Below are 72,089 nucleotides of genomic sequence, written 5' to 3' on the forward strand. Positions count from 1 at the left end.
TACATCGACAGCCAGTTTACTGCGCACCAATGTCAACCACAAACAACAGTGGCACTCGGGAATTCCGGTACGCGCAAGTTAAACCCGGCTGCGACCGAACCAGGGGAATTTATAATGGTTCGTCACAAATCGAAAGAGACCCTAACGCTAGGGATCTTTGAAGGAAAGGGCTGAAATTCGTACCGGAAACAGATTTTCAAATCACCGTATCCTCGTCCAAATTTAGACGTTCCCATTATATTCGTCAATCACATTCAAATGGTTCAAATGGCTCTAAACTCTATGGGACTTAACATCTGAGGTCATCACTCCCCTAGACTTCGAACTACTTAAACCTAACTAACCTAAAGACATCACACACACCCATGCCCGAGGCAGGATTCGAACCTGCGACCGTAGCAGCAACGCGGTTCCTGACTGAAGCGCCTAGAACCGCTCGGTCACAGCGGCCGGCCCGTCAATCACGTCAGGCAATTAAATGAATGATTTCTTTTCCTGTCCACGTCCACTCCGAGCTTGAGCGATGACGATAATGATCTCGTCATCGAGTGGAAGTTAAATCCTTGACCTTCCTTCGTTCTGTCCTTTATTCTGAACCTGACGGCACAGCGGCACCTCTGACGGTTACATGCGTCTCTAAATGGTGACGGCATGTCTCGTAACTGGCAGAATGCGAAAGCAGGAAGAATCACTGCACTACACTAGCTATTGTCGCCGTGGGAATCGCGTTGCGTAATCTGGGAGCTGGTAACGCGCGATTCGACCAGCCGATCACACGGGATGTTACCGAGCTTGCTTCACACCGGAGCGAACACGAATATCAGCGAAAGAGAATTCTCTCTTCTGTAAACGATAGGCAAGCGAGGGCGCAATGTGATCGGTCGTGTTCGGCTTGCATTCGCTTGTGTTCGCCGTCGTTCCGCTGGTTGTCGGTTTTTTCGCGAACTATCATAGAGAATAGGCGTCCTCTCCATTTCGGCGCCTAGCGGCACAGAAGGCTTTCGTCTGCTGTCTTGTGTATATATGTTGTTCACATCAGTAGCATGAGCGATGGAGTGGTCTAATGTTGCTGACAGAATACGCGCATACGTGCTTCTAGCACTCAAGAGATCCACAGCACAAATGCCGCTGGAAAAAAAAAATATAACTGATGGAAAATTGCCGACGCACTCAAAGGTCCTAATGAAGACGTGAGAAAGACGATGACTTCATTAGAAGCTTGCATCAAGCGGGAATGAAATGAATAAGCAAGAATATTGTATTCGTTTTCATTAAAAAGGAAAAGCGCAATAAATATTTTTGAGATGAAACAAGTGTAAGTATGTATCTACTGTGCTAATTGAAATCAAAAACATACGAAAGACTTGATCAGTTACGTTCATGACATATAGTATGTAATTTCATGGCTGTCGTGTCATTATTATGTTAGAGATTTTTGATTGCATAGAAATGGTTTACCCGGGATCACTCTATCTGCCCTCTAACAAAACAAACAGCAGTTTTTCAAAAAATGGCGCTAAGCACTATGGGACTGAACATCTGAGGTCATCAGTCCCCTAGACTTAGAACTACTTAAACCTAACTAACCTAAGGACATCACACACATCCATGCCCGAGGCAGGATTCGAACCTGAGACCGTAGCAGCGGCGCGGTTCCGCACTGAAGCGCCTAGAACCGCTTGGCCACAGCGGCCGGTCAAATAGCAGTTTTTATCAAGTAGTCTATGTGAGGGGTCATATGCACATATATTCCGCATTTCGCCAATCATAATTTATTGGCGATAGTTTCCTTATATACACTTTAATAACATCGGCGAAAAACTTTGCTTATGTCACTGCATACTTCAGAAACTGAGATATATGAGGCACTGAAATGTGAAACCATCGCTAACATAAATATCTCGAGTTGCTAAGAAGCAGAGAGCAAATGCTAGCCATTCTTCAGGTTACGGTAGTCGTCGATATTCAGTGTTCCGCTTTTTAATTTTCTCCTCGGTTGTAATGAGAATCCGGCGAAAATAGTCAACAGACAAATGTGGAATGCTTTGGAATAATAGTAATGAAAGCTGCAGCAGTAATTCAGACCCCTCCGAATATCAAAGTTTCTCATCGTGGCCCTAACAATACGAGGTGTGGTCAAATAATACAGTGAATGAAGTTTTTTAGCAGCAGCTGCTCACGCTATAACCATTTGACGTAATTTACTTGATTACCTGAACCGTTGAAACAGGCAGTTTTGCAACACGTTCCTACTTGTCATTCAGCGTCCAAGACGCTAGAGTGGCGTAGTATTTACCGTGTCTGGTGCGCATATTGATTGCGAATGGCATGGCAACATTAACTTCTGTTTAAAGTTGCAAAAAAGTGCCAAAGAACTCATGGAATGTTGATTGGTGTATGGTGATAATGCTGTAACTCTGAAGGCTGTTTACAAGTGGTATGAAAAATGGGCAAATGAGTCGATAGAAGACTAGCAACTTCGGGATGTCCGTTAACCTCAAAAACAGAAGAAAAGTTCAAAAAGTAGCCAAAAGTTTTCGCTTAAACAGGTGAATAACTATTCGAGGGCTTGCCAAAGAACTTAGCATCTCGTTCTGTTCTGTGCAGTGCATTTTAACCGAGAACTTGCATGTTAGAGGAGTGAGTGCAAAATTTGTTCCCAGACTTCTGAGTGAAGAACAGAAGGAAAATAGTAAGTCAGTTTGTATGGAGCTGAAGGATCGCCTTCATTCACATCTGGACTTCCTGTCCAATATTGTAACTGTATGTGAAACTTAGGTGTTGGGCATGACCCTGAAACGAAAATTCAAATTCTCCAACGGAAAACCAGTGAATCTTCTCGCGCTAATAGGCATGTCAGTCAAAACCGAATATCAAATTCATGCTCATTTCTTTTTTCGATATTGAGGACATAGTGCGACTAGAGTTCGTACCAAGGGGGCATCGAATTTTACAAGGGTGTGCTGCAAATCTTCCGAAACGATGTACGAAGAAAGGGACTAGAAAAATGGGCCAGTGACTTCCATATTCATCACGACAACGCGCTGTGCCTCACTTCGCTTTTGATTCGCGACTGTGTGGCCGTAAAATGTGACCCTGTCTGCCCACATCTGCCGTACTCAGCAGATTTAGCACCATGCGACCCCTGGTACTTCCCAAAAATTAGAACCGTGCTTAAAGGACAAAAATTAGAACCGTGCTTAAAGGAGATTGTTTTGACACCATTCCTGACATTGAGAGGGCTACGACAGAGCAGCTGAACACCCTTCCAAAAAAAAAAAAAAAAAAAAAAAAAAAAAAAAAAAAAAAAAAAAAAAAAAAAAAAAAAAAATTCAGAAATGCTTCCAGTCATAAACTGAAAGTTAGGATAAGTACACTAAGGTCAGTACTTTGTAGGAGAGTAAATCGAATTCCATATAAGATTATTACCTAGTTTCCAATAAAATTATTCGCCTTAGTTTTTCATCACGCGTCGTGTATTGTTGTATCCTGTGTGCCATAAAATTATAAAGCAGCGTTCATGAGTTATGTTCAATATGTGATGTTGTCTTCCGTTCCTTCCAGTGTAAACGCTTGTTCACAGATACAAGCGGACAGTAGTGCACACTGCCTAGGTTCAATGAAATAATGAGCAACCAGCTGCATATAAGAAATTTACTTTCTTTACTTGTTTCGACCACTTAGTGCCCTTCTTCAGAAAGCTGTACCGGAAAATACACCACAAATAAGTAGAAGTCAGATAAGAATATTAAAATTAGGGACGAAAAGCTTAAAAAATATTTTAAAATTTAAAAGCTAAAAAATGATACATATGCCTATCGCATTATTTGCAAGTGTCAATAATATAGTGCATACAGCACAATGCCATGGTCCTAAAAATATATGCAGGAGCAATAAGTAATCAATACTGAATCCATTAATACAGTAAGAACTCTTAGATGCCTGCACGCAGTTCACAGTGTCTGCATAACACTAGTACAAAGAAGCGAAACAAAAAGCACAGACATCGTGCCAGAACATAAGCCAATCAGGCAATGGCGTGCACATTTGAAGTTGGTCTCAGAGATAGGGCGAAAGTACGACAAAATAATAAAACAAAGTAACTATAGTTGACATAAGGCATAAACAAAATTGTAGGTGGATACAAACTGTGTAGTAAATAACATAAAAGAACTACTGATCTACATCCATATCTACATGGATACTCTGCAAATCACATTTAAATGCCAGGCAGAGGGTTTATCGAACCACCTTCACAATTTTCTATTATTCCAATCTCGTATAGTGCGCGGAAGGAATGAACACCTATATCTTCCCTTACGAGCTCTGATTTCCCTTATTCTATCGTGGTGATCGTTCCTCCCTATGTAGGTCGGTGTCAACAAAATATTTTCGCATTCGGAGGAGAAAGTTGGTGATTGGAATTTCGTGAGAAGATTCCGTCGCAACGAACAACGCCTTTCTTTTAATGATGTCCAGCCCAAATCCTGTATCATTTCTGTGACACTCTCTCCCATATTTCGCGATAATACAAAACGTGCTGTCTATCTTTGAATTTTTTCGATGTACTCCGTCAGTTCTATCTGGTAAGTATCCCACACCGCGCAGCAGTATTCTAAAAGAGGAAGGGCAAGCGTAGTGTAGGCAGTCTCCTTAGTAGGTCTGTAACATTTTCTAAGTGTCCTGCCAATAAAACGCAGTCTTTGGTTAGCCTTCCCACAACATTTTCTGTGTGTTCCTTCGAATTTAAGTTGTTCGTAATTGTAATACCTAGGTATTTAGTTGAATTTACGGCTTTTAGATAAGACTGATTTATTGTGTAACCTAAGTTTATCGAGTTCCTTTTAGTACTGATGTGGATGACCTCACACTTTTCGTTATTTAGGGTCAACTGACAATTTTCGTATAGTTTGTTTTGATCTTCTGAGGACTTTATTAGTCGATAAACGACAGCGTCTTCTGCAAACAACGTAAGACAGCTGCTCAGATTGTCTCCCAAATCTTTTATATAGATAAGGAACAGCAAAGGGCCTATAACACTACCTTGGGGAACGCCAGAAATCACTTCTGTTTTACTCGATGACTTTCCGTCAATTACTACGGACTGTGACCTCTCTGACAGGAAATCACAAATCCAGTCACATAACTGAGACGATATTTCACAAGCACGCAATTTCAATACGAGCCGCTTGTGTGGTACAGTGTCAAAAGCCTTCCGGAAATCCAGAAATACGGAATCGATCTGAAATCCCTTGTCAATAGCACTCAACACTTCACGTGAAAAAAGAGCTAGTTGTGTTTCACTGGGACGATGTTCTCTAAACCCATGTTAACTCTGTGTCAATAGACTGTTTTCTTCGAGGTAATTCATAATGTTCGAATACAATATATGTTCCAAAATCCTGCTGCATATCGACGTTAACGATAAGGAGCTGTAATTTAGTGGATTACTCCTACTACCTTTCTTGAATATTGGTGTGACCTGTGCAACTTTCCAGTCTTTGGATACGGATCTTTCGTCGAGCGGACGGTTGTATGTGATTGTTAAGTATGGAGCTAATGCATGAGCATACTCTGAACCTAAAATAATCAAATAAGTTAATATCGACGACAAGTGGCGCTATGTATGTAAATTGAAGGTGGAGAGGGGAAGAAATGAAACGAAAGGAAGGGGATGACTGCTGTTAGCAGCCTCAGGACATGACGCGGAATCAGCGGCGAGGAGTAGAAACGCGTACCGAACCAGGATTCGAACGCGGGAGCTCCTGCGTACAAGGCAGGTGTTGCTTCCACTGCGCCAGCCGTGACACAGTGTTATCGCAGTGCGCGGGCCATCTCGGCACGCAACACTCCCATCGAGCGCGACCTACCAGCAACTCCTGTCCATTATACCATTTTCGCTCTCTGAGATTCCCATAGGAGGTCGCACGTATTTGTGCATACGCATTCAAGGTGGTGGATCCGTTGCCCTACAAGGCCTATCAATTATATATCAATGCACGGTGTCTGTTCTTTCGCACATGTCCAAAAAGACAGACATCACAGCTTCATATAAAGTGGCGCTGTGGATGGAAAATTTGGGAACTAATCTCCATACAGCTGTAGCGAGGTCAATAGTATGCTTGAAAGAAAACTGTCAACAAAAACAAAGTGCGAACGCATCAGGGGCTGAAACATGTGACTGGATTAAGTGGAGAGACTATTCTCAATCATTAGCTGATGTTAAGTATCGGAAAGTGACTGTAAGAGAACGAAGCGTGTGAACTAGCACTGGACTATGTGCAGGTCGCAAGTACGTCTCGTGAAAGAATTTTATCTAGCGGCTTTAATATCAGTTATATAGGACTGTAAGTTGCAGAACACTTAACTGGATTGGTGTAGGCATGTCAATAGCGTGGTAGCAGGTGATATGCCATGTAAAGAACGTTCGAGCTGCATCAAGGAGCATGACACAATAACTGGAGTTCATGGAGAAGCAATTCCTAGTCACTAGCTGAAACAAGGACTCAAAATTAGCTACAGGAGAAAGGAAGCGTAGGCGTCGTCGTATACTTGTGATACAGTGTATAACTAGTTCAGAACTGTATACAAAGTCCTAAATACGCTTCTTCAAGCGAATATAACTAGCGGCATTCACATAAGATGTTGAAATAAACACAGTAGGTTTGACTACCTGTTCGCGAATGAATAAAAGTGCTTATTAGATCAAAACATTCCTTGTAACTTTAAAGCATCTGTGAGTTTAAGAATATATTGTCTATAGGTCGTTGTTTATATAGAGTTAAGCACGTGTCACAAAATAAATCACCACCTGTAGGCTGCAGATGGTTAAGTACCTGCAATAATAAATGATTAACTATCTAGCAATGAAAGTGGCCAACCACTTAGAACTGGAAATGCTACACTACTTAGAACTGTCGATGCCAAATAACATGTAGCTACAGACTGTCAACTTACTAAAACCTGTAAAAAATTTGAAAAAATAACGGTAACAAATGTACCAATAATAAAGGTGGGCTAATTGTAGCTGTGAGCAGCCATTTAAATGTGACTGTATATAGCTGACTAACAGCAACTAAATGCAGCAGTGTCTGGCCAAGCTACAGTGTGTAAAATACTACTTAAAAATTTACTAGTAATAGACAGGAAAGCAGTGACTATCTGCATATAGCCACTAATGAGAATTGTCGAACTAGCCTACTAATCGCGTCCTACTAATTGCAACTTACTACATATAACTACTACTACTAGTAGCAGTAGTAGTAGTAGTAGTAGCAGCAGCTTTATTCATCCGTAGATCTCTTTTTACAAGGATATGTCAAAGTATTTACAACTTTAGACCAATTTAAAATAAACTAATTTGTATACACATACATTTACAGATCTATAGTTAGAGACAATCATTGGATTTAGTCCTGGTATACAATACCTTTTTTACAAATAACTTATTAAATAATGTAATGCCACACTGTTCACTCATATCTCACTACCAGTCACTGCACACGCTATACACACATTGTTTCATAACACTTCAGTCACTACACACACAAACACACACACATACTGGTGAGCTCTGGGCCATTTTCTGTTCTCGCAACTTCCCGTTTGCTACCCTGAAAAACTGCTGAGTCAGAATCCCTCTATAATGAGTAAGATGTTGAGCTCAGAAAGAGGAAGAGATGTTAGTATTGTGCTATGCATAACTTGGGGGTAAGTTTTTCTAGAAAAGGAAAAAAGAAGGAAAAAACATAGTGTGAATGTGTTATGTGGAATGTTGGATGTTTTATAATCATTATTATTGTTTATTTGTATAACTTTTTTTTTACCAAACCACCACTCTGTTTTATCTTAGCAATGCTTCAAGGTATAAAATGTATTGCATAACAGGTACTTTTTAGCTGCCGTTTTAAATAAGTCTGTTTTTTCAGTTCCTTTCATCTCAGTTTTATTCCTTGGCAGACAATTTTGTTTTCAGTTTTATGTTTGTTTTTTCTTGGTAAATATGAGTCTAGCTCTTGTTCCACGGTCATGGACAGAACTGCTTGTGCAGTAATTACCAATGTTATTTTCGATGTGTACAACTGACTGGTAAATGTATTCACACGGAGCAGTTAAAATCCCCAGTGTTTTGATCAGATCTTTACAATGAGCTCGACTAATATTTTTGGTTATTATTCTTATGGTTCTTTTGTGGAGTCTGAAAATTGTGTTCATATTTTGTGCATTTTTCCCCCAAAAAATGACATAGCTAAGAATTGAGTGTACATATGAATAGTATGTAACTAAAAGACACTGTATGTTACACACTGATGATAGGATTCTAAGGGCATAACATGCTGAAGACATTCTGTTTGCAAGTACCTTTGCGTGTTGACACCACTTCAACTGAAAATCAATATTCATTCCTAGAAATTTTGCATTTGTTACACAGTCTGTAGAGGTGTCATCTACATTTAATTTAACATTGTCATTTTCCCCTCTTCAAACAGAAATTCGTGGCATTAGTTTCCTTTATGTTCAATGTCACTTGGTTGCTTATTGACAAATCGTAAACTTCCTTGAGTGTTTCATTTGCTTTCTCTGCAAGGCGTTCTCTTGTTTTCTCAGTAACTATAATGTTACTGTCACCAGCAAAGAGAATTTTTTTCACCATGAGTAACAGTACTGGGAAAGTCATTCATGTATATCAAGAATAGTATTGGTCCTAATATGCTACCTTGCTGAACCCCTATATTAATGTATTTTGGTTCTGATAAGTGTTTTACTAAATGTTTAGATCTATTTGAAGTATGTGTTATCTCTGCTCTTCGTACCCTATTTGCTAGGTATGATCGAAACCAGTCATTAGCTACCACTCTTATTCCTAATGATTTAATTTATTTACTAGACTCTTGTGGTCGACTGTATCAAAGGCCTTAGAAAGATCCAAAAATACGCGTGTGACACACTCATCTTTGTCGAGATCATCAAGTACAACTTTTGTGAATTCTACTATGGCTGCTTCCATATTTTTTCCACTTTGGAAACCAAACTGTGATTCGCTTAAAAGAATGTATTTATTCTAGTAGTTCATTAATATGTCTTTCATAATTGCTTCTATTATTTTTGGAATGGTGACAGCTGGGAAATTGGCCGGTAATTTTTTATATCTTCTGCATTCCCTTTCTTAAGCAAAGGTACAACTCTTGCCTGTTGTAACTGCTCTAGAAATGTCCCTGATGTGAAGGATTCATTTATTATATTTGTTAAGGGGCCTTGTATAATCCCTATGCATTGTTTCAGTACACACACTGGTGCTTCATCTAAGCCTACTGACTTTCCACTTTTTAGTTTTTGAACAGTTTTATTGACTTCTTTCTCTGTGGTTGGAAGTAACATCATTGTATTTAGTGCAACATTATTTACAGGTGTTATATTTGATTTGGGGAATTTCTGCTGTAACGTCTCCGCAATATTCGAAAAATGGTCGTTCACATAGTTTGCTAAGTGTTGTGGATCATTTATCACCTTATCCCCCTCTCTTAGCACAAGAAACAAGCTTACCTATGAAAATTAATTTTCATGAGTGTGTTCACAGGGATTGCGGATTTGGACTACCCGGCAAACACTACGCCGTTTGATTGGGTGCCCTGACGTCATCGTTAGTCTGGTTGTTCGCTAACCGGAATGTTATCTTCCGTGAAGAGCACTTTCGTAAGGACATCTGCTTGACAGTTTGTATGATTATATCGTGAATTAGACACATGACGGGGAAATAGTGGTTTGTTGCTTTAATTTTGGACACCAGTGTAATTTGATACGCGTAGCGGGGCAACGGATCCACCACCGTGAATGCGGATGCGCAAATATGAGCGACCTCCTGTGGGAATCTCAGAGAGCGAACATGTGCTTTTTGTTTCGCTTCTTTGTGCTAGTATTATGCAGACACTGTGAACTGCGTGTAGGCATCTAAGGCCTCTTACTGTGTTAATGGATTCAGTATTGAATTACTTATTGCTCCTGCTTATATTTTTAGGACCATGGCATTGTGCTGTATGCAATTTATTACTGACACTCGCAAATAATGCGATAGGCACAAGTATGTATCATTTTTTATCTTTTAATTTTTAAAATACTTTTTTAAACTTTTTGTCCCTAATTTTAATATTCTTATCTGACTTCTACTTATTTGTGGTGTATTTTCCTGTACAGCTTTCTGAAGAAGAGGCAACGGTCTTGCCGCAGTGGATACACCGGTTCCCATCAGATCATCGAAGTAAAGCGCTGTCGGGCGTGGCCGGCACTTGGATGGGTGACCATCCGGGCCGCCATGCATTATTCGGGGTGCCCTCGGCCTCGTTATGCCAATTGAGGATCTACTCGACCGAACAGTAGCGGCTATGGTAAAAGAAAACCATCATAACGACTGGGAGAGCGGTGTGCTGATCACACGCCCCTCCTATCCGCATCCGCAGCTGAGGATGACACGGCGGTCGGATGGTCCCAATGGGCCACTTGTGGCCTGAAGACAGAGTGCTTTTTCTGAAGAAGGACACTAAGTGGTCGAAACCGGTCAAGAAATTAATTTTTTTGCTACTGATTGTTTATAATTTCGTTAGATATGACTACGGTTGCTGAAGATAGATAAAATACTACACTGCCCAGATGTAACACACTGGTAGTCGTGCAACGAAAGTCTTTTACTAGAGTTTGCAGTCTTGAATCACAGAAATAGTTTTGACTCCTTAGCAATTCATCATTACATGATTTTTTAGAAAAAAGACGGATAGAAAAATAATAGGAAACCAAATTACGAATAAAAGTAACTCCTATACGCAATCATATGTACTTAAATACCAACGGAAAAAAGTTTGATGTTATTATCCATAGATTCTTTATTTGTATTTCACTTCTACTACGGGGTGCAGAACTTTAAATCTCCATCATCAGGTAGATTTATGTGGAATAGCATGACAACCAACGAAGACGTGTCTGGAGGCGCCTCGAACAGGGGTGGGATACCAATCTGACTCTCATCCGCCAAATGGCCCCACGACCAGGAGTCTGCGGTGTCATTTTATTTCATAGCAGGACCCCTTTGGTCGCCATCCTAGACACCCTTACAGCACAGCAGTACGTCGTGGGTATTCTACGCCCCGTTTTGTTGTCCTTCATGGCGAGGTTTCCTGGGCTTACATTTCAACAAGATAACGTCCGCCCGCAAAAGACGAGAGCTTCTACTGCTTGCCTTCGTGCTTGCCAAACCCTACCTATTCCATCAAGGTCATCGGAACTCTCCCCAGTTGAGAATGTTTGGAGCATTATGGGCAGAGCCGTGCAAACAGCTCGAGATTTTAACGATGTTACGCGGCAGTTGGACAGAATTTCTCATGATATCCCTCAAGACGACAGCCAACAATTGTACAATCAATGCCAAGGCGAATACCTGCTTGCATACGGATCAGAAGTGGATCAACGCGTTGCTGACTTCTTCAATTTGTGAAGCTCCTTCTCTTGAATAAATTATCCAATTTTTCTGAAATTGTAATCGTTTGTTTATCTGTACATGTAAGTCACATCTACTGATTTGCGTTTTTTTTTTTTTTCTCTCTTAGAGTGTATATTGAAGATACGAAGGAACGAGAGGAAAAATATTGAATGGAACAAGGTGGCTATTAAAAAGAACGCGAGAGTTTCCGTCAAATAATAATAAGTAACTGATAAGACAGACTAAATTAAACAGGACTATTACTATTATGGAAATGAGCGTTTGGCGTCATTGGCCGGGAGGCCCCGTACGGGGCAGGTCCGGCCGCCTTGGTGCCGGTCTACTATATTCGACGCCACATTGGGCGGCTGCGCGCCGGATGGGGATGAAATGAGGATGAAGACAACACAACACCCAGTCCCTTAGCGGAGAAAATCCCCGACCCAACCGGGAATCGAACCCGGGCCCATTAGGACGGCAGTCCGTCACGCTGACCATTCAGCTATCGGGACGGACAGTACTACTATAAATTACTTACAGAGGATGTGAGAAGATGCACTCAAAGCTTAGTATGGGAAAGAATTTAAAACGAAGCATGAATAAAAGAAGCTTAGAGAACGTCAAATGGAACACCTTTCAGCCGTCTAAATTTCCAAATTGCTATTATTTAGACCTACCGGTTATGGCGATATATTATGCCATCTCCACGTCCCCTGACCGACGTGTAGGAAGATGCCAGCCTCAGTCCCGGCCAAAATAGAGGCCATCATTCAAAGACTGGTATCTGTAGATTTCTGAGAGAGCGATCACTTCAAACATCAGCTGCCGACTGTACAGTCGGCAGGCGATGTTTGAAGTGATCGCTCTCTCAAAAATCTACAGGTCCGGGAGCCTGAATGTATCGACGAAACTAGTGCTCAACTTTAAAAAATCTGGTTATTTAGACGGCTGAAAGGAGTTTGATTTGACATTCTGCACTGAACAGCCGAGGTCCTGCAACCGTCTCTGAAAAGATGGACATACGAAGAAAAGAAGCTTAAGTTGGGTAGACACCACTTTTCATCAATTAAGATGGCAAGTGACTCAAAATGAGAAGTCAGTACAAGCATTCCAAATTTTATTCAATGTTAGTATGGTTCAAGAGATGAATCGCAAACACAGATGGTTAATAACGAAAATGACTACATTCCCGAAGTAATATCAGCAGAGTTGTCCGCCCCTAGTAGCTGAGTGATCAGCGTGACAGACGGTCATTCCTAAGGTCCCCGGTTCGTTTCCCGGCTGAGTCGGAAATTTTTCTCCGCTCAGGGAATAGGTGTTGTGTTGCCCTAATCATCATCATTTCATCCCGATCGACGTGGAAGTCGCCAAAATGCCGTCAAATCGAAAAACTTGCACCCGGCGAACGGTCTACCTGACGGGCGGCCCTAGTCACACGACATTTGAATTTTATTCGAAGAGTTGTAGAAAGCAACACGAGGTAGGAAGAAGGGAAAGGGACCAGGAGATATTTCAATAGAAATACGAAGGGCCTTCAGGAAGTAATACAACATTTTTTTCTGAAAGCTGGTTGGTATTATTCAGGATTCCAATACACCACATTATTCCCCACTCTTTGACTCCAAAACCGTGTTTTTCGACGTAATCTCCGACGGTCTTACACCACCTTACTGGGAGGGCCTGCATGGCCGCATGGTACCACTCTACTGGTCGACGTCGGAGCCGATGTGTTGCTGCACCAGTAACCTCCCCATCATCCACGTACTGCTTCCCGCAGAGTGCATCCTTCATTGCGTCAAACAGATGGAAGTTGGAAGGTGCGACATCCGGGCTGTAGGGTGGATGAGGAAGAACAGTCAAAAATGGTTCAAATGGCTCTGAGCACTATTGGACTTAACTTCTGAGGTCATCAGTCCCCTAGAACTTAGAACTGCTTAAACCTAACTAACCTAAGGACATCACACACATCCATGCCCGAGGCTGGATTAGAATCTCCGACCGTAGCGGTCGCGCGGTTCCAGACTGAAGCACCTAGAACCGCTCGGCCACTCCGGCAGGCGAAAAACAGTCCAATGAAGTTTTGTGAGCTCCTCTCGGTTGCGCAGACTGATGTGAGGCCTTCCGTTGTCATGGAGAAGGAGAAGTTTGTTTGCATTTTTGTGGCGTCGAACACGCTGAAGTCTTTCCTTCAATTTTCTGATGATAGTTGATCGTTGCGCCATGAGGGTGGACATCAAACAGAATAATCGGTTCAGGGTTCCACAAGATCGTCGCCTGACTTTACCACCTGAGGGTGCGGCGTTGGACTTTTTCTTCGGAGGAGAGGTAACGTCGCGCTACTCCATGGATTGCCGTGTTGCTTCCAATCAGAAGTGATGAATCCATGTTTCTGCGCCTGTGACGATGTTAGCTTCGTAGCGCGCAAGCAATTCCGCACGGATGGTATTCGCTGCTATTTGTAGTCTTCTGTTAGGCAGCGGCGAACCCAGCGAGCACACACTTTTTAGCTCGCCAACTCGTGGACGTGTGTGTCAGCACTACCAACAGAGACGTCCAGCTGAGCGGCGACGTGTTTGATTGCTATCCGAATGAGAGTGTCCGCACGTTGCAGCACTGGAGGAGTCACAGCTGTGTGCGGCCGGCCGGCACGAAGGAGATCGGACAGGTTTGCACGACCTTTGTGCTGTGATGATGACAGACGCCTTACCCAGTGACTCAGCGTGCTTTTGTTCAGTGCCAGGTCTCCCTAGACATTCTGCGAGCTCCCGTGGAAGCCTTCGATGCTCTGGTTTTTGCCAAAAGAAACTCAATGACAGCTCTCTGATTGGAACACTCCTCTGATACAGAGGCCATTTTGAAGGCTACGTATAGCGGCGCCTCCTATCGGAACTTCATGAGACTATAGGAGCTGAAGCAGGAATGTTCCACGACGTCCCACAACAAATTCCGCATTTTTTCAACCGAAAATTGCCAAGGAAAAAATGTGTTGCATTACTTATTGAACGCCCCTCGTACGTAGTCAAAATTGGATTGCAGAATTTACAAAAAAAAACTTGGGATCCAGTCTATTTTTTACAGTTCTGAAAATGTTTTGTCGCTGCAAGTCTATTTTCAAATGGTTCTGAGCACTATGGGACTTAACGTCTGAGGTCATCAGTCCCCTAGAGCTTAGAACTACTTAAACCTAACTAACCTAAGGACATCACACACATCCATGCCCGAGGCAGGATTCGAACCTGCGACCGTAGTGGTCACGCGGTTCCAGACTGTAGCGCCTAGAACCGCTCGGCCACCCCGGCCGGCGCTGCAAGTCTATTTTCTATACAGCTAAAACAGTTGGCAATAAACAACTTCGGGTTGCATCTAATTGAAAATTTGAACGAAAGTGTTGTGAGTGTCTCGCTTGTAGAAATTCGACAGAATTTTCAATCTACCCTCCTCCAAGGTTGGATCGAATTCCTAATTTAGAAGCTGGGCGAAATGAGATTTCGACTTTTATAAGTTCTCACATTAACCATCTTCAAGGCATTACAAACTGCTTCACATTCTCAATTACTACAACGTCTTTTAGCTGTAACTGAAACGAGAGTAAGTTGCAATATTCTCTAACATTCACTGAAAATCTCAGTGTTATGTTACGAGTTAATATGGAATGGTTTGAAAATCTCCAAGAGGTGGATTAACAGTAGAAATCTAGAACGGGTTCGCTGCAGGTCTTTGTTACTGTACAATCAACCCAATTTTGGTTTTGCGTGGTTTCCATTTATTACCGTTATTACAGCAAACACTTTGACACTCCGTCAGTCCAAAAAGTTTCCATACTGGGTTAATAAACAGCGGAGAAAAGTTAAGAGGGTAGTTTTTAATGCTTCAGGTGTTATACAGAGTCGCCTTACCCCTTGAATACAACGCACAGGACAAACATGTGAAACTGTCAAAAAAGACCTTCTTTGGGATGTAGCTAAACTCGCATTTCATTGTGCTTTGAATGTCGTCAAAGCGTTGATCGCTCACGTGAATTTCCCCACTTTGTCGTTCGTATTGATAACAACCAAGTCTCGTCACCTGTGATGGTATCTTCCAGGAAAAAAATTTCCGCGTTTTACATTTCAATCAAAAATGGTTCAAATGGCTCTGAGCACTATGGGACTTAACATCTATGGTCATCAGTCCCCTAGAACTTAGAACTACTTAAACCTAACTAACCTAAGGACAGCACACAACACCCAGCCATCACGAGGCAGAGAAAATCCCTGACCCCGCCGGGAATCGAACCCGGGAACCCGGGCGTGGGAAGCGAGAACGCTACCGCACGACCACGAGATGCGGGCACATTTCAATCAAATCGGCCAGGCGCCGACACGTCGTTTTTTTTCGCTCGAAAATCAAGGTGCGCCGGTAAAACTTTACACACGCTATTCTGTTCTTCAGTACATTCTGGACATTATTTCCAGAACGAGTTTTCTTACTGTATTTTAGTGTGAGCTGATTTGAAATTTCCTGGCAGATTAAAGCTGTGTGCCACAACGGGAGGGAAATCTGGGACATTTGCCTTTCACGGGCAAGTTTGAGCTACTCAAGGTACTGCCCGAGCGGAAGGCTTTGAGAAAAGCAGCTCATTTGTTAGAGCACTTTCCCGCAAAACGCAAAAGTTCCGGGCATGACATACAGTTTTTTTAAACTGCCAGGAAGGTTCAAGTTCTGCAGAATGTCTTGAACACTTGATTTAGATATGTTCCTCCGTTGGAGTTTGTGACAGCAACGTTGACACACTGCGACCGCACGCTCACTACAAGTACTTACCGCTGCCTGTTCACAACCGACTGGTCGAAAGCACATCTGTTGTTTACAGTTGTCAGTTCACGTTACAACCGTAATTACTGCACTGACGTCGCTCAAACGCCAGGAATAAAAATCAGTTCCGGAAATTTTTGGACAGACACTGCACACTCCACTGTATTCACTGTGGAAAAAAAAAAAATCCCAATTTTGCGACTAACTAGGAATGATTCTGAAAGAGGGGACGCACCAACAGGAGCGGTTAACCTGAGCCTTTGAAGATGGAACGAAGAGTTTAGATCAAAGCCCCGTCGAGGTTGATGCCATCAGAGATGGAGCACACACTCGCATAGGACACGGATGGGGAAGGAAATGGCCGAGGCAGTTTCGTAAAAACCACTCCAGCATTCTTTTTGAACGATTTGGGGAAATCACAGGGAATACGTATGGATAGCCGAGCGAGGATGTGAACTGCCAGTCCTCCAGAATACAGGTACAGTTTCTTAATCACTGTGCTGTGACAAGCAATTGTGTCGAGCTGGGGCCGAATATCGTGCTCGAAAAATTGTCACAACCGTCTCTTCAAAACTACATCCCACGTCGCTAATGCGTGTTGTTGTTCTTGTGGTCTTCAGTCCGAAGACTTACTTACTGCAGCTCTCTTTACTGGTCTATGATGCGGAAGCCTCTTCATCCCTGGATAACAACTGCGAACCTACAGCCATTTGAACCTGGTTACTGTATTCGTGCTTTGGTCTCCCTCTCTAATTTCTACCCCCCCCCCCCTCCCGCACCCCCCCCCCCCCCGGTTCCCGCCGATAAATTTATTATTTTCTTCCAAATTCGATTCAGTACCACCTCATACGCTATCCAATAAACCCCATAATCTTCAGCATCCTCCTGTAGCACCATATTCCAATAGCTTCTATTCTGTTCTTATCTGGACAGTTCGTCGTCCACATTTGATTCGAAACAGATACCTTCGAGTAAGGTATTTATTGCTAACAAATTCATTTTTTGAGAAATACTTTTCATGCTATTGCTAGCCTGCATTTCACATCCTCTCTACTTTGGCTATCGTTACTTATTCTGCTGCTCAAATAACAGAACTCATATAGTTGTTTAGTATCTCATTTCCTGATTAATACCATTAGTATCGCCTGATTTGACTACATTCCTTTAAGCTTGTTTCAGTTTTGTTGATGTTCAGCTTATAAGTCCTTTTCAGTGCATTATGCACTCAGATCAATTCTTCATCAAAGACCTTTGCCATCTCTGAAAGCATTACACCGCTGTCTAAAGACCTCAAAGTTTTTATTTCTGCTCCCTGAACTTTAATTTAGTTTCCAAATTTATCCCCGGTTTCCTTCACCGCTTGCTCAATGTAGAGACTGAATAACGTTGGGGCAGGCTGCAATCGTGTATCACCTTCATTTCCCTCTCATGACCTTCGACTGACAACTACAGTCTGGTTTCTGTACAAGTTGTAGATAATCTTTCGCTCCTCAAATTTAATCTCAGTAATTAACTTTTCAACACTGGATGGACAAAGACGATAGAACTGTAACTGATAACGGCTTCTTTGATGAAGCTCAAAGCTAGAAAATAAATATATACCCAGTAACAACTGCTCTCTCTTATCATAATGCAGAGTTAGATAGGACAAACAAGATCGTGGTTTACAGTACTGATACTCTGCATGGAATATCAGTTAGAATAATTGATAACTCCAGAACAAATGTTTTTAAGAATAGTTTACAAGACATGATCGGGGATGAAATTTATGATGAACCAAATGCTGACATAAAATTTAATCTATTCCGTGATAAATTCATATCAGTATTTGAAAGTATATCTCCACGTCAGCTAATCAGAAAGAACATTAAACGGCCATGTAAAAACCCATGGATCACTAACAAGATTAAAGTATCTTGTGAAAGAAAAGGGAAATGTATTTGTTCACAAGAACAAGTAGAGATACCGCAGCAGTTGCAAACTACAAATACTATTCAAAACTACTATGAAAATTAATTGAATATCAAGGAACGTGCAAGTCTGAAATCAATAATTCCGACAGCATATGTAAAGAAATGAAGAAAAAGACGTGATAACCGCCCAAAGAGTATGTTAACGTTACTAAGGAACTGCTATAAATGATGAGTCTCAGGTAGCAAATGTGTTTAATGACCATTTGTTAAAAATCGCAGAAAATATAGGGACATACAGTTTAAGAGCAAAACCACAGCAGTATGTTGAAGAAGCAACTTTCATAAAACTCAAATATATGAATATATAACCAACTTATCCTTCTGAAATTAAGAAAGTTATATATTGTCTCAAAAAAATCTCATATGGATATTATGGTATTTCCAATACGGTACTAAAGCTTTGTTTCCATATAATGAGCCCTGTCTTATCTGAAATATGTAATAAAGGCTTGTTTCCTGAGAAATGTGCCGTTGTCAAATCATTAATTAAGAAAGGTAATGAGAGGGATTCGAATAATTGCTGACCAGTTTCATTGCTGACATTATTTTCCACAATTTTCGAGAAGGTAATTTACCTGTGTTCTAGAATAGTATTCCACCTGACGAACAATAATATCCCCAGTAAAATACAATTTGGACTTCACAAGACAACGATATTTACACATTCAATTACCAAATTTTACAAGCATTAAATAACAAAATAGAACCAGTGGTATTTTGTGCGAAGGATATATGGAACTGATGGTAGAGCTAACCAATGGATAATGCCATATCTAACCAAAAGAATTCAGAAAGTTGTACTTAGTAATTCAACCAATGTGTAATGGTCCAGGGGCGTAATTCTGACAGCAGATGAACCAAGTATGGAGCTCCCCAAGGCTCAATTTTAGGTCGACTATTCTCCCTCACTCAAATATGTAAATGATCTTCAGTCTAGTATACAAGAAGCAGAATTAGTTCTTTTTGCCGATGTCTCTAGTGTTGTAATCATTCAAGTATACAAACAGCAATAGAAGAAATGGCAAACAATTTTCTTAGAAGTCTCATTGACTCGTTTCCTGTGAATGGTTTCTCTATCAATTTTAAAAAGGCACAACACATTCAGTTCAGCACATGTAGGAGTGCCACACCAATGATAAGTGTAACACATGGGGAGGAAATAAATAACTTCAAAATTCCTAAGGTCTCTTTATTGATGAGAATTTAAACTGGAAAAAGCACATTTTGGGATTCCTAAAACAACTTCTTGCAGACAAATTTGCACTAAGAATCATTGCAAATCTTGGAAAGAGACAAATCAGTAAGCTGGCATATTTAGCATATTTTCACTCAATAATGTCATATGGAATAATGTTCTGGGATAAATCGTCTTTAAGAAAGAAAGTCTTCATTGCTCAGAATCATTTTGTAAAAATAATATCTGTTGCTTACCCATGATAATCTTCTAGACATATGTTTAAGGAGCTGGGCATTCTCACTACTGCTTCGCAATATATTTATTCCCTCATGAAGTTTGTTGTTACTAATCCATTGCAGTTCAGAAGGAATAATGATGTACACAATTACAGCACAAGAAGAAAAAAACACTTTTATCATTGCACATTATAGTTATCTTGAGCATAAGAAAGGAGTGCACAATGCTTCAACAAAAATTTTTGATCTCTTAACCAGCGATATAAAAGTCTGATAGACAGCAAAGTAATATTTGAATGCAAACTGAAAACTTTTCTCCTTAACATCTCATTCTACTCCACAGAAGAATTTCTATTACTGTAATGTGTAAAAGATGGAGGATGGGTTCCACTAATTCACATCTGTCTATTTTTAAAAAAAGTATAAATACTGAGCATGTAGCCATATTTACAAATTAATTTGTTATGTGAATGTAAATGGACTCATTCCACCTCATTATGATTTATCATGCAAATGATACATGGAACATGCAACTAATTAATTAACCCTATATTTTACCCCAGCAACCATCAGAATTTCAAAGAGCATGTTCCACTCAACATTGTAAAAATCTTTCTCTAAATCTACAAATACTATAAAGGTAGGTTTGCCTTTCTTGCATTTGTCATCTAAGATAAGTATTGCAGCACGTATTCCTACATTTCTCCATGATTTAAACTGATCTTCCCGGAAGTCGGTTATACAGGTATTTTCATTATTGTGTAAATAATCCGCGTCAGAATTTTGCAACCATGGGAATCAGCAACATTCACGTCTGCCATCAGCTACCTTCTTTGCAATTGGAGTTATTATACAGCAGTAGCTGTCTACTGTACTATGGATAACTGAAGGCTTCTTGGGATTAAAACGACGGGTATAAAGACAGTAGCAGTCACTTAAATAAAAATTTAATACATTCTACATTTCATTTGATAAGATACTCCTTATACAGCGGAATTCATCATCGTAAACCTATGAAGATTTGAGTACTTATAATCTTGTCACAGCTATTAGCACTTTTTGTTTACACACGTACAAGTGTGCCTTGAGCTCAGTGTGTATCTGGTGTCATTTTATGTCTTCATTATAGGCATCCTGTTGAGAACTTGACCGACCTGTCTGCCTCAATCAAGAGGAAAAAGCCACCAGCTTGTCCTCATATCAGCGGAACTGTTTCCATAAAGTGAACGCTCGAACCGGTTCCGCTAGCTTGCAAGGAAACTCCCGTACCCTTGATCAACTGTGTCGGATGGATCCCCTATAATTATAGCAGTGCTGCGTATTTCTGTTTCCTACTGTAGAACAACTGGCTTTAACAGTGAAAATATTTTATCAAGTATCTTGAAGCTTCCGCGAAACACAACAACCGGATGTGTGAAGATAATACGACTACTTATGTTGTTATAGCACGAAAATTTTCCTATTAATGACGGTAACAATATGTGTACAGATGCATTTACAAACTTAGTTTTCGCATTAAAAAAATGCCCATTCTCAATTCAGCCCATACTGTCGTATCAGTTTTGCAATGATTGTGGTGTTAGAAATGGGGTCATCTATGTACCTCAGATGTGTAATGCTAACAGTCTGGTAAAGTGGAATATCATACAGTGAATTTCCCTACATCAGTGCAGACAAATGCCGGATGATTGTTTTGAAAGAGCACGGCCGATTTCCTTCCCCATCCTTCAAACCATACGATCTTTTCCTCCGTCTCTAATGACCTCGATGTTGACGGGACGTTAAACACAGACTTCCTTTTTTGGAACCTCATGCAAGTCATATATTGGTTCCCTGTTTTGCATAGCATAAAGACAACTAACATCAGTAAAAAGTAAAGAATTAAATTCCCTATAGCGCATTCAAAAGTATTCGTTGTCTAATATCCATTAATCTTTACGCTTTTCCATGTTTCCTAAGGACTAAGCTTCTTAAACCTGTGGTTTATTTCTACTTTCAGCACATTTTCAATGCAATAAAACAATCTTAGTCCTTATAATTTGCAGGCACCAGCTCAGCTACAGAATCAGAAAAGTACTTTAATTTCCTCCATTTCTGTCCGAGCTGAAAGGTATTACTTGGTTAAATTTTAAAGAGATATTTTAAAAAATTCTCATTATATTATTTTGTAAAAAATAATGTATTACATTATTTACATTATTTTGTAAAAAAAAAAGATGGGTTCACCAGACGATCTCACTGGGAACCACAGGCTGGAGGTGTGAGCTCCCAGCTATGTCGAATACCATTAAAAAGAGGCAGGATGCTAAAACTTTCTTGTCTAACGGAAAGAGCTACCCTCGAATCAGGTAACAACGGGGAGCCGATGAAAATGCTGGAACACTCACAGCTGCCATCTTAGCAAAACTTTGGCAGTTTGCACTGCGTCTAAGATGGAACATGAAAAAGATTTCAGTTTGACTTTGGTTGTTTCGGAGCTAAAGAGGTATTCTTAGACATGTACACACTCACTTATTATTTTATACTTTGAAACGAGGTAGTATGGACTAAAACAAGACAAAAATGTCTCTAAAATGTATACCTTAAGAAATAAGAGCACTTGTTCATCTTTGCTACTGTGAAACACATCTCTACTACTGCAAGCTCTTTGCTACAGCCTACACAATGCAGTAAACAAAGGAGGACACATTCCTCCGTTACTGTCCATGGATACAGCATGCAGTAAACATCTATTAGTGTTGTTAATGTAAACTGTATTCACACTTCTGGGTATGTGTAGCGCATACATTAGTTCCGATGGAAACAGTTTGTGTTTTGATAAGTTTGTGCGGATAATAACCTGTGTCCTGAATATTTTTCAGCACACAGGACATGTGCTTAACGGTTGCTTCAGTTTGCCACATCATAACAGAAGATCATTTCTTCCATAATCTGTGTGGAATAATAGGCTTCACATTATGCTGATAAGTGGAAAGATGAAACTATAATGTAAAAGTATTTCACAAACTCAGCAAAACACAAACTTGTTCCATTAGAACTGATGCATGAGGTACACTTGCCCAGAACTATGAAAACGGTTTACAATGACAACACTAACAGAAGTTCACTGCTTGCTGTATCCATGGATAGCAGTAGAGGAACATGTCATCATATGTTTACTGCATTCTGTAAGTTTTAGTAAAGAGCTTACAGCAAACGAGATACGCTTCACAGTAGCAGAGTTGAACAAGTGCTCATATCTCCTAAGGTATATACTTTAGAGCACTTGCTTACTGGAAATTTAAGTGGAGACAACGTTTGAAGCTCCTTGAGTTTGCTCGCGGATGATGCTGTTGTGTGTAGGAAAATCACAACGCCTGCAGGTAAACTGGCAGAGTATCAACGCTTTCGCAAACTCGGTCACTTGATTTTCAAAATAAAAAATAGCCTATTACACATAAATTGCAGGAAATACAAATTATTGTTCGATTATGATGTTGGCAATCATTCAGCTGTAAAATGTATACACGTCAGGAGCGATTTAAAGTGACACAGCCTCAAAAAAACTCGTAACCGGAAAAGTAAATTACACGATAATACACACTGGAGGAATCTAAGACAGTGTAGCACAGTATGCTCCCGGCAGATTATGAAATCTTCCTACGACGGTTTGTGAGTGGCTCGAGGACTTCTTAAGTAACAGAACCCAGTACTTTGTCCTCGACAGCGATTGTTCATCATATACAAGGGTAATATCAGGAGTGCCCCAGGGAAGTGTGATAGCACGGCGGTTGTTCTCTATATACATAAATGATTTGGCAGAGAGGGTGGGTAGTAGGCTGCGGCTGTTTGCTGATGATGTCGTGGTGTACGGTAAGGTGTCGAAGTTGAGTGACTGTAGGAGGCTACAAGATGACTTAGACCAATGCAATTTTGTCATATGATGACATGATGGAGACCGTGTCTGTTATTTGAAGACATCAACATTTGTCTGCAAATAACAGCCACGGTCTCCATCATGTCATCATATGACAAAATTGCAATAAGCTTACCTCGCCAGGTAATGAGAAATATACATGCTTTCAAGAAACATAAAATTAACCCGATGAATACGTCTCTTAACATTAAATTCAACAAAGAGTGTATGTCACTTAAAATAGTTCCAAAATACACTCCTGGAAATGGAAAAAAGAACACATTGACACCGGTGTGTCAGACCCACCATACTTGCTCCGGACACTGCGAGAGGGCTGTACAAGCAATGATCACACGCACGGCACAGCGGACACACCAGGAACCGCGGTGTTGGCCGTCGAATGGCGCTAGCTGCGCAGCATCTGTGCACCGCCGCCGTCAGTGTCAGCCAGTTTGCCGTGGCATACGGAGCTCCATCGCAGTCTTTAACACTGGTAGCATGCCGCGACAGCGTGGACGTGAACCGTATGTGCAGTTGACGGACTTTGAGCGAGGGCGTATAGTGGGCATGCGGGAGGCCGGGTGGACGTACCGCCGAATTGCTCAACACGTGGGGCGTGAGGTCTCCACAGTACATCGATGTTGTCGCCAGTGGTCGGCGGAAGGTGCACGTGCCCGTCGACCTGGGACCGGACCGCAGCGACGCACGGATGCACGCCAAGTCCGTAGGATCCTACGCAGTGCCGTAGGGGACCGCACCGCCATTTCCCAGCAAATTAGGGACACTGTTGCTCCTGGGGTATCGGTGAGGACCATTCGCAACCGTCTCCATGAAGCTGGGCTACGATCCCGCACACCGTTAGGCCGTCTTCCGCTCACGCCCCAACATCGTGAAGCCCGCCTCCAGTGGTGTCGCGACAGGCGTGAATGGAGGGACGAATGGAGACGTGTCGTCTTCAGCGATGAGAGTCGCTTCTGGCTTGGTGCCAATGATGGTCGTATGCGTGTTTGGCGCCGTGCAGGTGAGCGCCACAATCAGGACTGCATACGACCGAGGCACACAGGGCCAACACCCGGCATCATGGTGTGGGGAGCGATCTCCTACACTGGCCGTACACCACTGGTGATCGTCGAGGGGACACTGAATAGTGCACGGTACATCCAAACCGTCATCGAACCCATCGTTCTACCATTCCTAGACCGGCAAGGGAACTTGCAGTTCCAACAGGACAATGCACGTCCGCATGTATCCCGTGCCACCCAACGTGCTCTAGAAGGTGTAAGTCAACTACCCTGGCCAGCAAGATCTCCGGATCTGTCCCCCATTGAGCATGTTTGGGACTGGATGAAGCGTCGTCTCACGCGGTCTGCACGTCCAGCACGAACGCTGGTCCAACTGAGGCGCCAGGTGGAAATGGCATGGCAAGCCGTTCCACAGGACTACATCCAGCATCTCTACGATCGTCTCCATGGGAGAATAGCAGCCTGCATTGCTGCGAAAGGTGGATATACACTGTACTAGTGCCGACATTGTGCATGCTCTGTTGCCTGTGTCTATGTGCCTGTGGTTCTCTCAGTGTGATCATGTGATGTATCTGACCCCAGGAATGTGTCAATAAAGTTTCCCCTTCCTGGGACAATGAATTCACGGTGTTCTTATTTCAATTTCCAGGAGTGTATATCAAAGTCAAAATGAACTGCAACACCATCAACATTTGACTTAGACCAAATCTCTAGTTGGTGTGTTGAATGGCAGCTAGGTGTAACTGTGTAAGAATGCAAGTTAATGCGGATGAGTAGGAAGGAAAAAACCTGTAATATTCGCATACAGCAGGGCTTCCCAACATTTTCAGCCGGCGGACCCCTTCTTCAATCGAAAATCCATGGCGGACCCCTAGTCAGTCAAGAGCACAGTAACTTCAAATTTCAGAGCGAAACCCATGGGAACTGAAAGCTTCGTAATGCAGGTGTCATGTTCCCAATGACCCCCCCCCCCCCCCCCCCCTCCCGAAGTATCAATAGTCTTTGGTTTAGAGATGAATGGAAACAACTTGAAATTAACGATCCAGTTTGAATTCCCACTGTATCCAGACACTTACTAGTGGATTTACTCCCTTTGTTCAACACACTATAGCCTGATTAAAATTACTTGTAATTGAAATTTCACACGATGGAGCTTTCTTCCTCCATGAGTAATCGACGTCACGTCCAAACTGTTCGCTATTGACAAGCTGTCGCTTATGGTCTGTTCATTTCCACACTATTTGGCTACTGTTGTGTAAGGAACAAACATATTTCGTAACAGTCGTGTGTGTGTGTGTTTTCGTGAAATCCGAAGAAAAATGCTCAAATGTATGCAAAGTCTTCCTTTGGTGGTCCTCTCCTCATTCATGTCAACTGAAACTTCCCTTGTTGTGAAGGCGATGGAGAAACTGCAGCCTTCTTCAATGACCCTGACTTCAGCCACCGATCCATGTTAGAAGTAATAAACTGGTCAAAAATCGACTTATGAAACAGGTAGTGCACTGACAATGCAGGTTTAGCATTTAATGATGCCTGGGGCCGCATATGTGCCAGCGAGCACTGTGATTGGTCGACAAAGCTCGCTCCGCGCATGCGTAAAATGTTTCAGCGCATCTAGTGCCGTGATCCGGAGCACAAACGAGCCCCGTATTGTTGCGAATCAGTCGATCAGAGAAGCCGCATTCTCCGGCAGTAAACTGTGTATACGTTCTCACTTAAGTCGAATAGTCGACCTTGGTTTATTGGGAGAATTTTAGGAAAGTGTAATTCATTTATAAAGGAGACCACATATTGGACACTAGTGCGACCTGTTCTTGAGTACTACTCGAGTGTTTGGGATCCACACCAGGTCGGATTAAAGGAAGACATCGAAGCAATTCAGAAGCGGGCTGCTAGAATTGTTACGGGTAGGTCCGAACAACAATGGGAATCGCTGGAGGAAGACGACGTTCTTTTCGAGGAACACTATTGAGGAAGTATAGAGAACCGAAATCTGACTGCCGAATTATTCTGCTGACACCACCATACACTGCACGTAAGGATCACCAAGATAAGATATGAGAAATTAGGGCTCAAACGGAGGCATATAGATAGTCGTTTTTCCCTCTTTCTGTCTGCGCGTGGAACAGGAAAGGAAATTGCTAGTAGTGGACGCGCCGTAAGGTGGATTGCAGAGTATCGATGTAGATGTAGAACGGCGATTCTCGTTACGAAATTGTTTAGTACGTGTGAGAGCGTCACAGACATGCTCAACAAAACTGTTAAGGATTTCGTGGGTAGCCGGCCGCGGTGGCCGTGCGGTTCTAGGCGCTTCAGTCTGGAACCGCGCGACTGCTACGATCGCAGGTTCGAATCCTGCCTCGGGCATGGATGTGTGTGATGTCCTTAGGTTAGTTAGGTTTAAGTGGTTCTAAGTTATAGGGAACTGATGATCTCAGATGTTAAGTCCCATAGTGCTCAGAGCCATTTGAACCTTTCGTGGGCACTTGTTGACGAACTGTCTGTTGGCTCCTGTCTCGGATCCTTTGGCCGTCGTTTGTTTGATGTTTTCTGTGACGTTTCGCCAACACGAGTGGCTGCCATTGTCAAAGCTTCACCCTCCACTGCCGGTAGTGGACTGCAGCTTGAAGCTTTGGCAGTACCAGGCATTCGTGCTGGCGAAACGCCAGAAAAATCGTCAAACAAACGTCGGCTGAAGAATCCGAGACAGAAGTCAATAGGCGGTTTGTCATGCTCAATAAATTGTAGCGGCAGTCGCTACAAGAGAGTTGCTGTTCACTACGTAGAGATTTGCTGTAAAAATTCCGGGGACGTACGTTCCACGAAATGACGCAACGAACTCCACATACACCTCGCAAAATCATCAATAGGGAAAAAATGATAAATTCGATCTCCGGCGACAGTTGAATTTTCCGCGCCCTTCTCGCTAGTGGACGGGAAATGGGGAATTGTTAGTGGAGCTCCAAGTATCCTCTTGCACACACCATAAGGTAGCCTGCAGAGTACAGATTTGGATATATAATGGACATTTCCACCCATATGACTTCCATCTTACCAGTAGACACAGGAGGCATAACCATCGCTTAATGGGAGAAAACTGTTCATACACAGTTGCTTGTGCAGCAGCCGAGCCAATGCCGAGAGTCATCTCGATCCTTACAAACATTAAATGCGCTTCTCCTGCGGGATTTTCTCTCGAATCAGTAGTGTTTCACTGCTATTGGAAGACGCCCAGAGCGTTAATTGTCTTCAAAAGACATCCTTTCTCATTCAAAATTGCGAAAACCGTCTGTTACTAACTCCCTGAAACTGAAACTCCCCAAAACAACACAAAAAGGATAGTGACAATGTTGTTCCTACAAACCTCTTCCTGCTCTCATGCGATTTCAAGACACAAAATTCAAGTCGTGGTAGGTTTAGAGTCTGTGCAGGAAACGGTGGCCGATGCGCAGTGACCAGTTTTCGTTCAAAGCGCTGGGCAAGTCCATTCGTTGGTTTGGAAGGGGAGGCCGACAGTGTTTGGCAGCTTTCGGCAGGTCAGCGATAACAGAATCGAGGGGATCACCCTGCAATCCTTTTCAAACGATTTTACAGAAACTATTCGGTAAAAAAATTTCGTTTTTATTGGTAGATTTATATGTCAGGTACATGATTATGTACCCATCATTTCGTTAATGGACTTAGTTATTGTATATTTAGGTGGAAGTAAAATACAGGGAACGAAAGGCTATTTACAATTTGTACAGAAACCAGATGGCAGTTATAAGAGCCGAGGGGCATAAAAGGGAAGCAGTCGTTGGGAAGGGAGTTTGACAGGGTTGTAGCCTATCCCCGATGTTATTCAATTTGTATATTGAGCAAGCAGTAAAGGAACCAAAAAAAAAAAATTCGGAGGAGGTACTAAAACTCATGGAGAAGAAATAAAAACTTTGAGGTTCGCCGATGACATTGTAGTTCTGTCAGAGACAGCAAAGGACCTGGAAGAGCAGTGGAACGGAATGGACAGTGTCTTGAAAGGAGGATATAAGATGAACATCAACAAAAGCAAAACGAGGATAATGGAATGTAGTCGAATTAAGTCGGGTGATGTTGAGGGTATTAGATTAGGAAATGAGACACTTAAAGTAGTAAAGGAGTTTTGCTATTTGGGGAGCAAAGTAACTGATGATGGTCGAAGTACAGAGGATATAAAATGTAGACTGGCAATGGCAAGAGAAGTTTGTTATCATCGAGTATAGATTTAAGTGTCAGGAAGTCGTTTCTGAAAGTATTTGTATGGAGTGTAGCCATGTACGGAATTGAAACGTGGACGATAAATAGTTTAGATAAGAAGAGAATAGAAGCTTTCGAAATTTGGTGCTGCAGAAGAATGCTGAAGATTAGATGGGTAGATCACATAACTAATGAGGAGGTATTGAATAGGATTGGAGAGAAGAGAAATTTGTGGCACAACTTGACTAGAAGAAGGGATCGGTTGGTAAGGCATATTCTGAGGCATCAAGGGATTACCAATTTAGTATTGAAGGGCAGTGTGGAGGGTAAAATGGCTCTGAGCACTGTGGGACTTAACTTCTGAGGTCATCAGTCCCCTAGAACTTAGAACTACTTAAACCTAACTAACCTAAGGACATCACACACATCCATGCCCGAGGCAGGAGCCATTTGAACCATTTGAATAAAAACTTCTCAAATATCTTGCACATATTGGCTCTTCAGAACAGACGAAAATCTTTGCAAACATAACCTCAACTGCGTAATTGTAACCATTTGCTAAAATATAAAAAAATGAAAGTGATAATTTTAAGGTATTTTCCGGACAAGTCGGGTGTGTGCATTAAGATACGTCCACAACATTTTCAGAAAGAAAAGAATTCAAAAACTAAGTCTCACTACTATGTGGAGAAGGCAGGAAAGAGATGGGTTGTGAAAGAAGTGACTGTGGTTTGTTTTAGAGGCGTCCTGACATTCAACCAAAGCGAGCTACGGATTCGTCTGCTGGAAACCTGTATCACGGTGACCGGTTGAGAATTTTAAACTCGGCTCCTCCGGTATTCACATTCTTCACTGTCGAGCCGTCTCGCTGGACCGTCCTTGTTGGGGTTCATCACTGTTAGGACAGAGAACAGCACAACGACGAGGACAAACGACAATAATTAACACAGAAAAATAAAAAGATGGTTAACCCTTGCCACTTAGTTGAATTTATTCGCTTCAGGACTAGCTTCGGAAGGGCAGCTTCCATTTATCAAGTGAGAACACTACAAGGGGAAGAATAATAGCTACTTGTGTTAAATTCAATTGAAATATAGTAGAACAAAGGTATAGAGTAGACCTAGTCATTCAAATAACTGGACTATTCCCATACGGTCGATTTAAGGTTAATCCTCGTATAACAACACTTCAGTATGAAAAGCAAGGAGCATGCACTACAAGGGATTTGTTTCACAGTATCGAAGATGAAGAAAATCTCATAGCTCTTAAGGTTTGCATTTCAGAGCCCATTTGTTTCGAATGATCGTTCCTGTCATATTCCTGAATAATAACCATTCCTCCTGGGACAAACAAAAAATATTTCAGAATGTTGGTATCTATATAAACATCGAATATTCCCCATTATACAAATATTACGAAGATTACATATTTCAAGAATGTTTCAAAAATGACTAATACTAAATACGATGCTTGGAACTTAAATGGTGGCAACTTTTTGTTGACAACCGATGCAAAAGAGGTACATGTTTTCACCTGTTACTGTCCTTCACAGTAGTCACCCAGCGTCGTGTAGAACCCGTTGCCAGCGATGTGTAAGGCGTAGTATACCGTTAGCAGAGCCTGTTCTGTTGATGGTGCGAATGGAGCGGTCTACTGCCTGTCGAATCTCTGGAACAGTAAGCGAATGCTACGAAGTGGTTCCTTGATTTTCGAGATCAAATCAAAGTCACAAGGACTTAAACCGCTTTAATGTTCGTTTTTGGAGCATCACCTGCGACCATCTTTGCGAAAGAAGCGGCGACACTTTCTGCGCAACCCACCCATCATTTTATACGACAACGCGCGGGTGCATACAGCGCAAACTGTGGCTGCTCTGTTCGGACGATGGGACTGGGAAGTACTGTACCATCCACTATACTCCCCGGACTTAAGTCCTTGTGACTTAGATTTGATTTCGAAGATGAAGGAATCACTCCGTGGCATTCGCTTCAGTACTGTTCCGGCGATTGACAGGCAGTAGACCGCTCCATTCGCACCATCAACAGAACAGGCTCTGCTAACGGCACATTACGCCTTCCACATCGCTGGCAATGGGTTCTGCACCATGCTGGTGACTACTTTGAAGGACACTAACAGGTGCAAACATGTAAATCTTTTGTATCGGTTGTGAATAAATAGTCGCCACTATTTAAGTTCCAACACTTGTAAGACATATTTACTGGTGGTCGGGTTTGAACTGGCCATACTAATCACAATCCCGGACTGCCTGCAGCACAGCTCGTTGCGTGGTACAGTGTATGACGGTAACTACTAAGCATAATTTTCCTTCAAACACAACGTCTTAAATACTACACAATTAACAAAATGAAAATATGTGAATACCACACATTCCCAATTCTAGCAACTGAAAGACAGATGCTTGTACAAAAAAGAACAAGTACATTAGCTTAAAAGAAGTCAAACATCAAAAGGAAAGGTTATTTATATCTAAATTCGTAATCAGAAGGTGATCTTCCAACGGAAGGGCCGGCGGTAAAAAAGTGCAAACCCGAAAGAGGGTATTTTGAATTATTACATATTGTTTGTTTGTTTAAATTGAAAGACAAGAACATAAATAATATTAAGACAAAGGACTTCTTATAGTATATAATGCTTTCTAACGATACATAGAAAACTACTTGATGCCAGCATGTGTTGAATTCGAAAACACAACGGATTACGCTTTCAGAATAATTCTTACTCAGCTGAAGCTTAGCACTTCCTTCCAAAACACCTACCAACAGCCGGCCGCGGTGGTCTAGCGGTTCTAGGCGCGCAGTCCGGAACCGCGCGACTGCTACGGTCGCAGGTTCGAATCCTGCCTCGGGCATGGATGTGTGTGATGTCCTTAGGTTAGTTAGGTTTAAGTAGTTCTAAGTTCTAGGGGACTGATGACCACAGTAGTTAAGTCCCATAGTGCTCAGAGCCATTTGAACCATTTGAACCTACCAACAAGTACGGCTACGAATGCATATTAATTCGTCTGTCCACCTGTGCCGAAGTCACCTACTTCACTAGATCGAAAACTGAGTCAACGAATGAATGAGACCACAGCGGCCTATGGCAGTTAAGCTCTGAGTTCATGAATACGACGCACAGTCGCTAGTCCACCTACCTCATGGTGTATTAAAATATCGACCATATTTATATGAGACTTCATAAGCTTTCTCGCCGGAATAACTTCTGCATCTGGATCTATATTCCGCAAAACACTTTACGGTGTATGACGGAGCGTACTTTGAATGCCACTGACGCTTCCGCCCTTTGCTATTCTAGCCGTGAAGGGTACACGGCAAGCATGTTGGTAAACCTCCCTGTGGATTCGGATCTCTGTAATTTTACCTTCACGGCCTTTTCCCGATATATACTTAACAACTAGCTGCAAACGTGTGAAGTAATCCACTCTCTAACGCTCGTGCTATTAGTATGCTGTGAATTGACATATACAAATATGATGAACCTCTTTGTCGTACACCAAACGTGTGTCTGATAAACGTCTGTCACTACAAATGCCCAAAGTCAAATCAGGCCCGCTTCGTGCTACGTTATAGACATGCAACTACCGCAACTAATAACACATTTTTATAAACTTTAATTCAAAGAAAACCCAACTACAAACACACAGTAAGCGTCATCATACATTATGATATTAACTGGATGAAAACTGTCAACTTGTTTAGAACAAAACTGACTTTCGAAAACGATGCAAAGCGGAGATTTTGCATGTAAAGATGCATAAAAATATTCAATCAGAAATTTGCTTACTAGCAGGAAATAAATGATAATTTTATAACAAAGATTTTATGTTGAAAAACGCAATGTTAACAAATTGATAACCCTAGTAAATTCTTTACTTATTTCCGCATGGCAATTGTGCATGGTTGTATCTCCTTCAGATCACTGGAGAATTATTCTATTTGATTAACTTTCCATAAATCAGTGTAAGAGTAGGCTTCGGCGGCCGTTGTCACTGTCAATAAAATTCTTCTGGGCTGTTGACCACGTTGTCGATATACAAAATTGTCCGACGTTTTGTCTACTACGGCAAACGGCCCTTTGCAGTAGTGGACGAAACGTCTGACAATTTTGTACATTGACAGTGCGGTCAACAGCCCAGAAGAATTTTATTGACAGTTTCCATAAATCAGCAAAAATACGGGGTGAAAAGTGTTTAAACCAACAAACTCTGGGAGGTTGTAGGGGGCATCAAAACAAATATTTTACCCTAGTGTCATTTTTTTCCTATGAGGATTATTTAAACCGGTGGAGGCCGTATTACGCTCTTCAATTGTTAGAGGCCGTATTACGATCTGCAGTTGTTAGAGGGCGTATTACGCTCTTCAGTTGTAGGCAACTGCTGTCCACCAGTGTAGTAGTGCACTGTCTCTGTTTACTAATGGAGCGATACACCTGGAGTGAGTACACTGATATGGTTGGTGCGTACTACGTAGCGCACCTTAACGGACGAGCTGCACAGCGGGTTTATCAACAAAAATATCCTAATCGCCGTATCCCGCGTCATACGACCTTTGCTGCTGTGTACCAACGTCTGCGTGAGACCGGGTCATTTAGCAGATTACCTGGACAGGGACGCCGTCGTACGGTAAGAACGGTGCAATTTGAGGAAGCTGTCTTGCAGCATGTGGAGCAGGATCCTTCAATCAGTACTCGTGCAATTGCACGTAACACGGGGACGAATCAGACGAATGTAAGAACAGTCCTTCGAGAGCAATTGTTACGTCCATTTCACTTATAGCTTGTCCATAACCTGGAACCAGTTGATTATCCACCCAGAGCACAGTTTTCGCAGTGGTACCTGGAACAGTGTGAAATGCATCCTACATTTCCATCCTCTGAGTTGTTTACGGATGAAGCAACGTTCTGGCGTGATGGAGTCTTCAACATGCACAATTCGCATGTTTGGGGTGAGGATAATCCACATGCGACAGTTACTAGCGCTCATCAAGTGCGGTTCTTCGTTAATGTGTGGGTTGGTGTTGTTTGGAACTGTTTAATTGGGGCGTATCTGCTACCTAGACCATTAAATGGCAGACACTATTACAATTTTCTCGCCAGAGCATTGCCAGAATTGCTGGAAGACGTCCCGCTCCCTACAAGACAACGCATGTGGTTCCAACATGACGGGGCGCCGCCACATTTCAGTCGTCGTGTGCGTCGACTCCTGGACCTACGGTTCCCAGAAACGTGGATTGGCATAGGTGGTCCTGTACCATGGCCTGCTGCAAATCCCAAATATGTCCCCTCTGGACTTTTTTGTGTGGGGAGAGATGCGCAACTGTGCGACTGGCCCCGGCGGAGGTTCGAGTCCTGCGTGTTTGTCCTTAGGATAATTTAGGTTAAGTAATGTGTAAGCTTAGGGACTGATGACCTTAGCAGTTAAGTCGAATAAGATTTCACTCACATTTGAACATTTTTTTTTTTTAGAGATGCGCAACCTTGTTTATGCAACTCCTGTTGCTTCAGAAGAGGATCTGGTTTCCCGGATAGTAGCAGCAGCACGAACAATTCAGGATACTCCTGGGGTTTTTGTCCGTGTCAGACAGAAGATGATCCGACCGTGTAACCTTTGTTTACGTGTCAATGGAGGAGTTTTTGAAAATCTACTGTGATTGAAATTGGGTTGTGTTAATGGAAAAGTGTTTGTTGGTTTAATTAATTTGCAGCCAGAGAAATCTACCGGTTTAAATACTCCTCGTAGGAAAAAAATGACAATAGGGAAAAATATTTGTTTTGATGTCCCCTACAACCTCCCAGAGTTTATCGGTTTAAATACTTTTCACCTTGTATAATCTTCGCATTTGGATTGGTGTATTCGCCTCTGTCGCTAGAACAACTATTTACGGATTAGTTTAGGAGTTGTACCTTATTAGAGATATATTTTTTTAAAATGAATAACGCCGTGTAGACCGCTGATTGTATTTTCATCTATTACGGCGCTTGTGCTACTATTATCATCAGATTTTAACGTAGAACTCGTAAAACAAAGCTCAGTGCCAGTTACAATAACACGCCCCGCACAGGCATAGGTTTTATTATACCTGATACTGAACTTCGTTTTATGAGTTGTAAGTTTCGAGCTGATGACGGCCGTAACCGAAACGTCGTACGAACGAAAATACATGAAGCGATTCACACAGCATTATTGATAACATTTGGCAATGACAGCGGATTCATTCAAGGAGTTTATTGCCTTACACTGAAAGCGATTAGATTCGTCTCTTTGTGGTTGCTGTATCCGGAGCCATCACTGGAACAATCATTTCCCATTTAATTTCAGATCCGATGTACCTTATTGAGTTTAGATTCAACTCTGGTGAAACGTGTAGATGTAGAGAATGAACTTGGCAGATACTTCTGCTAACACCGAGCGAGGTGGCGCATTGGGTAAACACTGGACTCGCATTCGGGAGGACGACGGTTCAATCCCGGGTCCGGCCATCCTGATTTAGGTTTTCCGTGATTTCCCTAAATCACTCCAGGCAAATGCTGGGATGGTTCCTCTAAAAGGGCACGGCCGACTTCCTTCCCCATCCTTCCCTAATCCGATGAGACCGATGACCACGATGTCTGGTCTCCTTCCCCAAACAACCAACCAACCAACTTGTGCTAACAACTTTCACAGTCACATACTTCTCCCCCGTGTGTTTTAATTGCAGCATGCCGCTGTTCTCCCCTCTCCACCACCGCCTCTTTCTATTTTATTTATTTTTTTCTGCAGGCGGATGAATCGTTTCGTCCTGGGTGTGATACAATGCGCACCAAGTTAGAAGTAGTGGTCGATCAAGTCGATGTCAGTATCGTGGCGTTCGCACAAGCGACACATTCCGTTACGTATACGCGTCCTATTGTTGTGGGGCTCATTAAATCTCGGCTTTGTAGTGGACTTCCCACCTGGCGCACACGCCGGGAAAGGAAAGGATTCCGCTTTTGTTTGTAAATAGAGGGCCCTCTTATTCGTGACCCCTGCATACTCGGCGTTGACCCGTCTCAGAAGCAGTGCGTCTTTGCAGTAAGCGGTCAGTAAACAAGACTGCCTTCCTAGCTGGACGCAATTCCGGCTAATGCGTAGAGTCGGAGGCTGAGCGGGCATTGTGGAGGTGCCACACATTAATGGAGGCAGGTGCTCTCCTGCGGTGCCACGTCCACAGCATAGCTGTTTTACGATCCCTTCAGTACTTGAAAAACGTAACGAGGCTGTCTACATTTAACAGCTTTTCGTACGTAAAATGTGTCTTATGGTGAGGAGATCGCAAGGTTGTCTGACCGCCAGTATTTACTAGTTCATTTAGCCTTACCCAGGCTACACGTGTGGCCTTGTGTTACGGAAGCGAACTATGTTTACTTGAGATACAAACTTGTTCGCGTAATTCCTCGCAAACCAATCGCTCGGCTCGTCGACAGTATGCTAAACGATAGACAGTAACCGGCCGCTGTGGCCGAGCGCTTCTAGGCGTTTCAGTCTGGAACCGCGCGACCGCTGCGGTCGCAGGTTCGAATCCTGCCTCGGGCATGGATGTGTGTGATGTCCTTAGGTTAGTTAGGTTTAAGTAGTCTAAGTTCTAGGGGACTGATGACCTCAGATGTTAAGTCCCATAGTGCTCAGAGCCATTTGTTAGACGGTAACGTAGTCATGAAATCCATAATCAGCTCTCCAAGACAATTAAAAAAACTGTCTACTACTGGGATCAATCCTTGCTCCACTCCTCTTCAGCTTTCACACTGCAGACATGCCAAAACCAAAATCAAGGAAATACGGTTACGTTGACGATTTGGTGACTTCAAAAAAGGTGTACCTCAACTGTAGAGTCAGAGAAAATCCTAACGGAGGCGTCAAATGCAGTGGGAAAGTGATTTTGCAAATGTTGATTCCAACCAAAAGCCGCCAAAACGGAGGTTTTCTGCTTCCACCTAAATAATAAACTCACTGGAATAAAAAAAAAATACAGTTTGAAAACACTACACTTACTCACAATAAAACACCAAAGTACCTGGGAGCGGCCGGCCGCAGTGGTCGAGCGGTACTAGGCGCTTCAGTCCGGAACCGCGCTGCAGCTGCGGTCGCTAGTTTGAATCCTGCCTCGGGTATGGATGTGTGTGATGTCCTTAGGTTAGTTAGGTTTAGGTAGTTCTAAGTCTAGGGGACTGATGACCTCAGATGCTAAGTCCCATAGTGCTTAGAGCCATTTTTGAACATGGGAGTAGAATTTGATGGAACACTTTCAGAGAGCATCTAACAAAAACAGCCGAAAAAGTCGAGTACAAAGAACATCATTCAAAAGCTATGTGCTACAACCTGGACAACACCGGCACCCATCCTGCTGTCCTCTGCTCTGGGTCTTGTCTTCTCAGCCGCCAAGTATCGGGCCTTAGTTTGGCTAAACAGCCCTTACTCACAAAAGATACACTGAACTATGCTAAGAACAACACACACACCCATGCCCGAGGGAGGACTCGAACCTCCGGTGGGAGGGGCCGCGCAATCCGTGACATGACGCTTCAAATCACGCGGCCACTCCCCGTGGCATTCGTATTCAAATAAAGAGATATGTAAACAGGCAAAATACGGCGTTGCGGTCGGCAACGCCTATGTAAGACAACAAGTGCCTGGCGCAGTTGTTAGATCGGCTACTGCTGCTACAATGGCAAGTTATTTAAGTGTGTTTGAACCTGTTACAGTAGGCGCACGAGCCAAGACACACAGCATCTCCGAGGTAGCGATGAAGTCGGGATTTTCCTGTACGACCATTTCACGAATGTACCGTGAATATCGGGAACCGGGTAAAACATCAAATCTCCGACACCGCTGCGGCCAGAAAAAGATCCTACAAGAACGGGACCAACGACGACTGAAAAGAATCGTTCAGTGTGACAGAAGTGCAACCCTTCCGGAAATTGCTGCAGATTTCAGTGGTGGGCCGTCAACAAGTGTCAGCGTGCGAACCATTCGACGAAACATCATCGATATGGGCTTTATAAGCAGAAAGCCCACTCGCGTTTTCTTGATGACTGCACGACACAAAGCTTTACGCCTCGCGTGGGCCCGTCAGCGTCAGCATTGGACTGTTGATGACGGCAAACATCTTTCTTGATCGGACGAGTCTTGTTTCAAATCGTATTGACCGGATGGACGTGTACGGGTATGGAGATAGCCTCTCGAATCCATGGACCCTGCAAGTCAGCAGGGGACTGTTCAAGCTGGTGGAGGCTCTGTAATGGTGTGGGGCGTGCGCAGTTGGAGTGATACGGGGCCACTGATACGTCTAGATACGACTCTGACAGGCGACACGTACTTAAGCATCCTTTCTGATCTCCTGCATTCATTCCTGTCCATTGTTCATTCCGACGGACTTGGGCAATTCCAGCAGGACAATGCGACACCCTACAGGTTCAGAATTGCTACAGAGTGGCTTCAGGAACACTCTTCTGAATTTAAACACTTCCTCTGCCCACCAAACTCCCCAGATATGAACATTATTGAGCATATCTGGGACGCCTTGCAACGTACTGTTCAGAGATCTCCACCCCCTCGTACTCCTATGTATTTATGGGCAGCCCAGCAGGATTCATTATGCCATTTTCCTCCAGCACCAAATCAGACATTAGTCGAGTCCATGTCACGTCTTGTTGCGACACTTCTGCGTGCTGGTGGGCGTCCTACACGGTATTAGGCGGGTGTACCAGTTTCTTTGGCTCTTCAGTGTAGTTGCCCAACTAAATAACGCAAAGAGAATGGTTTCTCGTGTCATTAAATCAACACCTACAGAATGTATACGTGGCGTCTGTTCTTTCGGATATGAAGATGATGGGCAAGGGGCACTACATTAGTAGTGTATGAATAAGTTGAGAATTTGGGTCTGACGGGAGACGTGCTGGCGTAGTACGTGCAGTTGCGATGACCCCTGTGTCCGGATGGCTTAATTGTCAGAGCATCTGCCTAGTAAGCAGGAGACCTGGGTTTGAATCTCAGCCCAGCAAAAATTTTCAGCTTTCTTATTTGATTTACATGAATGCCAATTGTAGCGAATGTCTGTAATTCCTTTGCGTACCTACAGATTGGCCGCCAGTTCTAAGCCACACTCCACCCCCTCAACTTCGTCGCATAAATGCTCTCACGAACGAGTACAAAAAGATCGTAGACAGTAAATATGTGCCAGTCCACCAAGATGTCGCTGATACAAACAACAACTGACGTCCCTCTAGACGACAACCAACGGTAACAGCAAGGGTCACTGTAGAAGATGAGTTCAACCTTGTTAATCATGCACTCGGGAATGGACTGGACAAAAACACAAAAATATGCCGCTTAGCACCGAGAAACGATTGAGATTTGAGTTGCAGCTTAAAACATGGTCAATGTTAACGGGAACTGGAACGCCCTATCCCGACAATGTTAAATTTAGTGACTTGGCTTCGGTGTATTTCAGGAAGGACATTAAACTATATTTTCTGAGTCTGCTGAAGTACAATAATTGCATTTCAGCTACTGCTTTCGGAAACACAAATTTAAATTACACAGTTAAAATTTTGTGTACTTTCTTGTACGTTATCCTAAATAATTTTAATTATACATTACATTATGTTCTTCTTTTGGTTCAGTAGACTCAGGATATGTATGTTATTACTTCTTCAAAATTTGAATATTCTGCTCGAAGTGTTTTCGGAGATTTTTTTTTTAGGGAAAAATGCAACAGAAAATGTAAATTTTCAGGAACGGCTTCTAAAGTTTCAAAAGACTGTAACTCATTTAATATATGCTTCATTTTTTATTTTTAGTCACTCATAAGCGCCCTTCTCTTGATATTTTTCCAATTTTTTTCTTCTTTTCTTCTTTCTGGACTCCTTAGTGGCCAACTGTGCTGCATACTCTGCTTCATCAATGCGAACCTTGTCCTTCCGTTCAAGTTCTCTGATGCAGTTTGCTCCAGGGCTGTAGCACTTTCACCTTACCAATGTTGCCATCATTAAAAGCAATAACAGCGTCACTGCCCCCCCCCCCCCCCACTTTAGTGTCTTCATTCCAATAAAAACATTTTTTGGTAAGCGAGTCCATGTAAAATTATTGAACGACTCATTGGGATTTTGAGTCTGACTATGCAGACACTTCTTCAGTAATTCAGGATTTGGCAGGTGTCTGTAAACAGGTTTTATGATATCCATAATTGCTGCTGGGATGTGATGTTTATGGCTGTATGAACTGTTTGAGCACTGGGCATTGCGGTAATTCCACCATGAATCAGGTCCAGGAGGGCAATGGTGGTGTACTGGTTTTTCATCAGTTGACATTCTGTGGAAGAAGGTTGCCCATATTGCCTGCTTCATTTTCAACAAACCCTCAGTATTATTTCTAATGGCCATCCCACAACACTGCTGTAGTTCACCAATCATTTTGTCTGTCAGCCTCGAAAAAACGTTAGCACTTTCACAAACAACGCGTGTTTATACTATGAAACAATACGACACTGTTTTTCACAGTGCCAGTGTTACCAATGCAAACACGTAATTTAACCTTTATAACACAGCAATCCACAGTCTTCTATATAAAAAATTACCGATCTTACTAGATCTTGAAGTAATGCACGTAAAAATTTTAACATTTTCAACTGGTGTAGATTATATTTAAAAATATGAAATAAAATACTTCCCATGTGAGTTTATAAGCGATGTTGTTGTTGTTGTGGTCTTCAGTCCTGAGACTGGTTTGATGCAGCTCTCCATGCTAATCTATCCTGTGCAAGCTCCTTCATCTCCCAGTACCTGCTGCAACCTACGTCCTTCTGAATCTGCTTAGTGTATTCATCTCTTGGTCTCCCTCTACGATTTTTACCCTCCACAATGCCCTTCAATACTAAATTGGTGATCCCTTGATGCCTCAGAACATGTCCTACCAACCGATCCCTTCTTCTAATCAAGTTGAGCCACAAACTTCTCTTCTCCCCAATCCTATTCAACTCCTTCTCATTAGTTACGTGATCTACCCACCTAATCTTCAACATTCTTCTGTAGCACCACATTTCAAAAGCTTCTATTGTCTTCTTGTCCAAACTATTTATTGTCCATGTTTCACTTCCATACATGGCTACACTCCATACAAATACTTTCAGAAATGACTTCCTGGCACTTAAATCTATACTCGATGTTAACAAATTTCTCTTCTTCAGAAACGATTTCCTTGCCATTGCCAGTCTACATTTTATATCCTCTCTACTTCGACCATCATCAGTTATTTTGCTCCCCAAATAGCAAAACTCCTTTACTACTTTAAGTGTCTCATTTCCTAATCTAACTCCCTCAGCATCACCCGACTTAATTCGACTACATTCCATTATCCTCGTTTTGCTTTTGTTGATGTTCATCTTATATCCTACTTTCAAGACACTGTCCATTCCGTTCAACTGCTCTTCCAAGTCCTTTGCTGTCTCTGACAGAATTACAATGTCATCGGCGAACCTCAAAGTTTTTATTTCTTCTCCCTGGATTTTAATACCCACTCCAAATTTATCTTTTGTTTCCTTTACTGCTTGCTCAATATACAGATTGAATAACATCGGGGAGAGGCTACAACCCTGTCTCACTCCCTTCCCAACCAATGCTTCCCTTTCATGCCCCTCGACTCTTATAACTGCCATCTGGTTTCTGTACAAATTGTAAATAGCCTTTCGCTCCCTGTATTTTTCCCCTGCCACCTTTAGAATTTAAAAGAGAGTATTCCAGTCAACATTGTCAAAAGCTTTCTCTAAGTCTCTAAGTCGTAAGGTTAGTATTGCCTCACGTGTTCCAACATTTCTACGGAATCCAAACTGATCTTCGCCGAGGTCGACTTCTACCAGTTTTTCCATTCGTCTGTAAAGAATTCGCGTTAGTATTTTGCAGCTGTGACTTATTAAACTGATAGTTCGGTAATTTTCACATCTGTCAACACCTGCTTTCTTTGGAATTGGAATTATTATATTCTTCTTGAAGTCTGAGGGTATTTCGCCTGTCTCATACATCTTGCTCACCAGATGGTAGAGTTCTGTCAGGACTGGCTCTCCCAAGGCCGTCAGTAGTTCTAATGGAATGTTGTCTACTCCCGGGGCCTTGTTTCGACTCAGGTCTTTCAGTGCTCTGTCAAACTCTTCACGCAGTATCGTATTTCCCATTTCATCTTCATCTACATCCTCTTCCATTTCCACAATATTGTCCTCAAGTACATCGCCCTTGTATAGACCCTCTATATACTCCTTCCACCTTTCTGCTTTCCCCTCTTTGTTTAGAACTGGGTTTCCATCTGAGCTCTTGATATTCATACAAGTGGCTCTCTTTTCTCCAAAGGTCTCTTTAATTTTCCTGTAGGCTGTATCTATCTCACACCTAGTGAGATAAGCCTCTACATCCTTACATTTGTCCTCTAGCCATGCCTGCTTAGCCATTTTGCACTTCCTGTCGATCTCATTTTTGAGACGTTTGTATTCCTTTTTGCCTGCTTCATTTACTGGATTTTTATATTTTCTCCTTTCATCAATTAAATTCAACATTTCTTCTGTTACCCAAGGATTTCTACTAGCCCTCGTCTTTCTACCTACTTGATCCTCTGCTGCCTTCACTACTTCATCCCTCAGAGCTACCCATTCTTCTTCTACTGTATTTCTTTCCCCCATTCCTGTCAATTGTTCCCTTATGCTCTCCCTGAAACTCTGTACAACCTCTGGTTCTTTCAGTTTACCCAGGTCCCATCTCCTTAAATTCCCACCTTTTTGCAGTTTCTTCAGTTTTAATCTGCAGTTCATAACCAGTAGATTGTGGTCAGAGTCCACATCTGCCCCTGGAAATGTCCTACAATTTAAAACCTGGTTCCTAAATCTCTGTCTTATCATTATATAATCTATCTGATACCATTTAGTATCTCCTGGATTCTTCCATGTATACAACCTTCTTTTATGATTCTTGAAGCAAGTGTTAGCAATGATTAAGTTATGCTCTGTGCAAAATTCTACCAGACAGCTTCCTCTTTCATTTCTTAGCCCCAATCCATATTCACCTACTATGTTTCCTTCTCTCCATTTTCCTACTGTCGAATTCCAGTCACCCGTGACTATTAAATTTTCGTCTCCCTTCACTACCTGAATAATTTCTTTTATCTCATCATACATTTCTTCAATTTCTTCGTCATCTGCAGAGCTAGTTCGCATATAAACTTGTACTACTATAGTAGGCATGGGCTTCGTGTCTATCTTGGCCACTATAATACGTTCACTATGCTGTTTGTTATAGCCTACCCGCACTCCTATTTTGTTATTCATTATTAAACCTACTCCTGCATTACCCCTATTTGATTTTGTATTTATAACCCTGTATTCACCTGACCAGAAGTCTTGTTCCTGCTGCCACCGAACTTCACTAATTCCCACTACATCTAACTTTACCCTATCCATTTCCGTTTTTAAATTTTCTAACCTACCTGCCCGATTGAGGGATGTGACATTCCACGCTCCGATCCGTAGAATGCCAGTTTTCTTTCTCCTGATAACGACGTCCTCCTGAGTAGTCCCCGCCCGGAGACCGAATGGGGAACTATTTTACCTCCGGAATATTTTACCCAAGAGGATGCCATCATCATTTAACCATACAGTAAAGCTGCATGCCCTCGTGAAAAATTACGGCTGTAGTTTCCCCTTGCTTTCAGCCGTTCGCAGTACCACAACAGCAAGGCCGTTTTGGTTAATGTTACAAGGCCAGATCAGTCAATCATCCAGATTGTTGCCCCTGCAACTACTGAAAAGGCTGCTGCCCCCTCTTCAGGAACCACACGTTTGTCTGGCCTCTCAACAGATACCACTCCGTTGTGGTTGCACCTACGGTACGGCTATCTGTATCGTTGAGGCACCCAAGCTTCCCCACCAACGGCAAGGTCCATGGTTCATGGGGGGGGGGGGAGGGTTTATAAGCGATATATATATATCATTTTATTTGGAAAATTGCAAATTTTATGATGAGATAAAAATCCGGAAATGTGAAAAAAATTCCGTTCTAACTCACCTTAAACAGAATTGCAACGCAACATGTCGGATACGCATTTATTTATTTTTTTACACGAATGAAATGAGCAAAAATCCACATTTTGTGTCTGAGGAGAATCACAGACCATCAGATACATCACGGAAGAATCCACCACTATGGTAGACAAGAAAATTTGAGCATTTGCCCGCGAAAGGAAAGGTACTGAATTCGAGTCTCGGTTCGGCACACAGTTTTAATCTGCCAGGAAGTTTTAAGAAAACTTCCTGATGGCGACTCCAAAGTAGGTAGATCACAAAAACGCTAGACATACTGGTGTATAAGATTTTATGTTGTGAATGTTATGGTCTGCCGTCTACGTATTTTGTTAAACGTGTCAAAAAGCCTTACGATAAATAAATAACAGTTGTATGTTTGTTTTCTATAAACCATCGTGCCATAAGCGATAGAGGATACGTAGTGAATCGGTATCAAACTCACCCCCTCTCACCCTCCTATCTATTTCTAGCATTCCAATCGCAGATGATGCAAAGACGCCTCCATAAACGCCTCGGTCTCTACGCGAAATTGTAGGAAGTGAGACATTCCTTGGTTCGTCTTCGGATGTCTGCTCGCGGCATTTTGCGAGTAAGTCTATCGGTTGGGCACAGTGCCATTCTTGTTCCATAACCCAATGGGGTTTATTGAGCATTTATGTGCACTAACACAGCATACTACTATTGCTGGACCACACGATGTACAATAAAGGCCTTTTCAGGGTTTTGTTTTAGCTTCTCTCTTTTGCGTTCTTTAGACCAAGCTGTTGCGGGCTTCTTGGGTTTTTACGCTAGGCCAGCTCACAAGTGTTGTATTTTCTACCTAAAAATTTTTCGGTCTCGTACATCAATTTGTGTTCCTGCTTCCTTCGTCAAGTCTTGTTTAACGATCAATTTTCTTGTTTCAATTTTAGCTTTCTTGCGACATTCGTTGTATTTCACAACCTGTCTAGTTAAACTGGTAGGTTCCGTTCTTTTAATAAGCCCATAAAATTTCAGCCTGCGTGTTTTCGTGTCCGAATAAATGTTGATTTAATTTTCAATTTCTTTATTTGCTCTTAGTCTTCTTGTTCCTTCTTCATTATAATTTGGACTTAAAATTTTTCTGATTGCTTTTCGTTCTTTCTATTGGTTATGTTCAGTGCCTCTCTTTCTGTTGAAAACGAGTGTTTCGGCCGCATGAAGGCACTCAGTTTGTGCATTTTGATGTATTTTTTGTTATAGATTTCTTTTGTAAGCTTGAAAGTTGTTTCCAGTTTGTGACAACGAATTCCGTTATTAATCTTTTCCAGCGTAGTTCGCTGAATGGTATCGCTTGAATATTCGAACTAAGAACGCTCTGGATTTTCCAGTATTTAGCTTCTACAATTTTGAGTTCCAGGTTGTTGCTGGACATGTATTTTGTTTTTTAAAATGCCATTTGGAACCCCTACTCTCTCTGCTTTTACCTTAAGAATTTCTACTTGTTTTGCGTTGTTTCAGTGTCCTGACATAACAGCTGAAAAAGATAACGCAGGTTCTTTGTAATTTGATAAGGTCCTCAATTTTAAGCTCTGATTTCAGTTTTCGCCACTATTGACTTACTTGTTTGAAGGCACAGTTGAAATGTAATACAGAGAATACATCAGTTTGTCACACTTCTGTTTTAATTACAAAATTTTCCAAACTTTCTCCTCTCCATATGTTGTTCTTTCAGAATTTGGAAAAGAGACTTACAGTCCTTTGAGTCATAAGCATTTTTAAAATCTATAAACGTAAAAACTGCTTCCTTACTAAAATTTTTTTGACGCCTGAGGATTAGTTTCCCGAGTAAAATTTGTTCCGGGCAAGGTGTGTTTGGTCTGAGACCTGCGTGATAATTACCAATTTTGCATTCAAACTGTCGTTGTACTGGGTCCAGGTTAACATGATATAGGATTTGGGATGGACATCATTAAGACAAAGGCGTCTTTCGTTGCGGCGGAATTTTCTCAAGAAATTCCAATCACCTACTTTCTCCTCTAAATGCGAAAATATTTTGTTGACACCGGCCTACATAGGGAGAAACAATCACCACGATGAAATAAGAGAAATCAGAGCTTGTACGGAAAGATATAGGTGATCGTTCTTTCCCTGCGCTATACGAGATTGGAATAATGGAGAATTGTGAAGATGGTTCGATGCACAGTCTGCCACTGTATCCATGTAGATGTAGATGTAGATGGAGATGAACATATCGCTTTCCAGTGGAACAACACAGCAGACGAAAATGCTCCCATAACCCTCCCTCCCCACCCGCTCGGCGAGATTCTAACCCTTTAGATCTAGGTAGACCGTCAATACACTGTTGTGCATGTGCGATATCGCTTACGGTCGCGGATGACAGCTTGTAGAAATCACGTTACGAATTAAGTTTAGTAAACGTCGGGGCTATAACGGTAAAGAAAAACGCTTCACTGTAAAAAGAGATAAAAAAATTACACATCCGAAAGTCAATATTTGTTCAGATGGCTTCTACTTCTCAGATGTCGTTTTTATGGGCTTCAGTAGGAAGACTGGTCTGAAACAGCTCTCCACGCTACCCTATCCTGTGCATGTCTCTTAATCACTGAACAGTCATCCATTTGAACCTGCTTACATTATTCATACTTACATTTTACTCTATAATTTTTACCATCCATACTTCTCTACATTATCAAACTATTCTTTGATGCCTAACGGCATGTCCTGTCAACCTAGCTCTTCTTCTAGACATGTTGTGCCACAAATTTCTTTTCTCCCCGAATTCTATTCAGCACCTCCCCATTAGTTACAAGGTCTTTTCATTTAATCTTCGACATTCTCCTGTGGCATCACATTTCAAAAGCTTCTATTCTCTTCTTGTCTCAACTTTATATCGTCCACGTTTCACTTCCGTACGATGCTACCAGGCAAATACCTTCAGAAAAGTCTTCCTAACTCATATACTTACGTTCGATATTAGCAGATTTTTCTTTTTCGGAAACGTTTTTCATGTTGATGACAGTCTATATTTCATATTCTTATTTTGCTTCCCCAATTGCAGATCTCATCTATTTCTAATGCCTCATTTCCCAGTCTAGTTCCCTCTGCATCGCCTGACTTAATTCAACTACCTTCTATTACCCTTGTGTTACTTTTGTTGGTGTTCGTCTTATAACCTCTTTCACTGCTTTCTCAACGTACAGATTGAATAACATTTGGGTTAGGCTATAGCTCTGTCTCATTGCCTCCTGAACCACTGCTCCCCTCTTACGCCATTCGATTCTTGTAACTGCAATCTGGTTTTTGTATAAGTTGTAAATAATTCTTAGCTCCCTACATTTTATTCCTTCTACTTTCAAAATTTCAAAGAGTGTACAACAGTCGCCGGCCGTTGTGGCCGAGCGGTTCTAGGTGCTTCAGTCTGGAACCGCGCGACTGCTACGGTCGCAGGCTCGAATCCTGCCTCGGCATGGATGTGTGTAACGTCCTTAGGTTAGTTAGGTTTAAGTACTTCTATGTTCTAGGGTACTGATGACCTCAGATGATAAGTCCCATAGTGCTCAGAGCCATTTGAACCATTTTTTTGTTGAACAGTCAACATTGTCAAAAGCTTCCTCAAATGCTACAGATCCCATAAACACAGGTTAGCGTCTTTATTGTCTCACATGTTTCTGCGCTTCTCTGGAACCCAGACTAAACCATCCCGAGGTTTCTTTCTGCTAGTTCTTCCATTCTTCTGTAGAACAACTCGTGCCAGTATTTTGCAACCATGACTTACCTGAACTGACGGTTTGAAAGTATTCGCAACAGTCTTTGGAATAGAAATGATTACATTCTTCTTGAAGTCTGTAGGTTTTTCGCCTGTGTTATGTATCTTGGACGCCACGTGGAATTTCTTTGTCGCGGATGGCTCTCCCATTAAGGATCTCAGTAATTCTGAGGGTATGTCGTCTTCTCCAGGGGCCTTGTTTCCACTTCAGTCTTTGAGAGGTCTTCTACCAGCATATTTCAGATATCTTCTATATTTCATTATATCTTCTATATTTCAGGATATCTTCTATATTTCAGACAGCTTCTATTCTACTAAAATTTTAAGCTTTACTGCTTACTAGTTAAGCGTTAAGGGAATAGATGATCAGCGGGCGGCTAGGAAACAAACGGTATCTGTGGAGCCGAGAAGAAATTATGTACGTCCCCTGCAACGTGAGAAATGCTTCGTCCTGTAGGAGACCGCCTGGAAAAACGAATCGATTCCATTCAACATCACTCCTCACGTAGCTGTAGCCGCAGTTTGGAGCATTAGAGTACAATTTGCATGTATCGCGTGGAGGAACTTGATGGATGTTGCCGCGGTATAGTGTCTGTGTCCTAGTTCTACTTCAGTACAGACTGAAATAGCGAGAGAGGGTTCTTAAGTAGGCTATGGCTCTCAAATAGCAAAACCGAATGAATGATTACGATTTAATGTTCCGTGGACGAAAAGGTGGTTAAATCTGCATAAGCTCCGTCTGTGGGAGCATAGAGGCAGGAAGTTGACCGTGGTCTTCTCAAAGCAACGAGATCAGCACTTGCCTTAAGAGATTTAAGAAAACCATGGAAGACTAAATCTGGACGGGGAGTTTACCAGTAGCCTTGCCGAATTCGAGTCCATTGCCTCACTCCTGTGCCAGCTCGCTCGTTTCTGAACATGGGTTCTCAACATTAAACTCTATAGAGAGGCATCAGCAAAACTCCATGCTAATGCTGTACCTCCGGGTGTTCTGCCGAGTTGCATACATTTCACGCACAATGTTTCGACAACCGACCGAGCCGCCCTCTTCAGGTGCTGCGAGTTTAGCTGTTACGTGTACTCCCATCGTCGACTGCAACCAGATAATGTGAACTCTTGTCGGTCTCGCGCCGTTGTTTACAGCCGAGTTCGACTACTTTGGACGCTGTTTTGTTTCCTTGAGCCGCACAGATATTCCGCAAATACTCTCAGCGTGTTCCAACTCCGGTGGATGTGATGGCCAGCGATATCTTAATCAACTGTGTGCCGGACCCAAAGCGTTATTGAATTTGAAACCTCTGTAGCTATTTATTATATGCTCTGACATCTTCATTTCGAAATAATTCGTAATTACGATGTCCCAGAAACTGTACGTTTGCACTACGATATTGATCATATGGTACACTGCTGGCCACCGTAAATGCAACACCAAGAAAGACAAGAGGTAGCACAACAAAATTTATTTTGTAGATAACATGTTGACCAAGTATCAAATGATTACGTTTACAGACGTCTGTGACATGTGGTTCCTGCCAGAATCAGTAGCCAGAGTAGCCGCCATTGTTGGAGATCACCGCTGCCTCACGTCTCGGCATTGAGTCAAAGAGACGTTGGATGTGTTCCTGGGGTACAGCAGCCCAAGCAGCTTCCACACGTTGCCAAAGATCATCTGGTGTGGCAGCTAGGGATGTAATCTGGGTCACTCGTTGAGCAACTGTGGACCACATGTTTTCTATAGGCGAAAGATCCGGAGAGCGAGCCGGCCAGGGAAGCAATTCAATATGGTTATTGACGAAGAACCTTTGGACAATGCGTGCCACGTGTGGTCGCGCATTATCCTGTTGAAATATGGCTGTGGCCGAGCCCTGAAGGTAAGGAAGGACAACTGGCTCCAGCACCTCGGATATGTAGCGCCGGCTATTTAAAGTACCGACAATGCGTACTAGGGGCGTGCGAGAGTAATATCCAATACCGCCCCATACCATAATACCCGGTGCTAGACCAGTGTGGCGGTGCATAATGCAGCTGTCCAGCATCCTCTCTCCACGGTGTCTCCACACTCGAATCCGACCATCGTGGTGCTGCAGACAGAAGCGTGCCTCGTCAGTAAAGACAACGTCATTCCATTCTGACGTCCACATCCGTCTGTCATCACACCATTGGCGACGGAGACGTCTGTGGTTCTGCGTCAATGGTAGACGAAGCAATGGACGTCTATCTACTGACTTGGCAGAAAATCCTAAGAAATTTTGATCTATGTCAAAGCGGTAGGTGGGTCAAAACAAAATGTCCAGACACTCTGTGACCAAAATGGTACTGAAACAGAGGATGACAGACTAAAGGCCGAAATACTAAATGTCTTTTTCCAAAGTTGTTTCACAGAGGAAGACTGCACTGTAGTTCCTTCTCTAGATTGTCGCACAGATGACAAAATGGTAGATATCGAAATAGACGACGGAGGGATAGAGAAACAATTAAAATCGCTCAAAAGAGGAAAGGCCTCTGGACCTGATGGGATACCAGTTCAATTTTACACAGAGTACGCGAAGGAACTTGCCCCCTTCTTGCAGCGGTGTACCGTAGGTCTCTAGAAGAGCGTAGCGTTCCAAAGGATTGGAAAAGGGCACAGGTCATCCCCGTTTTCAAGAAGGGACGTCGAGCAGATGTGCAGAACTATAGACCGATATCTCTAACGTCGATCAGTTGTAGAATTTTGGAACACGTATTGCGTTCGAGTATAATGACTTTTCTGGAGACAAGAAATCTACTCTGTAGGAATCAGCATGGGTTTCGAAAAAGACGGTCATGTGAAACCCAGCTCGCGCTATTCGTCCACGAGACTCAGAGGGCCATAGACGACACGGGTTCACAGGTAGATGCCGTGTTTCTTGACTTCCGCAAGGCGTTCGATACAGTTCACCACAGTCGTTTAATGAACAAAGTAAGAGCATATGGACTATCAGACCAATTGTGTGATTGGATTGAGGAGTTCCTAGATAACAGGACGCAGCATGTAATTCTCAATGGAGAGAAGTCTTCCGAAGTAAGAGTGATTTCAGGTGTGCCGCAGGGGAGTGTCATAGGACCGTTGCTATTCACAATATACATAAATGACCTTGTGGATGACATCGGAAGTTCACTGAGACTTTTTGCGGATGATGCTGTGGTGTATCGAGAGGTTGTAACAATGGAAAATTGTACTGAAATGCAGGAGGATCTGCAGCGAATTGACGCATGGTGCAGGGAATGGCAATTGAATCTCAATGTAGACAAGTGTAATGTGCTGCGAATACACAGAAAGATAGATCCTTTATCATTTAGCTACAAAATAGCAGGTCAGCAACTGGAAGCAGTTAAAACCATAAATTATCTGGGAGTACGCATTAGGAGTGATTTAAAATGGAATGATCATATAATGTTGATCGTCGGTAAAGCAGATGCCAGACTGAGATTCATTGGAAGAATCCTAAGGAAATGCAATCCGAAAACAAAGGAAGTAGGTTACAGTACGCTTGTTCGCCCACTGCTTGAATACTGCTCAGCAGTGTGGGATCCATACCAGATAGGGTTGATAGAAGATATAGAGAAGATCCAACGCAGAGCAGCGCGCTTCGTTACAGGATCATTTAGTAATCGCGAAAGCGTTACGGAGATGATAGATAAACTCCAGTGGAAGACTCTGCAGGAGAGAAGCTCAGTAGCTCGGTACGGGCTTTTGTCAAAGTTTCGAGAACATACCTTCACCGAAGAGTCAAGCAGTATATTGCTCCCTCCTACGTATATCTCGCGAAGAGACCATGAGGATAAAATCAGAGAGATTAGAGCCCACACAGAGGCATACCGGCAATCCTTCTTTCCACGAACAATACGAGACTGGAATAGAAGGGAGAACCGATAGAGGTACTCAAGGTACCCTCCGCCACACACCGTCAGGTGGCTTGCGGAGTATGGATGTAGATGTAGATAGATGTAGACGTCTTGCGGACAGACCACTCTGCTGTAAACGGCGTCGAATGGTACGCGCAGACACTGGATGATGCGTTACAAACGCAATGTGCTGTGCTATGGTTCGGGATGTCACTGAGCGATCCGTCACTGCCATGCGCACAATTTGCCTATCAGCACGTGCAGTGGTGCACCGAGGTGAATGCGATCGACCACGTCGGTCCGTCGTACCCTCCTGCATCCAACGGTCACATATCCGCATTACACTTGTTTGGTTTCGTCCAATGCGACTAGCGATTTCTCTGTATGATAATCCATAATCTCGGTAAGCCACTATCCTTCCTCTGTCGAACTCGGATACTTGATCAAAAGATGTTCGCTGTTGTCTACGAGGCATAACTGATCGTCTTGTGAAACAACCACAAGGTAAACACACGTGCCGAACGTACACTCGTCGAAATCGCCAAGCCTTAAATGGCGCTATGAGGTGGCGCCACAGGCACGCGTGATGTGCGTCTGCGTTGAAATTCTAATCAATTGCAAATCTCATCGCTGCAAACTCATGGTGTAAATTTCACTTGATTCGGATGCTTCCTTCAGGGTGTTGCATTTACGGTGGCCAGCAGTGTATTTCATTTGATGATTACATTCGAGGCAATGCTAGGTGACAGCTAATCTGCTCGGTTGTTTTAGTCGGGTGTGTCGCTGATGTTCGCTGCGTCTCTCCTCGACTGCTCTGTCTGCCCAGTGTAAAACGAGTCACATTCGCATCGAATGCGCTGTACACCCGACTTTCGAAAGCCTGGCGTGTCTTTAACATTACAGAAAAGACTTTTTATCTTTATCAACATCAGTGAAATTCTCCAACGGCGGTATAACTAGGATGCTATTTTATTTTGACGACAACCAGGATAAATGTCACTGAATAGTATTATCGTTTATTTTGAGAGATGCATATGGGGCCTGAAGATGGCATAGTGGAATGCCGAAACTGGTTGTCGTCAAAGTAAAATAAAATTATACCACTGTCGGTGAATTTCATTGATTGGTTAATTACTTAATGAGCTGATGTCCCCTGCCCATGATGGACCAACAAAAACTTTTTATCTTTGTCGGCGGGCGCAAAGTACATTGGGTCTCATGTTTCGATAGGTGTCTACCGATATTTTCGGATATTGGGCCAGCGTAAAATTGATGAGCGACTGTTGACTTCGTTTGTGGTTCAAATGGCTCTGAGCACTATTGGACTTAACATCTATGGTCATCAGTCCCCTAGAACTTAGAACTACTTAAACCTTACTAACCTAAGGACAGCACACAACACCCAGTCATCACGAGGCAGAGAAAATCCCTGACCCCGCCGGGAATGACTTCGTTTTTCTCTCTCTCGGTTTCACGCTCTTTCTCAGGCGTTCTTGATTTTTTATTCAGATAAAAGTGTATCGTATGAGAGGCCTTTTGAAGTTCCAAACATCTATATGCATGTATGCTGACTGAAGCGGCAAATGAAAATTTGTACCCGGTCTCCTGATGTCCAGCTCTGGTGTGCATATATACATTACAGACGTTTGAGGCTTGAAAAGGTATCTGAAACTGTATAATTCCATTTAATTTAAGTATGCATACCTGGGTTTCAGGCAAGATCCCCCATTTCGTTGGATGCTGTGGTTCAAATGGTTCAAATGGCTCTGAGCACTATGGGACTCAACTGCTGAGGTCATTAGTCCCCTAGAACTTAGAACTACTTAAACCTAACTAACCTAAGGACATCACACACATCCATGCCCGAGGCAGGATTCGAACCTGCGACCGTAGCGGTCGCGCGGTTCCAGATTGTAGCGCCAGAACCGCTCGGCCATGGATTCTGTGGTGCTACTTCCATTATAGTTCGAGAACCTCTGCAACAAAAAAAAAAAAGGAACCTCTGTAATGCTGTTCGAGTTTAGGTGTAATGCCACGCGGGCTGAGTCGTGGATGGGAATTTGGATTGAGGAGGGAGGCGTACTACGGTGAGCAGTGTGGGGCTCGTATTCATTCCGTTTATTGTTTGTCATTGTCTATTACTGTACTGCCGCCTCGTTTTCTTATTCCATTTACTGGCGTCACTGACTTCCTGCCTTATCTGCTCATGATTGGCAACAGCAGCGAATATTGATAAGTGCTCTGTCGTACTATCTCTGGAGCGACCGATAGTGTTTCCAGGTCGTCGTGTGTCTGGAAGTCAATCGGGCACGGAGCAGCAGTCGGGGACGGAACAGTGGTCGGGGACGAAGGAGCGTCGAGCATGGAGTGCCAGTGAGGTGCGGACAGCCAATACTTGCCCACCGCTGGCGACACACATGGACTGTCCGAGTGAAGAAGACTGGAGCGGGAACGTCCGCCGGTTGGTCGTTTGGTCGGTCGTCTCATCGGCCGACGCGTATTTGATCTTTTGACCGTTTCCGGGTGTGGACAGTTGATCGGTTGCAGCGGAGCAGCGAGGAAGTCTCTGTGGCGTGTGATCAGCCTGGGGCCACTGGCGGCGTACACGCGCGCTCGGAGTTGCATGTCACCAGCTGCGACAACTGCTAAGTTCGTCGCCCACCGCACCTGCATTCTGGAGTTGAGCAATCAGTGAACCTGTCATGAAAGCTTAACCGTTGTGACATCTCTTCACTGATTGCTGGTTGTTGCATCCTGGGCTGTCCCTGCAAGCAGCAAAGTGACAGTGTGTTGCAGTTGGCAGAATTTTGCAGCTGTCTCCTTGTATGGTGTTTAACCTTTTAAATGATTATAATTTATCAGTGAAGTGCACCAGCGGTATCTTCTGCCTTGTGGCCATTAACGTTCCGGTTACCTGTCCCGGTCATTTGCATAGTTTTGTGGCAGTGAGTTTTCCTCGCCGTGTTGATGCTGTCCGGCGTGGGGTGTAGTTCAACAGCTTGATGTAGTTCTCCTTTTTTTTCTTTGAGTGTTTGTTGTCCCCTGACTGTGGAATTGATTCAGCCATCAGTAGGTCGTGCTGCAGCGCGATTGTTTAGTGTTACGCTTGACTATCTGTCTCACCTAGACTGTGGTTAGAGTTTCGTCCCCAGGCCGACCCTTCGAACACTTCTGAGCACCACTGTTTGTTGTTTGAGATTCTCATTTTATTTGGTCGCAGGTACTGTGCCAGGTCTTCAGCTGTGTATTAATATTGTCTGTTTTATGTTTAGTATAGGGCCTTCAGCCGGACTTCATAACAATTTTAAGATTAGGCCTTCAGTCGTGTTTCATTTAAAATTCTTGTTGCTCTGTATTTAGGCCTTCAGCCGCGTTTGTTTCAGAATCTGTGGCTTTAATATGGAAATCCTCGTCTGTAAGATTTCCCTTTAATTATCTGGGATTCTTGAAATGGCCTTCAGCCGTGTTCTGTAAACGTTTATCTTAAGGTTGTCTTTAATTATTCTTGAATAATTCTTTGGGCCTTCAGCCGACAAGATACTTCAAGTTTTCTTAAGATGTTTTTCTGTTGTACTGTGTAAAAGCTTATCTTTCAAGTCTCTCTTTTATTACGTAAAGAAAAATTTTTATTGGGCCTTCAGCCGAAGAATTGACTTGAATTTTCCTTAATATGACCTTTAGCCCGAATTTATAATGCTTGATTTTTAAAGAATTCGTTAGCTGATCTGAAATATTTTTCGGCCTTTAGCCGAGAAGATATTGTAATTTTGCTTAAGTAAGGCCTTCAGCCGTTACTTTAGATCCTGGTGTTTTAAAAGCAATCATTCAAACTTATTCTGGAGAAGTTACTTGGGCCCTCAGGCGTGAATTGATCTTTGTTGTTTTAAAGAGAAAACTGTGCATTGGTTTGAGCAATAAAGTTGTGTGTTTTTGTATAACTAACAGCGATTGACCTTGGCCCCTTTCCACAACCTGATCCACTCTGTTCAAATGGTTCAAATGGCTCTGAGCACTATGGAACTCAACTGCTGAGGGCATTAGTCCCCTAGAACTTAGAACTAGTTAAACCTAACTAACCTAAGGACATCACAAACATCCATGCCCGAGGCAGGATTCGAACCTGCGACCGTAGCGGTCTTGCGGTTCCAGACTGCAGCGCCTTTAACCACACGGCCACTTCAGCCGGCTGATCCACTCTGTCCTGCGAAACCAGACTTCATAGGATATTTCGTGCTTTAGTGCAAAGCCACTGTGCCAGGGTGGCGTAGTGGTTAGCACATCTGCCTCGTGAGCACGAGACCCACTTTATGAATTATGGCCTTGGTAAAAATTATTATTCGTTGCTTCAGTCTGCATATACAAATCGTTCTTGATTATGACTGTCAATTTGGCTATGTGAGTACCCATTACTTCGGAAAACTATTAGTAGATCTGTAATTATTCAGAAAGTCTCTCCTTTTTGAAAGCGATAGAGCTATTTGGACCAGAGTCTCTAGCACCGAATATCTTTATGACGGATGGTAATGGCTCGAGGGGTTGCAGCTGGTGTGCCTGGTTTCCTATACAGGGTGTCCAAGGAAGAGTACTCAGAATTCAGTGATAAGACAGGAATCATCATTCGAAGCCAAAAAGTTTAGTAGATATGGGCTCTGAAGTGTCACCTAAAGAGCTATGGGCACTCCTCCATCTTCGCCAGTATGAAGCGAATCTCTTCTACAGCAAGCTTTTTTACTTTTCATGTTTTGGGAGGAGGTAGTATGGACCAAAAAAATAAAAAATTGTGCCGTAAACATGGGTTTTTAATGCATTTCTTAACAGCTATGAGCAGTTGTTCAGCAAAAGACAAGTGTTCACAGCAGCGAAGAGCTCATATCTCATAAGGGATGAACTTTACAGCCCATGTTTACTGGATTTTTCCCCCTTCAAATGATCGTTCCTGCCATATCCCTGAGTATTAACTATTGCTCCTTGGACACCGTATGTACTATCTGTATCGATACGTAGACGATACTTTTGTGATGTGGCGACATGGACTTCAAGAGTAAAATTGGTCCCATTCCATACTGGGCACCTGGTACAGCAACTGGTTAAGAATTTCATGAAATAAGACAGTCTCTGTAACAAAATCTCTTTTATTTACAATAAATTAGGCATTTCGCTATTTTGGGGTTTCATCAGACTGTCGTAAAAATTAATGTCGAAAATCAGCGAATGTTGGCTTTCCACATTGATTTTTACGCCAATATGATGAAGCCCCAAAAGGGAGAAACGCGTCATTTCCGGTAAATAAAAAAGATTTTGCAACCGAGACTGTCTTATGTCAAGAAAAACTTGGAGTTCCTTACAAAGAGTACTCTACGCCATTGGCCCCTTTTGTATTTATCGTGAATCTCTCGTCCAGCGCAGAGTCCTGAGCAACTGGAAAGATACACAAGCGACTCCTGTATATAAGAAGGGTAAAACAACGGACCCACGAAATTACAGTCCAATATCCCCAACGTCGGTTTGCGGCAGAATCCTTGAACATATTCTCAGTTCGAATATAATAAATTTCCTTGAGACCGAGAAGCCTGTGCCCACAAATCGGCATCGTTTTAAAAAGCATCGCTCGTACTAAACTCAGCTTGCCCTTTTCTCACATGATATACTACAAGGGTTCAAATGTTCAAATGTGTGTGAAATCCTATGGGACTTAACTGCTAAGGTCATCAGTCCCTAAGCTTACACACTATTTAACCTAAATTATCCTAAGGACAAACACACACACCCATGCCCGAGGGAGGACTCGAACCTCCGCCGCGATGAGCCGCACAGTCCATGACTGCAGCGCCTTACTATACTACGAGGGTAATCCCAAAAGTAAGGTCTACTATTTTTTTTAAGTACATAGACATGCTTAATTCTACAATGGTTTACATCAATTTACAGCTTGAACTTTTAACTATTTTTCGACGTAACCACCATTTCTGTCGATGCATTTTTGTAGACGCTGTGGCAGTTTTTGTATGTCCATGTCATACCAGTTCGCCGCCATGCTGTTCAGAAAGTTATGAACCCCTTCTTTCACTTCATCGTCGGAGCTGAGTCGCTTTCCGGCCAAATGTTATTTTAACCTAGGGAACAGGTGATAGTCACTGGGCGCCAAGTCAGGACCATAGGGTGGGTGAGTGATTATGTTCCACTGAAACTGCTGCAGGAGAGCAACGGTTTGCCTAGCGATGTGTGGACGAGCGTTGTCATGGAGAATGTGTACGCCCTGGCTCAACATTCCTCTTCTGCGGTTATGAATTGCCCGTTTGAGTTTTTTCAGAGATCATCCAGGGTGATCCGCCGATCCTCACGCATGCTTTGCTTAACCTCCAACACTGTCTTCTGAGAAACTGACGGTCTCCCGCTCCTCTGTTCGTCGTGAATTTCGGTCCGACCAGCTGCAAACTCTCTACATCACTTACGAACATTTTTGACATCCATGCACGATTCACCATACACGTCCGTCAATTGGCGATGGATTTCAATCGGCGCAGTGCCCTTTGCGTTCAAAAACCGAATAACTGCGAGCAATTCGCACTTGGCGGTAACATCCAACGGGAGCTCCATTCTCAACGGCTGCCAAGCCAAGACTGAGCGCCTCAGCGCGGCGTACGCATGTTTACACACAGCACGTGAAGCACTCTTCATAACAGTGTGACCAACTGCTACACAAACAGAGATCTGTACTTACAAAAAAATAGGAGACCTTGCTTTTGGGATTACCCTCGTACCAAGTATGGATGAAGGGGAACAGACAGGTTCCATATTTCTAGATTTCATTTGACACGGTACCACACTGCAGGCTGTTAACCAAGGTACGAGAATATACAACAGGTTCCCAGGTATGTGATTGGCTTTCCAGGTATGTGATTGGCTCGAAGACTTACTAAGTAATGGAAACCAGTATGTTGTCCACGACAGCGAGTGGTCATCAGAGACAAGGATACCGTCAGGAGTGCCCCAGGGAAGCGTGAGAGGACCGCTGTTACATGAATGATTTGGCGGACAGGGTGGGCAGAAGCGTGTGACTTTTTGGTGATGATGCTGTGGTGTACGGTAAGGTGTCGAAATTGACTTTGGAAAGATACAAGACGACGTAGACAGTTGCTGTGATGAATGGTAGCTGGTTCTAAAAGTAGAAAAAATGGAAGTTAATGCGAATAAAAAGGAAAAACACACCCGTAATGTTAGGATACAGTATTGATAGCGTCCTGTTTGACGCAGTCACGTCGTTTAAATATTTGGGCGTAATGCTGCAATGCCGGGATGGTTTCTTTGAAAGGGCACCGCCGACTTCTTTCCCCGTCATTCCTCAATCCGATGAGACCGATGACCTCCTGTCTGGTCTCCTCCCCCACAGCAACCCAACCCAACCAAACTACTACAACTACGTAATGCTGCAAAGCGATATGAAATGGAACGAGCGATGGGGATTGCTGTAGGGAAGGGGAATGGTCGATTTCGGTGTATTAGCGGAATTTCAGGGAAGAGCGGTTCATCTGTAAAGGAGGTCGCATGTAGCACTTTTAGCGCAACATGTTCTCGAGTACTGCTGCAGTTTGGTCCAAATGGCTCTGAGAACTATGGGACTTAACATCTGAGGTCATCAGTCCCCTAAAACTTAGAACTACTTAAACCTAAGGACGTCACACACATCCATGCCCGTGGCAGGATTCGAACCTGCGTCCGTAGCGGTCGCGCGGTTCCAGACCGAAGCGCCTAGAACCGCTCGGCCACACCGGCCGTCCTCCTGCAGTTTCTAGGATCCGTACCATGTCGTATTAAAGGAAGATATCAAATTAATTCAAAGTCGGGTTGCTAGATTTGTTACCGGTAGATTCGAACATCACGCAAGTATTGTAGCGATGCTTCGGGAAATCAAATGGTAATCCCTGGAGCGACTGCTACGGTCGCAGGTTCGAATCCTGCCTTGGGCATGGATGTGTGTGATGTCCTTAGGTTAGTTAGGTTTAAGTAGTTCTAAGTTCTAGGGGACTGATGACCACAGCAGTTGAGTCCCATAGTGCTCAGAGCCATTTGAACCATTTAATCCCTGGAGGGAACGCGAAGTTCTTTCGGTGGAACACTATTGACAAAGCTTGGGGAGTCGGCATTTGAAGCTGACTGCAGAACGATTTTACTACCGCCAACAAGGACTTCGAAGATAAGATGCGAGAAATTAGGGCTCATACGGAGGCATATAGATAAGTCTTTTTCACTCACTCTATTTGCCAGTAGAATAGGAAAGGAAATGACTAGCGGTGATACAGGGTACCCTCCGCTACACTCCGTATATGTAAATGTAGATGTAGAACATTTGAATACTCATCACAATATTTTAAGACGTGTATATTTCTATTGTCTACTGTCAAACCACAATTTATGAAAGATGTTTATATTTTATTAGTAGGATTAAGTAGGAATAATTAATATTTGTCATGTTGGAAATAATTGTGGTAGCAGGGAATGTCTACACCAAAGTATTGTTGGCAAGAGAGGCCGCTAATTGATATAATTTTAAAAAGGGCGGGAGAGACCGCGTATGGATACATTGTAAGAAAAGAGCGGGAAAGACCGCGCGTTGATACATTTTGTAATGGTAGCAGGGATTGGCTGCACCAGAAAGCATTGTTGGCAGGAGAGACCGCACTTTAGCGTTCGTAGGAAGTCAGTAGTATGCGAGATGTGAAGCGAGTTGGTAGCAGGTCTGAAGCGAGATGTTGAAAGGAGCAGTGTGCCTGCCAGCCACTAGTTATGATTTACAAGAGATTATAAACGGATGTACAGAGACATCAGCTAACTATTATCATAAGAGGAACTAATATTATTGAATTATTTTCTTTGCGAAACTCAAGACTACTGAAGGTATGTTTGCGCAATGCTAGTTGTAAGATTATTGTAAAAAGTAAGTCCCATTTGAACGTTTGTAAAATCATTTCATTACCAGCAGTAAATATTCGAAGAAACGTTTTCAGAATATAATTAATTTTTGCCAACAATGTTTCATTAATGATTATAATCCATCCCAAAAACCATCTACGCAAAACTTTGCGAAAATTTTATTGTTGTCAAGAAATAGTGTAACTATGAATTACGTAAATTCAGTCAAATTAATTAAAGAATAACATCAGCTTTGGTAATAATTATAGCCACTTATTATGACAGCCCACCAGCGGCTAATAGAGTATAGTAAAACAGAGTAAGTATATTCATGTCGCAGTTCAGTGTAGCAGTCAGATGGCGATCCAGTAACAGTAAAAAAGGTAAGGAACAGTTTTGGGTTATTGCATATAACGACTGAGGGCCTCGACGACGACACATTCTATGTTTCGTCGAAATAATCAGAAAATCACTTTTAATAAACAGCATTTAAATTTGTATGCGAAGATTGAGAAAGAGAATAAATTTCAAAGGGAAGATTTCATTTCTTATTATTAAGCAAGAGATAGAAATCCTAACGAAAGTTATCATAGGTTATTGTAGAAGGCAAAGTTGAGTAACAAAAATAAAAAAAAAAGCTACCTTTTCTCAACGTGTTAGTTAAGAGATGACCGGTCAGATTCCTATATACTTGTATGGATATGGCGTCTGTTCTTTCGGACAAGTCCGAAAGAACAGACACCATATCCATATAAGTATATAGTTCTGGCAACACCGGCCATGACCTTCTTCTTCTGTGCGGATGTACACATATTCCCCGAACTCTTACGAGACTTGGTAAGAATGTCTTCCACGAGTAATGAGTGTGTTGGTGTGGGACACTACGAATGTAGAATGTGGACATACAAGGTGAGAATGTGGGTCTCGCGGGGGGCGTCCGCGAGATAGTCCCTGCAGTCGGTGGCTCAGATGGATAGAGCGTCTGCCATGTAAGCAGAAGATCCCGGGTTCGAGTCCCGCTCGGGGCACACATTTTCACCTGTCCCCCGTTGATATATATCAACGCCCGTTAGCAGCTGAAGGTATTAATATACTTCTAATTTCGGTCAGATTCCTGGATCACAGTTTATATAGAAAACACACGCGCACTAATTAATGTTGTCGACGGTAATTGCGGCAGTCACCAAGGGATGTACTGACCCACCAGTACCACCCGTCTGCATGGTGCCATAAAAATGGACATAAACTATTCGATGAAAACCAATTCCCGCAAAATACACGCTACAGTGCTTATTTTAAATCTTCTCGCTGACATCACCTCCGTTGGCTTTGGCAACTCGCAGCCAAACCATCACCTTCCAAGGTAACCCCGACATCGGACTATGCTACAGATCAGCCTGTTACCGCGATCCGTATTTCAAAAAAATTATATTCGCTCAAGAGCCAAATATTATAACCAGTGCCCATCGCGGGGGCGAATGCCGCCTAGTGATCTACACGCACGTAACGGAGCGAGGGAAGTATGTAACCGGAGCAGAGAGGAATGGGGAATTACGCTAGCGGCCATACGAGCCGAAAACCACCGACACAAATGACTTTGAGAAAGGACAGGCTGTTTTGGCCCAGAGTATGGGAACTAGCTTTTCGGAGCAGGCGAAGGTCGTCGATTGTTTGCGTGCTGCTTGCATCAGCATCTACATCTACATCTATATGATTACTCGGCATTTCACAATTAAGCGCCTGGCAGAGTGTTCATCGAACCGTTTTCACTCTGTTTCTCTACCGTTCCACTCTCTAACAGCGCGTGGGAAGCAAGAACATTTAAATATTTCTGTGCGAGCTCTGGTTTCTCTTATTTTATTACAACGATCATTACTCCCTAAGCAGGTTATGGTCAACAAAGTATTTTCACATTCGGAGGAAAAAAGTTGGTGATTGAAAAACGCCTTTGTTTTAGTAATTGCCATCCCAAACTCGCTTATGATGTCCGTGACACTCTCACCCTTAATTCGTGATAATTCTGAATGAGCTACCCTTCTTTGAACTTTTTCGACGTCCTCCGTCAATCCTATCTGCTAGGGATCACATACAAAACAGCAATACTCTAATAGAGGACGGGCAAGCGTAGAGTATGCAGTCTCTTTAGCAGACCTGTTGCATCTTTTAAGCATTCTGCCAACAATTATCTATGTGATCGTGGCAGTTTAAATAGTTCGTAATTGTAATTCCTAGACATTTAGTCGAACTGACAGCCTTTAAATCTGTCTGATTTATCGTGTAACCAAAATGTAAGGGGTTTCTTTTGGTACTCATGTGGATGGTGTAACGTGACATCCTCCTCTAGCATTACTTTTCCTCAACAGTAGTTGTCGATACCAGTATTATTTTTCGAATTATGGACAGTTGCTCTTCTGAAAACTTTTGTATAACATTATACACACCATGTTATATTTCAAAGCTAAAATTTATGACAATGAATTACTTTATGAAACTTTTTAGAGTCTACGTTATAATCGATAAGTACTGGTTCTGAATGTATAGTTAAAATAATTTTTTTAGAAACATTTGTAATTACGAACTATTGGCACACTTAAAATTTGTATTATTAATTACGCATTACTGTACTGTTTACTATGTTTATTTCTGGATTCATTTGTGAAATAATAATCTAAATTAATAATGTAACAGAAACTAATAGAAATACATAAGTCAACAAAAATTGTAAACACTGTGGAATACTGTTATTTCCGCTGAGTGAGAGAGTAGTAAGCATGCCTCTGATGTGATCGGACGTATTTTTGTATTTTGTGCGAACAAAGTAATTTCAGCTTTGTTAATGTGAAAAATTAAAAGACTGTATAATATGCTAAAATGTGACAAAATATATTAACGCAGCAACAAAAATTGTGCAAGAACAATCTTCAAATTTATTTAGATCAATCCCACTGTGAGGACGTAAAATGTGACATTTTCAGCTTCAAGAATCAGAACCCTCGACAAGAAGAACTGGAGCCAACTCAACACGACAAGCTAAGTAAACTTGAAAGTTTATTGTAATCATCGCTCCTCTCAAATCTTCAGACAAGACTTTGTTTTTTGTGGACAATAGCTCCAAGTAGGACGGAGGGGGTAGATTAAACTTCCTTGAATCAAGACACAAAGGAACTATAGACATTAGCTGCCTGTGGGCATCGATTTGTATCAATGGAGCAAGCTGAAAAATTTTGCCACACCAGGATTTTTTAATGTTCTACCTTTTTTTTTGCTCCTGGAGAGGAAAGGGAAACTACAAAAAAATCTACTTGCCACCGCCACTTGTGTCCTAAAAAAAAATGCAACTCTTCAGGCGCCTACGCCTATCCCGAAACAACTAACCTATTACTACAAGGGCGTAGGAAAGGAAGAAAGTAGGGGGGAAGAACATAGAGAGTAGCGATAAAAATGAAAGTAACCGTGCACGGGCTTTTGTTTTTTAGTTTATTTTAGTGCATTTTTTGCGTTTTTTGTATGTATGTTTGTATATTCTTTTATTTATTATTATTATTTTTTTTAAATTAGTCTATGTACCAGAATTCCAGGAGTCGCTAACGCTTTCCAATTGGCGGAACTTCCAAACGTTTCTTCTCGAAATGTTTATGGAGATCCCGTTTGTAGTGCTTTCAGAACATCATGTCGTTCGGCGTTCTGTGAGAAGGGGTACATCGATAGCGTTTCGTGAGGCATATGGTCATGGGTGCAGGATCTGACAAGGATCCTTTCCAAGCGTCGTCGTATGAGTGAAGTGATCTGAGCATTAGCTTGATGCGCTATCGTCTGACGGACAGGAGAGAATGCCATCGAAGTGCAGTCACGAAGCACCGCATAATAAAAGTCCATGGTGCTCGCTTGCCAAGCTTTGAAGTCTTTGCCATATCCCTGCGTAGAGCTGGTGTCGTGAAGGATAGCCACCAGGATAAGGTGGATGTGTACGCGGGGTGACATCGACGACAGATGGACCACACATCCTCAACGATCCGTCGGCAGTCGGGGACAGCCATGTGGGAAACGTTTAATTTCCACAGTCCGTGGCTGTGCCACACCTGTTGGCGGGCGATGTCGACATCGCAGATGTAGGCGTCGTGGTCAGAGAAAGTTAGAGGCCATACTTCGGCATGTCGAGAGTCGGCAGCAATGGAACGTGTGAGGGATAGACGGTCTAGGCGAATGGACGAATGCGCCGTATAGTATGTGAAACTTGCGCAGGTGCCCTGAACCCTTGTCCATGTGTCAACGAGCTGAAGTCTGTCGATGATGACGGAGAGGGCCGCACACAGGGAATGACATGGAAGGTGGTCATCAGGCCCTTGTGTAGAGTCGAAATCGCCACCGAGGACCATTTCAACCAGGGGACCCTCAAAAAGCGGCGTTATCTCATCAGCAAAGAAGGTGTTCAAAAATGGTTCAAATGGCTCTGAGCACTATGGGACTTAACATCTATGGTCATCAGTCCCCTAGAACTTAGAACTACTTAAACCTAACTAACCTAATGACATCACACACATCCATGCCCGAGGCAGGATTCGAACCTGGGACCGTAGCAGTCGCGCGGCTCCGGACTGAGCGCCTAGAACCGCTAGACCACCGCGGCCGGCGGTGGAAGGAGTGTCGGTCACGACGTCGACTAGAGCCGGACAGTGCATATACGTTGAGGACGCGGACGCCGAACAGCGTGAGTCATACCTCTAGCATTAGGAAGGTACACTACATCTTCAGAAGGGAGTCCAGAACGGAGGAGGATGGCGACTCCATTACCGTTGTTAGAAGCATGGGAGACGTGTGCCGTGTAGCCGGTGGTGGAGTAGAAATCAGCGACGATCACTTCTTGGAGGAGGGCAATGTCGACATCAGTAGCATAAATGATCTCTCGGAACATTACCAGTTTGTGGGAAGCCCGAATGGTGGCTAGATTCATGGTCGCGATGTGGTAGTGTTGTAGGCGTGCTCCCACCATTGGCACAGATGTTCCGGCAGAGATGTCCGGCTGGTGTGTAACATCCGGCGCAGTCACTGTAACCGCAATCACTGGATGGAAGGTGAGTCAGGCACCTCCAAGGGGCACTGCGTGACAGCAGGGTCACCATCTCGAACTGCTCCATCGTCGACATCATCAGCCCAGGAGACTGGAACAGGCGGCAAGCGACCGTCGCACTCATCGAGGACGAGTTGTGGCGACGTTGCTGTAGCAGGGCCTAGAGACTCTCCCTCCATGGGATCCATCGATGTCAGGTGGGATCGTTCCTCAGATGGGACATTAGGAGCGGCCACTCCTGTTGTCAGGGCGCTCGAAGGGAGATCTTTGTGTTGTATACGCTCCACTGCTTCTGATACGATATGAAGAAGTGTGTCATCGGATGACGTTTGATTCTCTTCTTCCGTTTTCTGGGCGATTGCTCCTTTCGGAGGTGCTGTTCTGTATCAGAATGTGGACATTCAATGTCTGAGGTCGCGCCCGTCTGAAGAAAAGCAGAGGGAGGCACCGCACTCGGCATCAATGTCCATCAGCAGTGGGCGGGCTGGTCATCAAGCTCTAGGGAGTTGGTGGTCTCGTAGTCGTCACAGGAGATGGTGCCGGTGAGACCGTGGCAGCACCGTCATTTCCAGTGGAGAGTGCTGGGGGGAGAACAGGCGCTTCCTGAAGTGACGCATCGGGGCTGCGTACGGCTGTGGCGTTGCTGTCTGGTAAAGAAGTGACCGTCGCTTTGGGACCTGAGTCACTGGTCAGAAGCTGGAGCAAATGTCGGCGGAGATAGTCTGATCTAACATGGGCCTCTTGTCCGCAACCGGCACATGTCCGCGGCTGACCATCATATACAGAGTGAGTCACCTAATATTACCGCTGGATATATTTCGTAAACCACATCAAATACTGACGAAACGATTCCACAGACCGAACGTGAGGAGAGGGGCTAGTGTAATTGGTTAATACAAACCATAAAAAATGCACGGAAGTATGTTTTTTAACACAAATCTACGTTTTTTTAAAAATGGAAACCCGTTAGTTTTGTTAGCACATCTGAACATATAAACAAATACATAATCAGTGCCGTTTGTTGCATTGTAAAATGTTAATTACATCCGGAGATATTGTAACCTAAAGTTGACGCTTGAGTACCACTCCTCCCCTGTTCGATCGTGTGTATCGGAGAGCACCGAATTACGTAGGGATCCAAAGGGAGCGGTGATGGACCTTCGTAATTGTGTACGTTTACCTCACCCCTCATGGTAATGTACATGTGCGTCAGTGAAAATGACCAATAAAAAGGTGTTAGCATGTGGACGTAATGTGCTGTTCCAGTCTCTTCTGTACCTAAGGTCCATCACCGTTCCCTTTGGACCCCTACGTAATTCGGTGCTCTCCGATACACACGATCGAACAGGGGAGGAGTGGTACTCAAGCGTCAACTTTAGGTTACAATATCTCCGGATCTAATTAACATTTTACAATGCAACAAACGGCACTGATTACGTATTTGTTTATATGTTCAGATGTGCTAACAAAACTAACGGGGTCCCATTTAAAAACCGTAGGTTTGTGTTAAAAAACATACTTCCGTGCATTTTTTTATGGCTTGTATTAACCAATTACACTAGCCCCTCTCTTCACGACGGTCTGTGGAATCGATTCGTCAGTATTTGATGTGGTTTACGAAATACATCCAGCGGTAACGTTAGGTGACTCACCCTGTATAACGATGGTTCGCACGCCAGCTATCAACAGACAGGATGGTACATGTTTGGAGGGTTCGATTTTGATTTGGCGGACACCATTCAACATGTGGTATGTCTTGAACTTCTGCCATTTTTCCTTGACGTGCCCCACAACATTGCCGTAGGGTCGGAAAGCTTCGACGACCAGGTCTTGCGGCCCTTAGAAAGGGAGCTCAAAGACCCGAATTGTTCTCAGATCGAAACCAGCGTGATCCACCGTTACCTCTCCAATATGTCCATCAGAATGCTTGAACTTGAGTCCGTGTGCGTGTTGTCGAACTATCTCAGCACATGCTTCCTCCGTCGTCATTTTAATATAGGCGATACTGCCAGTGATAGAGAAGTGGATACCTATCTCTTCCTGGGGGTCCAGACGCAGCTCTTCGCGAATGAATTGTTCAATTTCATAAGCGGGTGATCGTGCATTTTTGGCTTGGAATGTTTAAGTGTCGCTCGGCGGTAACAGTGCGCCATGAGGTGTAGTAGTAATAGACGCTACACAACACGAAATATCGCGACGCGGAAGTAAACAACGGTGGTGGGAGCCGGTCCGCACGTGATCACGGCCGAAAGCCGAATGGGGATTTGAACCCAGATCTTCTGCTTACTAGCCAGTTGCACTGACCACCATGTCAGCCAGACACAGTGGTCACCAGAACTGCACGAACTACACTAGCTTGCCTCCCATCAGACGCAAATTCTCAAGTTATACCACATCCGTGATGTATTGCCCCTGCTAATTACCCTCACTACGCGCAGCGTCTCGCCGATTCCCGTAAGAATACGAGCTAGCTGTGCATCTGCTCTGAATGCACCATTGGCCGCGTCTGCCTTAAGGGAATCAGCGAGATGCTGCGAGTAATGAGGCTAATTAGCAGGGGCGCTACACCACTAGGGTGTAGAATTTAGCTCTGAGGGCGGCGTGCTAGGACAGTCGTATGTGAGGTACGCTAGCTGCAAGATATAAACAATGCCTTCTCTGCGCGACAGCAATGGAAATACTATTGACGACAGAGCTGCGAAAGCAGAGTTACTAAATATAGCCTTCCGAAATTCCTTCACCAAAGAAGACGAAGTAAATATTCCAGAGTTCCAATCAAGAACAGCTGCAAACATATGTAACGTAGAAATAGATATCCTCGGACTAGTGGTGCAACTTAAATCACTTAACAAAAGCAAGTCTTCCGGTCCCGACCATATACCAGTTAGGTTCCTTTCAGAGTATGCTGATACAATAGCTCCATACTCAACAATCATATACAACTGTTCGCTCGACGAAAGATCCGTATCCAAAGATTTGAAAGTCGCACAGGTCACACCAATACTCAAGAAAGGTAGTAGGAGTAATCCACTAAATTACGGGCCCATATCATTAACATCGATGCGCAGCAGGGTGTTGGAACATATATTGTATCAAACATTATGCTTTACCTTGAAGAGAACCATCTATTGACACACAGTCAACACGGATTTAGAAATCATCGTTCTTGTGAAACACAACCAGTTCTTAACTCACAGGAGGTGTTGAGTGCTATTGACAATGGATTTCAAATGGATTCCTTATTTATAGATTTCCAGAAGGCTTTTGATACCGTACCTCACAAGCGGCTTGTAATCACATTGCTTCCTTATGGAATATCGTCTCAGTTATGTGACTGGATTCGTGATTTCCTGTCAGAGAGGTCACAGTTCGTAGTAATAGACGGAAAATCATCGAATAAAACATATGTGATTTCTGACTTTCCCCAAGATAGTGTTATAGGCCCTTTGCTGTTCCTTATCTATGTAAACGATTTAGGAAACAATCGGAGCAGCCATCTTAGGTTGTTTGCAGAAGATGTTGTCGTTGATCGACTAGTAAAGTCATCAGAAGTTCAAAATCGGAAAACGATTTAGAAAAGATATCTGCATGGTGTAAAAATTGGCAATTGACACTAAATAACGAAAAGTGTGAGGTCATTCACATGAGTGCTAAAAGGAACCCGTTAAACTTCGGTTACACGATAAATGAGTCAAATTTAAAGGCCGATTCAACTAAATACCTAAGAATTACAATTAGAAACAACTTAAATTGAAAAAAAACACATAAAAATGTTGTGGGGAAGGCTAACCAAAGATTGCGTTTTATTGGCAGGACACTTAGGAAATGTAACAGATCTACTAAGGAGACTGCCTACTCTATGCTTGTCCATCCTTTTTTAGATTACTGCTGCGTGGTGTGGGATCCTTACCAGACAGGATTAACGGAGTACATCGAGACAGTTGAAAGAGGGGCAGCACGTTTTGTATTATCACGAAATAGGGGAGAGAGTGTCATTGAAATGCTACAGGATTTGGGGTGGACATTATTAAAAGAAAGGCGTTTTTCCTTGCGACGTAATCTTCTCACGAAATTCCAATCACCAACTTTCTTCTCCGAATGCGAAAATATCTTTTTGGCGCCGACCTACATAAAGAGAAACGATCACCATGATAAAATAAGGAAAATCAGAGCTCGTAGGGAAAGATGTAGGTGTTCGTTCTTTCCGCGCGCTATACGAGATTGGAATAATAGAGAATTGTGAAGGTGGTTCGATGAACCCTCTGCCAGGTACTTCAATGTGATTTGCAGAGTGTCCATATAGATGTAGATTTAGGCCGTGCAGTTGGAGTGACCAGTGTGCCTGGATGGTTTAGTGGTCAGCTCCACTGCCTAGTAAACTGGCGACCCAGGTTCGAACCCTGGTCCAGCAAAAATTTTCAACTTGTCCCATTGATATACATCAATGCTCGCTGGCAGCTAATGTCTTCATTTCCCTCGTGTGTACGGAAAGTGGTTGAAGCACGGTGGTCCGCAGCTCGTGGTCGTGCGGTAGCATTCTCGCTTCCCACGCCCGGGTTCGATTCCCGGCGGGGTCAGGGATTTTCTCTGCCTCGTGATGACTGGGCGTTGTGTGACGTCCTTAGGTTAGTTAGGTTTAAGTAGTTCTAAGTTCTAGGGGACTGATGACCATAGATGTTAAGTCCCATAGTGCTCAGAGCCATTTGAACCATTTGAAGCACAGTAAAATCACCAGTGGACGACATGGTGTTTGACTTCCTTGCCTCATCACAGAATGAGGAGCTCCGAGACTTCCCTGTCTGGTAACTAGAATAGGCGGCGATCTGTGCCAGAGCGGACGACCTGGTGGAACCGTATATTAGCTGAAGTGTTTCAGAGTACATCATTCAGCACAGACTGTTGAAAAAGCAGCAGATATCCTGTAGATGTTTCCATCTTGACACAATGACAGCATTAATTACGACTGCAGTGGCTACAGGGTGATCAACATGATTCATGCATCCTATGACACTAGGTTCGTGGCAGTGTCCGGATTCGCCACCACTGGCTGTAAGGCTGCTCGAATGGCGCACTGTGACGTGGGCGAAGGCCAGCAGTAACTACGCTATGGGGGGGGGGGGGGGGGGGGGGCTTTTGGACTTCCATTGGACTTGTGGTAGTAGTCGAAGGCACCACGACCGATACACTGTGGGCCACCTAGATGCCCTCATGCTTGGTTCCTTCCCGGATGTATGGTAACTTTCTAACGTACTTACAACCAATATGTGACATTCCTACAACAAATGATGCCTATGTTCGTCTCTGAAAATGGACTCGATAAACAACCTGAGGTAGCAATAAACGGAATCTAACCTGCATGACACTGTGTACGTGTTTTATGAGTGTCAGTTTCACTGTCATTTAAGCCATCAACAGATCGTTACAAGAAAAACTTAAAACTAACTTCTTGATAAGCTATCTGACTACGAATTTGTATATGAAAAACTTCAGGAACAAATGAACCTGTAACAATGAATACCTAAACTATCTGCGTTTTTCAACAAGAATTTACAAGTGATACAGAATCTGGCTTGTGCAACGGAATTTACTGGGTTAGAGTACATGACATGTTGCGGTGTGTCAGTGTCTCTGTTTTGGCCCTAAGTTCTGCACTCACCTCTTTATGTGACTGCCTTTTTCCATGTGGTTTACAGCAATTCGCATCAGCATGCAGCAGCAGCTGCTAAAGCTTATTGCTACTAGGAATGACTTTAATAGAGAGGAGTTTGTTTGGGTCCTGTTAACGACAAAATAAGTTACATTAAGATTTAATAACCACAGCATATTTATTAATTAGATGTGGAGAATTATTATTATTATTTGGAGGGCAAGGAGGCTCCTTTAACTGACAAGCAAAACATGGGATTATTGTAAACTCCGAATAACAATCACGAGCCTAACCCTGCAATTGCACTTTACGCTATGCTTGCGAATTTTACCTTGAATTCTATCTTCAAGCGTAGTTAAGCCATCTAAATTTCTCCTGGCTATATAAATAAAATCAGATCTTGAGCGTGTTAAGATCTGCCATCACCGACGTGAGGGCAGCATGACACATCTCGAGCGACACTGCTACTTCCATTCCCGCAGACACACCTCGTCTCACGACAGTGCTAAAAATCGCGCTCAGATTGTTACTATTTATTTCCAGTTCTACACAATGCAAAGAATAACTTTAAGTTGCCTATATTGTTTTCAATGTAATGGAGCGTTCTGACACACTCCTTACATCTTCCAGCAGAATAACTGTCCGTGTAACAAGGTTAGATTCGTGCTACAGTGGTCTGAGGAGAACGTTAGGGAGCAGACGTTGATGTCTTGGCAACTAACTTCGTCTGATCTGAATCCGATGGGAGACGTTCTGGGACGATATCGGGCACGAACTCTGTACATACTGTGTGTCCACAATTTAAGAGAATTGCATGACCTGGATACCACACACCCCCGCAAGCCTACCAGTCACTTCTCGGGTCCATACCACGAAGAATCGCTGGTGTATTGCGTTTCAGAAGTGGACCGACATGTTCTTCAGCAGGTGGTCATAATGCTTTGGCTCATAAACGTGCAAGCAAAATCAATGTTGTCATAT

Source organism: Schistocerca americana, chromosome 1, assembly GCF_021461395.2.
Source record: "Schistocerca americana isolate TAMUIC-IGC-003095 chromosome 1, iqSchAmer2.1, whole genome shotgun sequence".
NCBI lineage: Eukaryota > Metazoa > Arthropoda > Insecta > Orthoptera > Acrididae > Schistocerca > Schistocerca americana.